The 72,089-nt window shown below is 34.6% G+C and overlaps 1 long non-coding RNA gene across 1 annotated transcript; it reads left to right on the plus strand.

Moving 5' to 3' along the window:
• Positions 1-11,508: 11,508 nt before the first annotated feature.
• LOC309843874 lies at positions 11,509-37,616 on the plus strand. Its single transcript, XR_014300389.1, has 3 exons — positions 11,509-11,583; positions 16,381-16,480; positions 37,217-37,616. It is a non-coding gene; the product is annotated as an uncharacterized lncRNA (long non-coding RNA).
• Positions 37,617-72,089: the final 34,473 nt, after the last annotated feature.

Consider the following 72,089-nt stretch of genomic DNA (forward strand, 5'->3'; position numbering starts at 1 on the left):
CTTCCAATTTACCCCAACTCCCTTCTCCTCTCTAACACCCCTTGTCCTTCATGATATTTGTTGTGCTCCACAAATAAGTGAAACCATATGATAATTGACTCTCTCTGCTTGACTTATTTCACTCAGCATAATCTCTTCCAGTCCCATCCATGTTGCTACAAAAGTTGGGTATTCATCCTTTCTGATGGAGGCATAATACTCCATAGTGTATATGGACCACATTTTTCTTATCCATTCGTCCGTTGAAGGGCATCTTGGCTCTTTCCAGAGTTTTGCAACCATGGCCATTGCTGCTATAAACATTGGGGTACAGATGGCCCTTCTTTTCACTACATCTGTATGAAATACCCAGGAGTGCAATGGCAGGGTCATAGGGAAGTTCTATTTTTAATTTCTTGAGGAATCCTCACACTGTTCTCCAAAATGCATTTTTTATATATAAACATAGGAGACAAAATATAAAGAGCAAGAAAGTTGTAATTTAAAAAGTTGGACTATTTAAAGGGCAGACTATGATCCTGACATTGTTCTAGTTTTCGAACTGAAAGTTTGCTGTATTATTACCCATTATCCTTTATTTTTGTGCACTTTTTAATGTGTAATATCTGTCAATAAAAACAATTGAAACATTCATGTTCTCTGCAACAGAAAAATTTTTAAAAAATCAAATAGAAGAGGTGAAATATCAGGCTATCCTCAGACTTCTCTAGGACAGAGCTCAATGCAAAAAGGAATGGAAGTTCTTTCAGAGTTCCAAAAAATAAAATGAACTTAATAATTATATTTCCTACATTTAGAAGGAAAATAGGTATGTCCCAGAAAGAAATAACATGACGTAGAACATTACATAAGTCAAGCAGAGACAGTCAATTATCATATGGTTTCACTTATTTGGGGAGCATAATAAATACCATGGAGGACAAGGGGAGATGGAGAGGAGAAGGGAGTTGAGGGAAATTGGAAGGGGAGGTGAACCATGAGAGACTGTGGATTCTGAAAAATGACCTGAGGGTTTTGAAGGGGCGGGGGGTGGGAGGTTGTGGGAACCAGATGGTGGGTATTAGGGAGGGCACAGATTGTATGGAGCACTGGGTGTGGTGCAAAAAACAATGAATACTGTTATGCTGAAAAGAAATAAATAATTTTTAAAAAAGAATATTACATTTTTAAAAGCATATGATTTGATAATGAATTAACATAAAGATCAAAATGACTGAAAACGAGAGGTGATAAAATCATATAAATGCAACTGGACATCTGAAACCTAAGAGAACTAACTGCTGACCCAAATCAGATGCCGTACTTCATTACATCACTCAGATGAGTTAGGTAAACCCCTAGTAATACATGCTGCAACCTCTCAATGGCTTAGCACAACAAGGAGGGTTTACTGTACCACGTCATACAGACAGACACCGGTCAGAAGTGGGGCCATGTCTGTGGTAATCCTTCAGAGAACCAGACAGGAAAGACTTCATCCCAATGGAAACTTTCACACTCAGGGTAGCAGTGGAAATGGAACCTGGCAACTCAGGGTTTTAAAAGTTTCACTTACATATTTTTGGCTGAGAAGTCATATGGCTATATTAAATTTAAATGGGAATTTCTATGGACCGAATAGTATCCCGCTAAATTCATACATTGAAATCCCAAGGCCCAGTGTGATGTCTTTGGAACTGAGACTTTTAGGAGGTACTTAACATTAAATGAGGTCATGAGGCTGAGGGCTGGTGGCCTTATCGGAAGAGCAAGAGAGAGACAGTGGGATCCTGTGCACACACCTAGGAAAAGTCGAGGACATAATGTGAAGACAGCTATCAACAAACCTGGAAGAGTCCTTACCAAGAAGCCCACAGTGCTGGCACTCTGATCTTCCATCTCCAGAACAGTGAGAAAATAAATTTCTCTTGTTTAAGCCACCCGTCTATGATTTATTTTTATGGCAACCCAAGTAGACTAAGACAGGGATAGAATACAAATTCTACCATATGCTTGGAAGCAGAAAGCCAGAAATATTTATGAACAGCACTAATGTATACCATAATTATAAATATTTAAAATGTAAAATTAAAAATACGAATAACAAAATTTGGCAGAACAACAAGGAGATGGAAGTAAAGCAAAAGTCTGTTGTTAATTTGCTCATTTTTCATAGCAGAAAAACAGTAGATACTATAAAATTGGAAAAAAATTTTAGTTAAAAACAAAAACATAACAGAAACTAATATTTATTTATATTTTTAAGTTCAGAAGAATTCTTTTAAAGTATAATATTTCTTGTGGAGAAACATAATTGTTTTTAAAGATTTTATTTATTTATTCCAAAGAGTGAGAGAGAAATTAGAATGATTAGGGGGAGGGGCAGAGGGAGAAGCAGACGCCTTGCACAGCAGGGAACTTGACACAGGACTTGATTCCTGTGATCATGCCTTATAATCTATTGATTACAGGCATTGACCCTGTGATCATGACCTAAGGTGAAAGCAGATGCTTAGCTGACTCAGCCACCCAGGCGCCCAGTAAAAGAACATAATTTTGACTATAATAATTTCTTTAGTCTCAGGTGTTTTGCTAACAAAATGTAAAATTAATTTTTATAAATTAACATGTCTTATGTAATTTCATTTCTGTGTATTATTTTTATTTTTTCTATCAGTCTTTCATTCATTCATTATAAGCACATATCACACTGAATGCCTTAAGTAATTCTTTTAATATTACCACAAAAAATAAAAGATTATAAGGCATTAAATACATTAAATTAAAATATCACTAATACAACCAGTATAATCATATCATACTTTATCTTCTTGATTACTTTAAAACTATATGTTCTTTTAATTCTGTAAGGAAGTTCACCTATCCCGGGCCTTATAGCTTGTGAAGGCTAGCTCTCATGTTAACCATGAATTCTTCAACTTGATCTACTTTTATTGACTTTTTTCCTAATTGTTCTAGGAGTTCCAGTCTTCCTCTAAATTATACAACAACTGAAAAAATGTGCTGTTGTAACTGTTGATGCTGGAAAACACCTTTCTATAGTTAAAAAAAAAATTAAGCAATGCTGTAAACACGAGTTAATTTTATACACCCAAACCTATTATCTGCTCTCTTGCAATGATTTTTCCCTGTGGACATGGTAGATAAAGACAAAGTCTTGAAATCACAAAGGAATATCTTTGATTTAATCTCTTCATAGTTTTTTTATCATAATTAATTTTGATTACCAAATGTGTTTCCTAATATTTCTCTGTATAACAAAACAACAGAGGCATTTTGGTAATTTCAGGACCGGCTTTTATAAATATTTGCATAAAAGTTTTATTGTTTAAGGAAAAAAAATCTTACATGTAGAATGATTAAAACTAAATAAAGGAAGCATTCAGTGAGTGATTCTATGCAATCATCCTACAGTCATAAAAAATTAATCTTCAAGAACAGACACCTAATCAAAAATAGACACCTAAGAAGTTCTGAAAGCTCAATCACATTTGAAATATCAAGTCTGAGATTCTACCTTTGCCTATTTGCAGCAGTTTTAATGATCAATGAAAAGTATCCCATCCTTAACAAATTCTTCCTCAAAACTGAGTTCTTAAGGTATTAAGACAGAAGAACAATAAAAATTAAAGTTAAATGTATTTAAGAGATCAATAGAAGGACATGGGTTTTAAATTATCTTCTCTGTGTAGGAGATACGGACATTTATATATCTACCTTTTGTCAGCTTTGATAATGCAATATTTAAATTTATGCAGCATGTGATTTGAATTATCTGAATTAGATTATATATCTATGTGTCCTGGAAAACTATCATATGTTGGTACAAATTTGACTTTTTATTTCAAAATAGGATATACTCATTTAGAGAAAAGATTGTTTTAAGTAGACTATACGAAGCTGAGTGAATAATATAAAATTTCTTATTTATTAACTTTTTTGGTCCTTACTATTGCCATTTATATCATCAATTTACCTTTCCTGATTTTCTGTAATTTTGAGCAAGGCTTTTTTTTTTTAAAGATTTATTTGACAGAGATCACAAGTACGCAGGGAGGCAGGCAGAGAGAGAGGAGGAAGCAGGCTCCTTGCTGAGCAGAGAGCCTGATGCGGGACTCGATACTAGGACCCTGAGATCATGACCTGAGGCGAAGGCAAAGACTTTAACCCACTGAGCCACCCAGGTGCCCCAAGCACGACTTTTTTACTAACATTTTAAAATGACGGATTTTTAAAATTATATGGCAATAATTAAAATATTTTTATTATTATTCTTTTGTGGTATAGATGTGAGTATACCACCAAAAATTTTTTCAATACTATAAATCAAGCTGTACTTCAAAGAAAATATGCTAATGATGTAGTAATTTATAGTTTAAGAGGAAATACAATGTTTGAAAAGCATTTTCTTAAAAATCATAATTGACAGTAATAATATGCAGTATATTGAAAAGCATTTTCTTAAAAATCATAATTGATGGTAATAATACTTCTCTAAACAAAAAACTAATGAAACTTGAGTTTAAAATTTAAGAAGTTTCAATAATTTCTCAGTAACTATTTCCTAAATATTCCTTTTCTCATACTCATGCTCACACTCCATCACAAAGTGCTGTATGAAATTTTATAGATCCTATTGTTCTGTCCCAACCACTAACTTTTCTAAATAGAGTATTCAGAATGTGTATGTGTATATATACATGCATGTAACTGGCGTGTGTATATATATATCTTCTCCCCAACTCTAAGGGCCATTACAACAAAAACTATAAGGGTCACTATCTTACTGTGATTGTATGTATGTCTACTTATGTACATTCTAAGTGCTCAAAAAGTAATTAAGAAATGCTTTCGATATTCTCATGAAAAAACAGAAGGAATGCAATTCATGATGCCTGTGTTCATTCATAGCAATCCACTATTTCTTTTTTGTTCTTGGGATGCTCTCTTCTCCTGGATGCAACAAAATACAATGCAGAAATGCACATTATGTCAGAAAGACATGTAAGATGTAGGAATAATGTGTTTAAAGTCTCCTGGTTTAAAAAATGCAAAGGAAATAAATGTCTTGCTACCATGCATAGCTTTGGGGTAGAAAAATATTTTGAGGTAGCGGGGGAGTGGGGGAAGCCAGGTATCTAAATCCAAGGAATTATAAACATGGTAGTGGAATGTTGGAAATCAAAGAAAATAACCCAAGAAAGAGAGATGAAGATCTGACAACAAATAGTATGATAACTACAATTTTACTTATCCAAATGACTATCACCACTAACAATAGTTTAAGTATACCTTAAATATGGTGAGTATTTGAATTTAACAGAGAAAGTGTTCTCCAAGTGAGTGTAAATTTCTAGGAGCAGCATCAGTTCAGCAAGACATTCCATTTCCTGACACATAATTTCACCTCTAAAGCCTACTACTCCCTTGCCCAGAGGTCAATATGGAACATTTTAAAAAAAAGTCTATTCAGCTCCAGACAAATAATAAAATCACTCTTTACAGTCTTACTCTCAGCTGCATATCAATCTCCCATGAGTTTTCTCTGCTCAGTCATATGAGAAACAGGGGTAACAAAGGTCAGACACCAGAACCTAGCTGGTGTCTGCTTGCCTGCTGTTTAAATTTCTCAAGGTTTGTTCTAAGTGCCTATGTTCTTAGACATGGTGCTAAAAGATATGTTTAATAGTATTTATTCTATCTTGGCCATCTGTTAGTTGGAATATATGTCATCAACTTCCATTCACTTTAACCTAAGGATGCTCTAGGAAGCCAAGAGTTTTCAAAAACCTTTTTAAAATGTGCACTTTGGGGGGGACTGAAAACACAAAGACAATTTCCAACATACAATGTGGAAAGTGCCATTAAAATCTGGTCACTGAAGGACAAAAACATCTTTTTTTTTTCTTTTTTAATTTATTTATTTTTTTCAGCGTAACAGTATTCATTGTTTTTGCACCATACCCAGTGCTCCATGCAATCCGTGCCCTCTCTAATACCCACCACCGGTTCCCCTAACATCCCACCCCCCACCCCTTCAAAACCCTCAGATTGTTTTTCAGACATCTTAAACAACCTAACATGATGGAAAGTAACAATACATTTCAACTTTTAATATTGAGAAATAACACTGTTTTTGGAATAAGACTGTGAAATGCTTTAGCAGCAAGATTGCCTCATGACTGATTTAAGAGCCTTGCTAAGTTCACTCACAGCCCTCCATTCAAGAAGTGAATATTGCATTTCTGCCAACTGCTATGGCGTCATCCTATTTTGGAGCCCACACAGTGTCTCTTCAGCAGCTTTGGGGTCTTTCAAAAACAAGGTCTCAGTCTGTGTTCATCAGTTTTGGTAGATCATTGATTCTCTGTCTCCCACTGCATCCTATCTTACTCCTAACATGTGACAAGTTCTCACAAAGGACTGTGTGCGAGAGTGGCTTCAGTATGCCAAAAATTAAAGTTCATCTTAAAGGAACCTTATATAACCATATGCTTTATGAGAAAAAAATTATATATATATGTGTATTTTTTTAGTGGGGTCTCAGAGTAATTTAGAAAACCTCCTCAGGTTACAAGGAGAGATCAAAATTGTTAATTCCGGCCCATAGTAAATGTTTAATAAACTATGAGATAAATTGTAAGATGTATAACAAAGAAAATAAATATTATTTTTGCCAGGGATAGCCAGACTTGAAATAGAATATTTCGTTCTTGCTATATTCCATACATGTAGATGGTTTGTTTTTGTTCTTTATTGTTATTGTTCTTTTAATGCACTTTTACATGTTAGTTAAAAATGAGAATGTTTGGGCGCCTGGGTGGCTCAGTGGTTTAAGCCGCTGCCTTCAGCTCAGGTCATGATCTCCGGGTCCTGGGATCGAGTCCCACATCGGGCTCTCTGCTCAACAGGGAGTCTGTTTCCTCCTCTCTCTCTCTGCCTACTTGTGATCTCTCTCTCTGTCAAATAAATAAATAAAATCTTTAAAAAAAAATGAGAATGTTCAATGAAGTCAGTTAATCTCAATCTTCATTACCCACTCAGATCATCATAGAGCCTCTGTTTTAGAAACGTTACTCTAAGTGATGATGCAATGAGAAAATGTTAAATATTAACATGGAAGGAAAAGCAAAAGAAGAATGCAATCAGAAATTCATAGTTTCTCACTAAAATTCTTTGTAAGATATATTAATATAAAATGACATTCTATGGTAATTTGTTACAAGTCCCCTATCACTGCATTGCTCTAAGTTTTTAAATCAATGCACTCATCATAAATAAATGCTGAAATTATTTATTACAACTGACACTATCAATAAAAGATATGAACCATCTTTAAATTATTAAGAAGAATTAATATTTACCATGAATGTTCAGTTGGTGAAGCAACCATATCCTGGAAGTGAAAACTTCACTTTGTTGAACAAAACAATTGTCTAAACTTAACCATGACATTTCCTGCACAGCTTTCAAATAAATTACAAAAAGTACATTTTTTGTTCTTTTCATAAACTGTTGACCTATTAGACTCAAAAAATATTTCTTAAAATTCTCTCTTAGATACTGAAAATAGGGATAGCTTAAAGTGAAAATGTCACCAAATAAGTGGTTGAACTTTGACAACATGTATTATATTTGTCAAAGGAACAAAAGCATATGAAATAGTTTGGGAAAGAAAAAGCATTAGGTGAAATCACATCATTAAATAAAAGAACAAAGTCATTTTACTGAGTATACAAAATTGTTGAAAAGAATTGTTGAAAAGAATAAGGGACTTTCTTCATCCTATATTTTTAAAATATCTAACAATATTAAAAACATGCAATTGGTATAATTTCCGATACCATTTTCTCACAGAGCTGGAGAAAATAATTAATAGAAGTAACATTTTATTTTTTTTTAATTATGTTATGTTAGACACCATACGGTACATCATTAGTTTTTGATGTAGTGTTCCATGATTCATTGTTTATGTATAACACCCAGTGCTCCATGCAATCCACGCCCTCCTTAGTAACTATCACCAGGCTCACCCAAATCAGTCTAACTAGACAAGTTAGAGGCAGCATTTAGAAGTGAGAGAGTATTCCTTGTTAGCAGGTACGGGGGAAGGTAGGCAAAAGATGAATCTCACTTTTGCATAATGTAAAATGAATCCCAGTGTTAATGCAACAGAGACATTTCAGTCATTACTAATGAAATATTAAATATCCTTTTGAGGAGATTATATTTTAAGTACATGAAAGCAAGACTGGTTAACAAAAATATAGAATAAACTAAATGCATAAATATATCTTTAAAAACAAAAGTGATTATTTTAAAAAGCATTTTTTAATCCAAAAGAACATTAGAAGAAAACGATATCACCTAATTTTAAAGAGTCTAAGCTTAGGAGCAGAGAGACCGAATTTGCACCTCAGTTCTGAAGGATAATTCACCACTACGTTTATGAATTTAAGTAATTTCTCTGAACCTTTCTATCTTTACCTGAAAGAAGTATAATAATTATCAGAAAGAGCTTAGAATAGTTTTTCATATTTAGTAAATTCAGGTGAGCAATTAGTAAATGGTGAACAATATTATCTTTATTATTGAGGAAGTAAGACATGACTTTATTTTCTTATGTTTAGATAATTCTTAATACTTAATGCAGGTGGCCATAAATATATAAAATAACATATCTGAATATCATGCTGGATATCTAACTTATCACTTTAAATGTGATTAAAAACTTTAATTTAGATTAATAGAGAATAAAATACCCTTGCATAATAATACTTTTTTTTTTTTTTGGTAATTCTGGGTTAAATACTTTAGGATAGTACCAAAGATCAATCTATCCAATTACATAAAAAAATTCTTACTTATTTTGCTTTAAGACCTCCTCTTCTATTTTCTGTACACCCACTGATCTAAATCTAAAGTTTTATAATTTCCTCCTGGACCACCACAATTGTGTCCTAATTGCCTTCCCTTTAACCAGCACCCCTCTACTACAGGACATCTTCCAAATAGCTAATGTTTCCAAAACAACTGTCAATCTCAGTCTCCTATTTTGTTACACCCTGATATCTTCTTATAATTCTAGTTTTAAATTGAACTGTGAGCTCTCAAAGTCAAGTCCCAATCTACATTTCCCAGGACCCCTCATTTCAGCCATCCATTAAAACCCCACCGTTTCCTCATTGGCTACAACCTTTCAGGTGCTTTACATAGCTCTATCTTTGCGTGGAATTCATTCTCGCACAGGCCCATTTTATCTCCTTTTAAAGATTCAGTTCAAGACAGACTTTTTCTCGCTTTCTCTAATTTATTCACCAGAAACCATATGCCTTTACTCTGTACTACTAGAAAACTGTCTTCAGAATGCTCTGTATTTCTTAAGGCACAAAAAAAGCTTACTGGTTCATGTTTGGCTTCCTTACAGGTCTTCTTTCACTGATTTTTTTCCTAATTGTTACAAGATACCTAAAATTTCTCTAAGTGTATAAGGTAACTGAAAATATGTAGCATTGTAATTACTGATGAGGTATAACACATTTCTATAATTTTTAAAAATGTCAAGCCATGCTTTGAACATGAGTTGATTTTCTATATTCAACTCTATTGAGACAATGTCTGTATCCAGACATTGGTAATGGTTTTCCTTATTGGTAAATCCGATACACACAAAACATAAACTCAAAGGCATTTGAAATCACAAGTAAATGTCTTTGTTTTAATCTCCTTGTTATTATCTTATAATTAATTTGATAATCAAATGTGTTTTAATACATTTAAATTTTAAAAATTTAAAAATTTCTTCCATGTTGTAATAGATGATCTTTAAGAATAAGAGCTATGTGCTATTCATTTTGTACTATCATATATCATAGTGTTTAACATATAGTAAAGCCATTTGATAAATGTTTGTGGGAAGAAGGGAGGAAGAGAAAAAGACACAAGCATTAATCTCTTATGCCTACTTTATATTTATAAATATATAAATATATTTATATATTTTATATAATAAATATTATATTTATAATATTATAAATTATATTATAAACTATAAATATATTAATAATCATATCTACAAATTATAAATGCATTGATAAATATATAATATTCATTATATAAAATATATAAATACATATGTAAACAAATATAAATAATATATATTTATAATAAATAATAATAATAAATATATGAATTATATTATAAATATATTTATTATATATTTATTATATATATACTATATATACTATATTTATTATATTTTATATAAATTATATATTTATTATATATTTATAGTAAATATAAATATATTATAGTAAATATAAATATATATTATAAATATATTATAAATATAAAATATATTATAAATATATATTTACAATCTCCAATTTTGCATTCTCATTGTTTTAAACAATATCAGGCCTCTGTATGTCTGGCAAAACTGTATTTATCCCCAAATCATACATGCTTGTTAGTTATATACCCTAATACCAAATTGGTATTTGGAATATTTCAATTTAGGTCATAAGCGTGAAGACAGGAGACCTGGTTGGAGTTGCACTAATTGTAATCTACTCTCTCAGTATTTCTTCCACCTTCTTCAGTCATTTTACTATTTGATGTTCCATAGTATAAAGTAAGTTAAGAATTTAAGATGATCTGGAATATAGAGAATATAGATTACAGAGAACAAGATGTATTAAATACAGAGTATAAGGTGTTAGAGAGTAGCTGAAAGCTCTTGGAATTAGCCTTCTTGGATTACATTGTGGCATCACTGTACTAGCTTAGTGGCTTTGGGAAGTTACTTAATCTCTCTGTCTCAGTTTCCTTTGCAAGTATGATATAATAGCATTAAATACCACAGGGGATTTCTGCGATGAGAAGAAAGAAAGAAAGAAAGAAAGAAAGAAAGAAAGAAAGAAAGAAAGAGAGAAAGAAGAAAAAATATCATTTGTGTGAAGTACTTAGAATAACGCTTGGCAAATAGTAAGTTTTCATCAAATATTAAATGCAATTTTCATTATGTAGAAAGTATCTTAATTTTGACTTTGATAGTCTTACTATATATTCTCTTGCTGTACTTCTCTTTTTTGTGTGTGTGTCATTCATCATCCTACCTTTGTGCTTAGATTTTGTGTGTGTGGGGGTGTATGTTCTTTCATTTTTAGAACACAGTTTGAGGAGTAAATGAAAAACAAAGTATAATCAAGCTTCATCTGATTAAGAGATATTTGCACTCTTTAATCAGATGTTTTGGCATCTTGTAAATATCATCTCTAAAAGTGGACAAAGTGCTAACATGAGGCAGATAATAAACTCAGACAGTGACCAGACATATAGGAGAAATGAATTATACTTATATACTCATATTAATTGGCAGGATTGTTGAGGAAGAGATTTAAAATTCTTGTTTGGAATAGAAGAATGTAAAGACATTCTAAATTCTGTAATTATCCTTTGTATTTGTTTACTTTGAAAATTTGTGTTTGATATTTTTGATGACTACTTCTTATTCTCTATTCGTTGTAAATTTAACTCAATTAGCTGCCTAAAAATACAATTTCTTCTTTGAATTTGTCATATGTGAGTGTTCTGAAATATTTATTTTTAGACCAATTAGGTAAATAAGATGGCTGAAATGATGCTCATGGCACTAATAGGTATTTCCACAGTATTTAAAACTAATTTGAATTATATGTTTAAAATTTCTGGAAATAACTCATTACCACTGTATTTCTTTTGAAATTTTCTATAAACTTATAAAATTGTTCTATTCTCATAAAATATTTAAATCTTTGTAGCATTGTGGTCAACTTCAAGCCCATCATAAATGTGCTACTGAAATTTTTTGATAAGCAGGTATAATAGATGTGCTTTAGACTTTAGATAGAATATATCAGGATACAAGGTTTGATCCAATACTTTACATCTTAATACATTTCTTAGCATTTACCAATGAAAGTTATCAACTTTAAAAACTGTTATTAAATACATCAAACACATTTTAAAGTACCTTACTAAGTAAAGGTAATAGAATAATGATATAGAAAAGAATTTTTATTGGAATTTAGATCCTACCATAATATTATCTGGGAAGATTTAACACTTGCAACTTCTGGGATATATTATGAAGGGAATTTCTGCATTCACCATGTATTTTTGAGGCAATATATAGGTTAAATAAACCCAAGGAAATGTTTCAGTTTCAAGGAAGCCAAGTAAATTACTATTTACAGCAAAGCTATTTTCTATTCACATGTTGTGATTCTGAAAGTTTCTAATATACTCAATATAACAACAATGCAGAAAAGGACACAGTCTTCATTTAATTCTTCTTATGGAATTAAGTAACTTAAAAGCACCATTTACAGAGGCTTCAATGTTCAGATCTAAATTCGTTATATTGCAATGGCATCATATCCAGATGAAAATCTGAGATTTTAGGGCACCTGGATGGTTCAGTCTGTTAAGTGTCTGCCTTCAGCTTCAGTCCTGACCAGTTATGCCTCCGGCTCCCTGATGAGCAGGGAGCCTGCTTCTGAACCCTCTCCTCCCAGCTCCTGCTCTCTCTTGCTATCTCTGTCTTTCTCTCTCAAATAAATAAATAAAATCTTAAGAAAAATATCTAAGGGGCGCCTGGGTGGCTCAGGGGATTAAAGCTTCTGCCTTCGGCTCAGGTCATGATCCCAGGGTTCTGGGATGGAGCCCCACATCGGTCTCTGCTCAGCGGATAGCCTGCTTCCCCCTCTCTATCTCAGCCTGCCTTTCTGCATAATTGTGATCTCTGTCAAATAAATAATTAAACTCTTAAAAAAAAAAAAGAAAAACATCTGAGATTTTAATGATTACTTTTAAAATACTTTGAGAGGCTCTAAATATGTCATTACTTTACCCCATCTAATAACAAAGCACATATTTTTATAGGAAGAAATAACTTCAGATTAGATTAGATGTTAGTTATTATTAAAAACATATTTTAATACAAATTTTATTTATTTTGAAAAGCACACTTTTCCTGATATTTGGAAAGAACTCAGAAAAAAATTTAATCTGAAACATGTTTTCTTTACAAACTGATTCTTACGTTAGCAATGAAAACTCTTCAAATGAAAGTGTGATGTTGCTCTAGGATCTAAAATATACAATGATAACCCAGCAAGCAATCATGCTGTAGATATTTACCCAAATGAGATAACAATTTATGTCCCACAAAACCTGCACATGGAGGTTTTTAGCAGTTTTATTCCATAACTGTCAAAATTTGGAAGCATCCAAATTTTTCAGTAAGTCAGTGGATAAACAAGTTGTGGTAGATATCCATACAAGTGAATGCTATTTAGCCATAAAATAAAATGAAAAGACAGAGAAGAACCCTAGAAGTATATTGCTAAATAAAAGAAGCCAGTCCGAAAGGACCATATACTGTATAATTTCAATTACATGACATTCTGGAAAAGGCAAAATACTGAGAGAGTGAAAAAAATAGTGTTAGCCAGGGATTGGGGAGCTTGTTAGGGGTAGAGGGTTGTATGAATAGGTAGAGTACAGGTATTTTTAGAGCAGTAAAACTAAGCTATTTTGTATGATTCTGTCAGGGGTAGATACATGATATTATGCAGTTGATAAAACTCATGTACTTGTAGGACACAAAAAGTGAAACTTAAAGCAAACTATAGACTTTAGTCAATAATGTATCAGCATTGGTTCATAAACTATAACAAATACACCACTACAAGACAGATGTTAATAAGGGAAATGGTGGGAGGGCAAGGATATGGCACTGTTTGTACTTTCTGTTCAATTGTTTTGTAAACCCAAAACTGTTAGTGAAATAGTCTAGTAATTAAAAAATATAAAGTTAGTATATGAGTTTATGATAGAGAGCTTGAGTTTTTTAATTTTTTTTTAAATTTTTGTTTATTTGACAGACAAAGATCAGTTCAAAACACTGCAATGTGTTTCTTTGAAATAAATCTGCATTCTTCTCAAGTTTAAGGACATGGTAATTCAGACCATGGTTGTTTTGGTGGGTATTATGGAAGGCACAGATTGCATGGAGCTCTGGGTGAGGTGCATAAACAATGAATTCTGGAATTCATTTTTTTTTTTTAATGAAATTTTAAAAAAATTTTCATATTAAAAAAAAGAAGTTAATTTAGTAGTAACCAAAATATTTTCAAATGCATACTGATAGATATATAAACACATGCATGAAAGACAAATATTAATGTTAACAAACTTTACACAATTAAAAAAATGAAATGATAATTTTTATACATCTTCATAATTGCTTTGCAAATGGTCATTCATCCATGCTTGCTATAGAAAAATGTTCTTAGAAACATGAACTGTAATTTTTCTCTTTAACCACTATTGGAAAAAGAGAGTGAGAAATTTTCATAGGCCAGGATTATTCATTCTTTGATTTATCTGAAAAATGTGACTTTGTTTTATAATATGTAAATACTCCTGCAAATTAATTGCCATTTCTACTGTATATATTTTGTATCTTCAATAAATTCCCCTTTAACTTGTAAGGTATACTGTAAGATGCTATCAGAAGAATCCTTTCCATAGCTTTCTATGATTTAATCTGTCTTGATTTTTATAAGAGCATAGTGTACACCTGGTGAGATAGCTTTTATAAATCAAAAAAAGGAAGCTTACAATGTGATTCATATTTTAAAAACATTTCATCACCGAGTGTATTTTTTCCTACTTGGAAAAAATGTCAGCACCTTTGTAAGTATATTATTTTCTGATTTTCTAATCAAAACAATCCAGGCTGGGAGATAGTAGAAGCTACTTAAAACAATGAATATCACTGTAATGAATTTTAGTTGAATCTTTCGCTAGATGCAGAAAACAAAACCCCAAATAAGTTCATTTCAGTGAAATCTAAACTCATGTAATAGACATGCATATTTATATTCCACATACTTTGTTAATCATTGACTGAACAACATCGTGCCTGGAGCCAGCTGACAGGAATTTTAACCTGATTAAATGTCCCAGTATGCCTTAATACCTTTAAATGGAATTTTTATGGCCTGTTCTGCATGCGTATTATTAATACAGTGCCATCAAGAAAACCACAGACACACATAATAGCTCATCAATTTATAACTAAGCACTTTTGACCTTGAAAAATCAGCTGTCTTTCAGATTAATGTAGTTACATTTTAGGCAGAAAAAGAAGCCATAAAATTATCATGCTTATTTTTGTAACATGTCAGGATGAGAATTAGGAGTAAGGGCCATGCTGATGGCTTCTTATTGATATTGCTGCCAACCTCTGACATCTGAATTAGAAACTCTAGACCTCATCCTAATAAAAACCCACTTAAACATGAACATTTCAGCTAAAGAGATATATATAACATACTGCTGCTAAGTTGAAGGGGTAGAATATAAACTACCTTCTCTACAAATGTTCACATTTCTTAGAAAATTGAAAAAAATCTCCAAATTTTTCTCTCTCAAACACACACTCATATAATAATAAAAATTAATAAAAGATAAGCTCATCATGAACATGGCAAGGTCATATCAATGATCAAAAATGAGTAAGAAGTGAAAAAAAGATGCCAAGCAGATATAGAAGCAAATTGAAAAATTGTGGGAAATGATCTTTTATTCAAACAAAAAAGATAAATCTGGAGATAGATATGCAGTATTAAGTGAATTTGGTGATTTTTCTGAGAGTAATTTTTACAGCTAATGCCAATTTAATCACTGAAGAAAGATAGATTGAAGATGCAAAATGAAATTTTATGTCCTACCATCTAAAACTGAGCACCACCCCCCGAAAAAAACTGGACTATCTGACCATAAAGATACTATTTATTTTAGCATTAATGATTTAACATCAAGAAAAAAATTAAAGCTTTGCAAGAAGTCACTGAGAATGAAGAAAATCTCTAGAAGCATACATTGCCAGTGCTGGAATAGATCATTTGCCTTTTATGGTCCACCTAATCAGAGTGAACAATTCCCCATATAAAAGCCAAAGCTATCTGTTGACTTAATCAGTTTCTGCCTTCTATCTTTTTCATATTCTTATTACAGTTTTATTCCTTATAATATTCTGTTAATTTGCTAGTTCAAGTGTTTTGGGGTTTTTTTGTTTGTTTTTTGTATGTCTTTGAATATTCAGTTTCTTTTTTCATTGAAGAAATACAAGAGCTTCCTTGGTGCAATTTGGAGGAATTATATGCAGCTTGTATCTGATTGCTTTTTATTTGAAAACAACATATTTAAAGATTACAAAGGAATCAAGATGTTTTTCAAAGGTTGATTTCCATGCTCTCTCTCAATGCCTCTATCTAAGAGAAACCAATAATTATAATAGTAAAACTTTTCTCTCTCACTGGAAACCAGAAGAGGGTCACATTTTTGCTGAAGATGGAACATTAAGCCATTTCCTGAGGCATTATCACAAATGAAAGTGAAGTGACAAATAGAGAAAATTAGGCTAATGGTAAGTAGAGTTTCTCTCCTACAATGTCACTAATGATGTAGAAAAAGGTTGGGGTTTTGGAGTTGATGGCCAATAAAGAATTCTTGCGATGCCTTCGCAGCAAAAGGTGGCTTTGGTGACCCATGGCCAGAAAGAGCTGGACTGGGGTCTTGAGGAGTAGTTGATTATATATTTTCAAGTTGGGAGGCGGTTAGAAATAGTGTAAGTCTCTAAGGAATTTTGGAGACAAGGTTTCTAGGACCTTGAGAGGGTTAGGTGTTGTTAGGAAAAGGTAATTTATTACTGTATAATAAAACCCTAGTCATGAGACCCTTCAGATGTATATCAGTGGGTCATATGCTTGGGGATGATTATGATTGCCAACATATATCTTGGGGATTAGAGATAAAGAAGTTTCCACAGGAATTTTTCTATGTTAAAGTAGAATTACAGGGTCATCTGGGTAGCTTAGTCAGTTGAAGTTCCGACTCGTGGTTTTGGTTCAGGTCACAATTTCATGGGTCATGGGATCAAGCCCAACATGGCAGCCCACACTCAGCAAGGTCTCCTTGAGATTCTTTATCCCTCCCCCTCTACTCCTCCCCTTGCCCATACTCAGGTGTATACACACTCTCCCTCAAATAAATAAATAAATAAATAAACAGGCTTACAAGATCCTGGGGGATTGGGATAATGTTAAGATAAGATTTTATTTTGCCCTTAGCAAAGCATTAACATTTAGGCAACTGAGCTCCTGGTGAAAGGTCACTCCACTTGTTTCAAAGACTTGTCAATGAGCTGTAAGTAGTGAGGAAATTTAATGTTTTCCTTTGCCTTTGTTTCCCACATCAACTAACATCTTGATTGTGCAAGGAATGCAGATGAGGACAAGTAAAGGAGGAGGACAGACACAAAGAAGGATCTGATAGTGCTTATCACAGCCTTCAGGCTTAAGGCTATTTGAGAGGATGACTTTGAAGGGATAAATTAAGATCATTGACTCAAGAAGACTCAGACAACCTGAAATTATTCTTGTAAAAATTTTAAAGAACTACTACCTAAGATGGTCTGGATAAAGATGGTTTAGTGGAAAATTTAAAAAGAAAACAGCAAAAAATGAGGTCTATGTAATAAACAGCTTTATTTTGGGAATGCAGTAATGAATCAATAGTGGATTGTCTATTAATACAATTCATCTTATTAATTCAATTACAAGTTAAAGTAAACATCATAACCTCGATATTTACAAATTTTTTTCAAATTTCCATATTTTTGTTCTAAAGTTTGTTCATTTTGTAAACAAGCACCACAAAGACATTTATTTAATATAACAAGAAGGACCTATCTGAACTTAGCAAATATTATTTTTAACAATGAAATTTTTTATTAGATTTTATTTATTTATTTGACAGAGATCACAAGCAGGCAGAGAGGGAGGCAGAGAGGTGGGGGGAAGCAGGCTCTGGGCCTATGCAGGGCTCAATCCTAGGACCCTGAGATTATGACCTGTGCTGAAGGCAAAGGCTTAACCCATTGCCACCCAGCGCACCTTAACAATGAAATATTAAAGCAAGCTTCTTAATATTGGTTTATTGGTTAATATTCACGTACTTTTTTTAAGGGAGAAAGTCCATAGTTATCAGATTTAGTTCATTAAACCAAAGAAAATCTGAAAATCATTGTACTACAGGCATCATGCTGAACAATAACATCAGCTACAAATTTTACTAAGAGAAAAAAATATACATATTGAAAAAGAAAAATTATACATACTTATAGGTAATATGATTAAATCTAAAAAACCCTAAAAAAGAACATAAAGAACTCTTCTAATGTACTGTTATTAAATTCATTCATTTTTTCTAAGATGTATATTTCTTTATATTTCAGCATTTAAATGTATTGGAAAAATATGCTATTGAAAATAGCAAAAATAAATATTCCATTAATAGCAATAACCTTAAAACTGTAATTATTACATTCCTAAAAAAAGGCAATATTTTATTGAGGTAGAAACATGTACATTTGCATAAATATAGAGAAATCATATTACTGATGTGGAATACCAGATATTAAAATATGTACTACTGATATTTATCCAAAAAAAATTAATACAGTCATATAAAACCTTTAAGGTGTGGATTTTCTATTTTTTGGTTTTTGTTGGAAATCCAACAACTAATGTAACCATAACACACGCACACACACAAACACACACACACACATACACAAAATATGTAATTAAGAGGGAATATTTTTATATAAAACAGAGTAGTATAAAGGATTTCTTGTAGTGGATAGTAAAACATATGATAATCTATGATAATTAAAACACTGTGGTACTAACATAAAAATAAATGGAACACCATCCCATCATCTACAGATGTAGATTCCATTATACAAAGTAGACAACAAGTTAAAGTACAATTAGATACCTATTCCCTATCTTAAATTCAAATTAGCATTATTAAAGATTAACTTTGTTAAAAAATAGAAAGGAAAATATAAATATTTAAAAATAATAATCTTGGAGTGGAGATGCCTTCCTAATTCTGAAAACCATGATTCCTTCTGTGTTGCCTATTTTTGGATTTGGTATCCTCTAACAACTCCCTAATGTCAAAAATAAATATTTCAAAAATGTTTTGTACTTAATTCCACTACTTCTGCAGCCTGGTTCTTCAATCTCATAGTGTGGATTTTCTTAAAAAAGAAAACAAAAACAAAAACAAAACCTAGTGAATCTTGCTGATACATAGGAGCACATAGACTCAGCTTCATAACAGATGAGTTTCCTCCACGTATGTGAAATTTACTGTGCTAGAAGGCTTCAATGTGCAAATAATAAACTTTTTGCCTGTTGTAAATCTCAGCTAGATTTCCTTGCTAATTCTTTCCTATTGAAAAAGGATTTGCATTTTGGATTCAGGGCTGCCTTGTCTACCTGTAGGTTGGAATTTACATGTAGAGATCACCCTTTTGTCTCTGTGGCCCTATTGTTGAATTTTTTTTTTTAAAGATTTGATTTATTTATTTGACAGAGAGAGATCACAAGTAGGCAGAGAGGCAGGCAGAGAGAGAGAGAGAGAAGGAAGCAGGCTCCCTGCTAAGCAGAGAGCCCAATGCGGGACTCGATCCCAGGACCCTGAGATCATGACCTGAGGTGAAGGCAGCAGCTTAACCCACTGAGCCACCCAGGCGCCCCCTATTGTTGAATCTAATGCTCACTGCAGATGCTCCAATTTATTGAGAGGCCTGTCCTTTATTGCAAAATGTCCTAGATATGAACATTTCTCTTTAAACACAAGGGCAACTATTCTATGAACATGATGACTTCTTCCACTGACTTCCCAAACTTACACTTGTTTCTATTCTATATTCTCAACATCATCTTAAAGCTTTCACTGGAAGATACTAGTGGTAAATAGTAGAGCTTTCTTTAGCTTTTATTTTGTACAGGTTTCCTCATCTCTCTCTAACTTCATACTAATCTGATCTCATTATCTTGATGTTCTCAAGAAATTCTTCAGTATCCTAGTAGGCTTTTCTTGATTTTAGAGTATTGTAATATGTTTGTTATTTTATATTGTTTGGCATTTAAAATAAATTTTTAAAGATTAGATAATATACATATATTCGAACATCAGTGTTGAACAGAAAGTCAGGAAGCAGAGATCTTTCTACACCTAACAGCAAAGCTCAAGATTCTTTTAAAAACATACTAGTATTTGATAACATAAACAATTAAAAATTTCTTGTAACAAAAACTAATGACAAAAACATCACAAATACCTTAAACAAAGAAAAATGACTAGAAAATAAAAATTACAGAGAAGCAACAGATCAACAATTTTATACCCTTCATATACAATTGAAATTCAAAAATAATTAAGAAAACAAAAGCTTACAAAATAGGCAAAGTGTATTTATTTATGATGAAATACAGTGACCCATAAACATATGAAAACTATTTAGCATAAGCAGTAGACAAAGCAATGCAAATTAAGATAATGAAGGGGATCTCCCTTATCAATTAATTGCCTAAAAGCATGAGAAAAATTTAAAAAGAAACACAATAACTGGACCAAAAATGTTAGAGAGAAATGAACATTCTCCTCTAGTAGTAAGGGTGAAAATGGTGGGAACTTTCTTTCTTTCTTTTTTTTTTTTTTTAATATTTATGTATTTATTTGAGAGAAAGAGAGACCAGGAGTGGGCAGGGGGGCAGAGAGAGAGGGAGAGAGAATCTCAAGTGGACTCTACAATTACTGTGGAGCCTGACAATCCCATGACCCCAAGATCATGACCTGAGCCAAAACCAAGAGTCCACTGGTTAACCAACTGTACCACCCAGGTGCCCCAGTGAGAAACTTCTTAAAGTCAATTTAAAATGTGTATCAAAATAAATGTAAAAAAAATACATAAATAAATATGACCACCTTATAATATCCTTTCTGAGGAAAAATATAAGGAATCAAGTAAGACACAGATACAGGGCCATTTATTATAGTATTGATAGCAAATACAGAAAAAAAGATTATGAATAAAAGACTATAAACATTTGGGAAAGGATTCATATATCAGGGCACATAGATATGACCAAATGAAAAGATCTTTGACCATTTACTGACTGGGAAAACCATGCATTAAGCTGAAAAATATATTACAGAACAGCAATGTTGGTATGATTATCTTAATGTACAAATCACACATACACACACACATTATACACACAAAGGTGTGTGTATGTGTGTATATGCACATAGAAAAATAATGTGGATGATTATAAATCAAAACATTAATAATGGTTATCTCTTAGGATCAGATTACATTTACTGTTTTTATATTTTACTCCATTTTTGGAATTTTTGCAATAAGCAAATATATTGATTTTATAATTCTACAACTGGATAACTAATTTTTGGAAAATGGGAAAGGAGTAAAATGATTTCAGTTATAAAGAAAATTATTTCTATTATAGGGTTCCTGGGTGGCTCAGTTGGTTAAGAGTCTAACTCTTGATTTTGGCTCAGGTTATGATCTCAGGGTGAGATAGAGCTCCATACTGGGTGTGGAGCCTGCTTAAGATTCTCACTCTCTTCTCCCTCTGACCCCCTCTGATGCTTGCACACTCTCTCTCTCTCTCTCTCAAGAAAGAAAGAAAGATAACTAAGATTATATATATGAAGGACAGAGCTTTCCAAGCTCCTTTTCTGTTTTAGGCTAAAGTAGAGCTATTCTTTTCATTCTAAATTCTTACTGCAAGTGCTTATTTTGTTTTGTTTTTCATTCCATCAGGTAAAACTGTCTCTCTCTGACCCCTTTCAATCAGCCCCAGAAAAAAGGTTGTGCTTTTCTTCTCTTATTCTTTGCATTTGCAACCTAATTGAATAGTCCCATATAATTTAGGTGGTATGATATAAAATTGGGTTTTGGATAGCTTTGCTGCTATAATCGATAGGTATATTTTACTTTATTATTTTTCCTTATTTAGTATACTTTATTTGATATGCTCGATTAGCTTGCTTAACTTTTTCATAGCAGTGATCCTTATTAAAATTGCCCTCAAGGGGCCAGATTCCTAATTGAAAAAACTAATTGAGAAAATAACAATTTTAGCTCTACCAGTACTTTCTAATACTATACAACAAATGAAATGGGTATTCTATCAAATTAAGAAAGTGAATTATAGGGGCACCTGCGTGGCAGTCTGTTAGGCAACTGCCTTCAACTCAGGTCATGATCCCAAAGTCCTGGGATCAAGCCCTACATCAGTCTTCTTGCTCAGTGGGGAGCCTGCTTCTCCCTCTGCCTGATGCTCCCTCTGCTTGTGTTCTCTCTCTCTCTCTCTGCCAAATAAATAAATTTTTAAAAATCTTTTGAAAAAAGAAAGTGAATTATAGTAATAATATTGATGTTTTTATGAAAATTACATTTGCAAATCATCACAATTGCTCATACTTAACTTTTAGCTGAAAGAATCACTAAGGTATTTTCTATGTATAGAATTCTTTCAATTCAAAAGATTAATGTTCTTCACGGGACTATAAATAATTTGCAATGACTTATGATTTTTATTACTTTCAAGAATATAATGTTGTTTTAAACAGTCCTGGTAGGCCATCTCCAAAGCTAAACCATATACTAGATTATTTAAATAAAATTTGGACATTTGTTATCCTCTCACATTCTTTCTATAATTAAATAAGAACTTTGTATTACAAATGTCTATTCTTGGGCTCCCTTCTTTCCTCTCCCTGTCCCCAATATGCTTCTTTTGGTTTTATTTGGAATGTTAAGACATCACAGATGAACTTAGAAGATGTCATCTGTTGTATTTACTATGGCTGATCTTTGGAGATGTTTGTATGCATGGATATTGTGGTATGCCACCCATATCTTCTAGTTCTTCAGATGTCTGAAATGTTGGCTGCTAACAGCTCAACTTTAATGTAATAAATTGCATTTTATGTTCCTCCATGGGTACCTTGTTCCTCAATGACCTTATTGTAAAAGGGTATGAAACCTGGCTCCCTTCCTTCAGTTGGGGTATCTTTGAGAGATCAGACCCACTTAAGAAAACCCAGTACAATTATAGTATCTTTATAGCAGCTAAGGCCTTCACACAACTGTATTACACATGCTTCTTTTTCTACTCTGTTTTCTTACAGCTTTTTGTTTTGTTGTTTTGTTGGGTCTTTGTTTTGTTTTTGTTTTTGTTTTTTGCAGATAACACACTACAATAAACTTCCTATAAGCACATCTTAGGGTCTGTTTTCTGAGGAACTTCACCTAAAATAGTCTGTGTTTTTTAAAATAGTTCTTAGAAAGTACTTACCTTACATTTTGTCTCCTCACAGCATTTTTTTGGAAGTCTGTTTATAGTGGGTTGCATGAAAAGCTACCTTGAGTTTTCTATTGTGAAGGAACCACCTATTTCACCCAGAGGCAATTGAGGAAGGAAGTTGAGTTGGGCCTTATGAGTGATTGGATATAGCATATATCCACTCATCTTAATGGCTATCACTAAATGGATCCATTCCATTGCTGATAAAATGGAAAGACTGGTCTATGTACATCTATCCTTATTATCATATGTACAGCCAGATGAGCTATGATTCTATTAGTTCCCAGAACTCATTAAGGTCAAGTCAGGTTACCATTCAGGAAAAAAAGTATAATGGAAAATCATGCTGCTACAGCAGTATTAATGATTCATTAGGTGACATTCTGCCCTCTGGATGTTCCTGAAATGATCTAAATCCAAAGTGTCATAGCAGTTACAAGCCATGACACAATAATATAGAAGAACTGTTATGCTAAGTCACTAGTGGACAATACAGCCTAATATAATATGTATTTTTTTCATCAGTGATAGTGAAGATGAACCCAATTTTTTGACAATTAAAAATTGTATTTAATAGTACACTATGAATCTGGTTATCATAAATTAACCTGAAATTTTTATTTGGTTTATATATCCCATTTGTAATCATAAAGTACCACATACTGACTCTACTTTTTATAAGGAAATACTTTATTTTACACAGCCCCATGGTCTTCCTTCTAACTACAGTGGTTATACATTTCTGCATATATATATATATATATATATATATATATATATATGGTATTCATCCCAATAAGAATAGCTATTCTAAAATAGTTAAACATATTTTATAACAGTAAACTTTTATATAGTGTGTCCATTATGCCAAACACTATTCTTGTCGGAGGCAGGCCCCTGGCCAGGGCGGCCTCTGCCATTTAAAGATGGCGCCTGGCTAGTTGCCAGGTTAGGATTGCCTCATGAGACTAAGCGGAACGCCTAAAGAGGAAGTAAACAGCACTGGTTGCTAGCGAAGTTGTTCATTTAGGTGCACAGCCTGATTCGCTACCTCCTGTACCCTGCTCGCTGATTGGTCATGTAAGCATATATAAGTGTGTAGACTTGCGGAAATAAAGAGAGAGGAGAGAGAGAAGATGCATCCGAACCAGGGTTCTTGTCGTCCTTGCAGGGCGAGGGCGATAAATGGCGCCGGCACCCAGGAAATAAATAAAGGAATCTTGTAAGGTAATCCGCAGGAAAGCAGGGAGTAAAGGTCCGCAGGTAAGCAGGGACATTAGCCACCTTCAAAAGTGGGAATTCCGCAGTAAAGCGGGGAGTAAAGGCCACGTTCAAAAGTGGGAATTCCGCGGTAAAGCGGGGAGTGAAAATAGAAAAACCTTGCAAGGGAGAATTCCGCAGGTAAGCGGGGTAAAACCACGACAAAGGTGGTGGGAATCTTGTACAAGTCCGCAATAAGAAGCGGGGCGGCCTTAGAGCCGGGATTTAACGAGTCCGCAATAAGAAGCGGGGCGGCCTTGAGCTGGGATTAACTTGTACAAGTCCGCAATAAGAAGCGGGGCGGCATTAGAGCCGGGATTTTACAAGTCTGCAATAAGAAGCGGGGAAGCCTTAGAGCCGGAATTTAGCCGCGCGAGTCTTTAACGTCCACGTAAAAGCAAAAACTGCTCGGGCCTTTTTGAATACAGTGGAAAAGGCGGCTCCATGGTTCCTAGATGAAGGCTTGCTAAACATACCTCAATGGGACCACTTAGGGGAGGATTTGAAGAAACAGGATGCTTTAACTCTTCGCCTCAAATTTAACATAACAAAAGCACAGGCACGGACATAGTAGTCTCCTGCAGAAATTGCATGCTCTTACTAACTGCACTGACCTTGGGGGTTAATCCTAAGGGTTTGTTACCTAATCATATATGGCATATGGATGTCACACATGTTTCAGAATTTGGAAAGTTAAGATATGTTCATGTCTCTGTAGATACCTGCTCTGGAATAATTTTCGCCTCAGTGCATGGGGCGGGGGGGAAATCCAGAGATGTTATTGCCCATTGCCTACAGGCTTTCGTGGCATGGGGAAAGCCATGCCAATTAAAGACAGATAATGGTCCAGCCTACACCTCACAACCCTTTAAAGCCTTCCTACAACAACCTGACATTGACTCGATACATGGAATACCCTATAACCCACAAGGACAAGGTGTTGTGGAGCGTGCGCATCTTACAATAAAAAATGCGCTTTATAAACAAAAAGGGGGAATAGGGGACACCTTCAGGTCCCCTAAAGATAAGCTCAACACCATTCTCTTTATTTTGAATTTTTTAACGTTGGACAAAACGGGTAAATCAGCTGCAGACAGACATGCAAGTGATGCTGCTGCTTCCCCTAAGCCTTTAGTACTTTGGAAGGACATCCTCACAGGAAAGTGGAATGGACCAGATCCATTGTTAGTATAGAGTAGGGGGTCTGTATGTGTTTTTCCAAAGGAAAAGGAGGCTCCAATTTGTATCCCAGAGCGGCTGGTGCGTGCAGCCTTGCCTCCGAACACCAGTCATGATGCTGAAGATGCTGATGATAACTCTGGGGATGCTACACCTCCTGTGGCAGACTCAAGCCAGAGAACTGTGAGCAGTGGTTAAAGCATGGCTATATCCTTTACCAGTGACTAACTCTTCTCTCATATTCCCTCCTCTCCCTTTGATGCATGGCAGGTCTGTAACTTGCTAGGAGCATGTACTGATATCTCAGCAGTGTCCATGTTAAATGGTGGCAAATTACTCAACTGTTCTTATAAACAAAATGACTCTAGTACCTTTGAGACAGCAGTTAATGTGTCTTGTCCCAATAATACTACTTACCAGCCCACTCCCATATGCGTCTGGCCACCATTCCTTTTCCTCCTAACAAATGCTAGCGAGCTGAATGATACGTTGAATTGCACTAAGAACTGCTATCTTTCCCAGTGCTGGAATGTCACGGCCTTCAAGCTGGCTGTGATTATGCGTATCTCTACCCATGTTCCTATCCCAGTTTCCATTCCAGAGGACAAGTTACCGGTGGTGCTATCCAGAAAGAAGAGAGATTTTGGTATCACAGCCACCGTTGTGACAGCGGCTGCCCTTCAAACATACTCAGATCAATGCACATCTGCAAGCAGGAATCCTGATAGTCAACCAGAGAGTGGATTTGGTTCAAGAAAAAGTGGACATATGGGGGGCCCTATTGGGACTGGGATGTATAGTATCCTTTCCGGCAATTTGTGTAACTCCCATAGCCTATACTAATATGAGTGACTTACAGAATGTCTCCCGACAGCTCTCCCAATACTTGCGGGGGAATTAGTCCGCAGAATTCCAAAACTATACTCAGCACCTGCTACTAGGCATAACAAGGATAAATAACACCAGAGGTGAGCTTGCAACCCTCCCAGAGATAATCAAAACATTGCAAGATGTGTTAACCTTTACGAAACAATGGGCTAGCGTAATTGGTCTGATGATAATCCTCGTAGTGGGCTTGATTCTGCTAGTAAGGAAACTGCAAATTTGGAGGTGACAGCAACATAGGCAACAGCAAGTCATGGTGCAGGCCTTGTTAGCCATCGAGGCTGGAACATCCCCCCAGGTGTGGCTAAGTATGCTGGATCGGTAGTCAATGACGGGTAAGATTGGTGGGGGAAATATACCAACCTAAGACAGGATGCAGATCATTGATATCTGCCGTCTGATGACGGGTAAGGATATTCCCCGCCACTGACAACCTAAGATAGGCACGATCCCTGCCATAAAAGAAAAAAGGGGGAGATGTCGGAGGCAAGCCCCTGGCCAGGGCGGCCTCCGCCATTTAAAGATGGCGCCTGGCTAGTTGCCAGGTTAGGATTGCCTCATGAGACTAAGCGGAACGCCCAAAGAGGAAGTAAACAGCACTGGTTGCTAGCGAAGTTGTTCGTTTAGGTGCACAGCCTGATTGGCTACCTCCTGTACCCTGCTCGCTGATTGGTCATGTAAGCATATATAAGTGTGTAGACTTGCGGAAATAAAGAGAGAGAAGAGAGAGAAGATGCATCGGAACCAGGGTTCTTATCGTCCTTGCGGGGCGAGGGCGATATATTCTAAATTCTTCATATATTTGAACTCAATATTTTTTTTTAAGATTTTATTTATTTATTTGACAGACAGAGATCACAAGTAGGCAGAGAGGCAGGCAGGGAAAGAGAGGAAGAGAAGGAGGCTCCCTGCTAAGCAGAGAGCCTGATGCAGGGCTTGATCCCAAGACCCTGGGATCATGACCTGAGCCAAAGGCAGAGGCTTTAACCCACCAAGCCACCCAGGCGCCCCTGAACTCATTATTATCATAACTTTGCACACATGGAAACTGAAGCTAAGAATGCCCAGGGACTTGCTAAAGCTACACAGCTAGTATCTGTCAAACCTGGGATTTTACAACAGATATTCTGTCTCCACACTTTATTATTGGGGACCAATTATATGCTTTATACTAAAATAAACCTGGAGTGATAGATCTAAAACTAAACTTAAGGGCTCAAAATATTCTAGGCTAAAGATTAAATAAATCAATAATTAGGTTCATGATGTAGATATACATTGGATGCAGAAATATCTCTAGGGTCAGGAGAGCTGGGAGAAGATGAATTATGACCTTGATAATAAACGAAGATAAGAGATGAAAACTAAACTGGAAGGGGATACAATATAGACAAATCTCTTGTGCAAAGTTATAGATGCATGTGAGATTACGGCATGTGGGGAAATCCAAGTAATTTGGTATGGCTGGAATAGAAGGACTTGTGTTGCACTATCAGACGTCAGAATGAGAAAAGAAACAACTATCAAGAGCTTTTCATGTCATGTGGTAGGCTGTGGCAAAATCTACTCCTGGAAAATTTCTATGATTTACTCAAAGCCCTAGTTGTAAACCTCTAGTCTCAAGGCTGGCAGTATATGGAGAAATTCTGTATTAGAACTGTGTTCTCCCTGGGTGTTAATAAGTTCTATTAACTCGGAGTCCTACTAAGAATAGATGGCAAGACAGGCCTTACTATCGCAATTCAGAAGGCAACAAAGTACAGGAATGAAGCCACCATGACTTGTATCTTCATTCTCAAGCTCAGGGGAAAAGATAAACCAGCCCACCCATTCATCTCCTTTCCAGCCTCCTGAACTTCTTCTTGGGGGCTGAGTAGCCAGAAAGATCAGATATACAGGATCAATGCTAACTGTATTAGTTTTAATAGACAACTGTAGAGTTCTTCAGTTCCTTTTACTTGGATTTCCAGCAGTACTTATGAGAAAACAATGTAGCCTAAAAACGAGATCCCAAATTCTCAGTGGTTTCCAGTTGTAAAAAAAAAAAAAAAAAAAAAAAAGGCCTCAGCAGCATATTTCTCTCTGAAGAGGCTGATAGCTGGTAATTGGTGGTGGAAGAAAAAGGAGCCATGTTCAGTCACTATGAATATTTCTTCACTTTCTTGACTGTTTTATTAAGTAAGAAATCTGATTATTTTTGTTATTGATGCTATTTCCCAGCACATTTATTTCCTTAAACACAATTATTCACAGTAAAATATCATATTTTTTTTCATGCCCATATTTAAGGTCTGATAAAGAATAATGATGCATGCAGTGGTGTAGGTTGTATAAACTTTATGTCTTCACTCTTCCAAAAAAAGGAAAGAATATTAGTCCCAATTGTTAAATATCAGTTTCTTTATCTATAAACTTAGTTAATATCTCTTATTATGTAGAGTTATGGCTATTTTGGAAATAATGAATATAAAACAAGAAGATGATTAAGATAGAGTAATACCAGACTCAGAGCTGGCTTTCATCAAACGTCGATTGCTGTTTAACATTATTTAATATTAAAATATACCATAATAAAATGAGGGAATTCCAATTCTACATATTCATAGCAACAATAAAAGTGGGAGTATGATATTTAACTGATTCACAAATATTATTGATTGATGACTATGTGTCAGGCATTGTACCATATTCGATGAAAACAAAAATAAATATGGGGTTTTAGTTCTCAAGGGTTTTTTTAGTTCTCAAGTGTTTTAGTTCTCAAGGATCTTTATGTGGAAACATGGATTTCTAATTTAGAAGCATCTGCATTATTACCTACAGAATAAGAGTTAATACTTTTATGGAGTTTTTTTTATGTGCCAGATACAGTTCTAATCACTATATGTGTGTCAACGTGTGTGTGTGTATGTATGTGTACTTACACACACATATATAACCATCTTAAATAATAAGTATATTATCACTTACTTACACTTCACAAATGAACAACCTGAGATATAGAAACATTATGGCTTACCCAAGTTCCAAACTGAATGATAGCAAGTCTGAGTTTTGAACTCAGGTATCTGATTCCTCGGCTCACACTCTTAACCATTTTATACAGCCTTGTCAAAACAATACATACGTAGACACAAAACAATTTACAGTTGCAGAAACTAAGTCTCAGAGAATTAATAGAAACTAGCTAGGTCACATTTGGCAATTCGCTGGTCATGATTGATGAAGGCAATTATTCAATACCAGATACACTGTGTTTTGGGTGATAATCTAACCTAGCTGAATACTCTACTTACACCTTTGGCCACAGTATAAAGGAGAGACTTTTGGTGAATATTCTGGGATCATATTTAATCCTTGAGGATCAACATATAGATGTTCCACATACTGTTATCATCAAAAATAAAGGTTATTTTCTGCTTTGTTTTGTTTTTTGCCCTGAAAATATTTCTAATATATCTAATATATCTGAATACCTTATCTTAAAGCACGAGTAGTATCCATTTCTAAAGGATGCTAACACAAAATGGTGGTTCTAAATTATGATGTAATTGCCACTTTTCAACCAACTTATGATAGAAATACCTTCACAAGTACCTCTCTACTTGTTCAATGAAGTTACTGACTTTTATCTGGGGCACTAATATTGAAAGTCATTAAATTAAAACATGCCATTGCTTACTGTGTACAAAAAAATGAATTTTAATAAAATTTTGTAATGTAACATACTTTTTTTAAAAAAAGCTGTAAGGGACGCCTGGGTGGCTCAGTTGGTTAAGTGGCTGCCTTTGGCTCAGGTCATGATCCCAGTGTCCTGGGATCGAGTCCCACATCAGGCTCCTTGCTTGGCAGGGAGCCTGCTTCTCCCTCTGCCTCTGCCTGCCATTCTGTCTGCCTGTGCTCTCTCTCTGTCTGATAAATAAATAAAATCTTTGAAAAAAAATTAAAAAAAAATTTAAAAAGCTGTAAAAGCTTAAACTGTTATAGATTATTTCTGTAAATTGTTTGCTTAATATATGACTAATTTTTAGATTAAAAAAGATTTACAAATACAAAGAGGTTTTCTTAGTCCTATAGTCTCCATACAGCTAACTGAAGACATATCTATTATACCATATCTATTTCCCATAACAAGTACATTTATGCTATGTAGTGTGTTTGTGTGGGTGCATGAAACATGCTCTGGAAAGAAGGTAGAGCTATCTCAATATCCTGACACAGGATAGTTGCATATATCTTAATTAGGAGGACTATTTCAAAGGTCTGGGTCAGTTAGAACTCAGTCTGAGTTGCCTTAATAGTCATCACAAGATCTGGTGTTCACAGTATTAAGGGGGATCTTTTCTCCAGTTAGATCCTACATCTGCCATTCCTTCCAGGTTGAGAATTGAATAGAGGACTGTTTAGATTAACATTCTCTCTCTCTCTCTTTTTTTAAAGAATAGTGAGGATATAAAGTTTATTATGTTCTTGATTCAGTGATTTCAAATAAAACCAAATATTTCTGAAACCAGAACAAGAACCAGAGGTCGCAAAGAAGCTTAATTGCTGTATATGAACCCAATGTGCTGCCCTTCATAAATAAAGATGATAGTACCAATACACTAATAGCAGTCATGGGTGGTGATTTTCCCCCTCAGTAACAGTGATAGATTTGTACTAATGCACTCATACTACCTTTTCAGGGTCCTCTTTTGACCAGTAATATACTATTTGTCAGACTCTTAGTGGGGCAGATTGCTGCCTCTGGATGTGAATCAGAGCAGAGCCAAGAGCTCCCATGTGGGAAATCAGCCTTGACTCAGTACAATGCACTAATTAGCCGAGATCACCAGCTACAGAGTCATATGCTATATAATCAGACAACTGGACAAAAGAGGACATGTCAGCTTAGAACAATTTCAGAAAATTTGTGTCAGGGAAGTGTTGATTTGCTGCCCTAGATTGCTGAAAACTACATAACTTAAAGTGAAATCATTATAGAAATTGACACAAGCCCTATCAACATCAATATATTATAAATCATCTTGTATGGTTAACTAAATTTCATTTATGTCATTGGTAGGAAAGTAAAGATAAATTCTAAAATAGCATCACCTGACTAAAAGAAAATTCATGGTTAATTAATGGAGTATACACTTCTATTGAATTCCTCTAGACTTTTAAGAAAGTGATAATAATGATGCCATGTCCTTCCTTGTCCTTTTACATGAATTTACTATACGTTTGTATCTAGACATGATTCCAAACAATAAGGCTAGTTATGAGGAGATTAGAAGTATACTAAAACAGAAGGCCATTTATAGGAATTCTGAATTCATTAATTTTAAATGAGCTTTATTCCTTCCACTTTTTTATTCTTTTCCTTGATCCTAATATTTGAGTTTCTTATTTAACAACAGCAGTGATCACTTAAATAGAACTATTTATTTTTCAGGTCCTATCCTAACAACCCTATAGGTTTCTATTATTATCACCATTTTACAGGTATAGAAGCTGAAGCATAAAGAAGTAATTAATCTGTCCATGCTTACAAAGCTAGTTAATTGGTGAAGTTGAGATTTAAACCAAAGCAGCTTGCTTTTATAGTTGTGTTTTTAACCACTAAGCTATGGTCTATTGTTTTAGAAAACTGTGATGAATAACTTATTTTATGCCTAAAGGAAAGTAAAATGTATTTATTAAGTCAAAATAAGATGGTTTTTTTCCTGATATTGCTATCTCACACCCTGATTAGATGCCTCCTGCTTTTTCCTTTAATAGATCTGCTTATAAGCCTTTCTTATAGCTTTTGCTACTTGGTATCACTGTCACTGTTGTGTGATCCCTTGATGGCAGGATATTTGAACCAAATTTTGTCATTTATAACTAGCACTAGACCTAGTGCAGAATAGGAAGACTGTATTGGTGGAACGAATGAATAAGAATGTTCATCTTCTACTTAAATGTTTATTTTAATCACCATGATTTTCATTGTATTTCATGACTGAAGAACACCAAGATTTCTTTGGAAAATTTTAATTCCCTACTCAGTTTCGGATGGGTAAAGATATTTGGTTTTTGTTTTGTTTGAGAGGTAAGATTTAGTGATTCATCAGTTGCATACATCCAGTGCTCATTATATCAAATGCCCTCCTTAATGCTCATCACGTAATTATTCCTTCCCCCACCTATTTCCCCTCCTGCAACCCTCAGTTTGTTTCTTAAAGTTCAGCATCTCTTATATTTTGCCTCCTTCTCAGTTTTCATCTTATTTTATTTTTCTTTCCCTTCCCCATGTTCTTCTGTTTTGTTTTTTTAAATTCCTCATATGAGTGAAATCATCCAGTGTTTGTCTTTCTCTGACTGACTTATTTCACTTAGCATGATACACTTTAGTTTCATCCACATCATTGCAAATGGCAAGATTTCAGTTTTTTGATGGGCACATTATCTCTTTATCCATCTGTCGATGGACATCTGGGCTTTACCTAGATGGGCAAAGCTATTGTAAGCACAAGACTCTGGGGAAAGCTAGTAGATAATTTCCACTCCCTGATTTGGAAGTTTTAAAATCAAGAGTTCAGTTTTAGATATGTTAAATTTGAGAACATAAATAAGTAAGAAAGCAGCTGGGTTGGGCCTAGGAGAAACATAAATGTACAAACAAAGATATTCAAACATTTTAAAGAAGAGTTTCTTATGTAATTCTGAGACCAAAGAAAAATCAATAATTATATCATTAGGAGAAAAAAAAATAACCTATAGTAAGTGACTAACAGAGTTACAGAGAAATATATGTGGATTTTAAAATGTATAGTATAATAAAGAATTTTAAAAATAAACATGCAGTTGAAAAAGACTATCAAAAACAAGAACAGAATAAAATACTGAATAAAAAACTAAGTAAAAATAATGTATTATAAAATAGAATAATAGAAGTTATGACACAATAATGAGATAAGTCAAAAATATAGTAATTTTCAAAAAGATAAAATATATGTTCATAATTTTAGCAAGTTGGAAAGGAATATAATCACAGTAAAGGACCTAAAAATAAAGAATATTTACTATTTGTAACTCCATACCAACAAATTAGTGACAATTAGTTATAAAAGGTGATTCATTTATACAATAAGAATAAGCAACTCTTTCTGCTATCTTTTGCTACATAACAACCCACCCTAAAACTTAGTGGTTTGAAACAACTAACTTTCTGAAAATTTGCTAACACTGTAATTTTGGGCTCATAGTGCCACTTGGGTAACATTCATGCAACCTCAGTTATCTGGAAGCTTCAGCAGGACTGGGAAGTGTAATCTGACCTCACTCCAATTTCTGGGGTCTTAATGGGGATGGCTGAGAAACTGGGGTCTCTCACTACTAGTGGCCTTTCATCATTCAGTGTGCCCAGCCAACCTTCTCCACATGGCTAGCCCTATATGCAAGTGTTTGTCAAGTATCTCCTTGTACTATATTTTCTGGCATCCTTTTGATCAAAGTAAGTTACATGGCCAAGCCCAGTGACAATGTGGGAGTGGACTTCAATTCCACCTCTTAAAGGGAGGAAGGGCATAGACCCCCAGACCATTTTTAATCTACTGCCAGCTCACCCCCTGCCTGTCACTATTTATATTCCTCCTACATGTAAAATACACTCATCTCTTCCTAAGACTACCAAAAAATAACATCTTATCACAATTCCAGTTTTGAAGTTTAGGATCTAATCCTCTAAACCATATCCAAGTATGAATGGCACACTTCATGTAGTTTCATGGGTAGAACCCCTTGGGTGAAAGAAATCAAGCAGAGACTTGCAAGTTAAAAATACAAGTTATCTGTACTTCACCCCACACATGTACCCAACATATGACTGTTATATAGGGCAAGATAATTTCCACTTTTTAGGAAATGGAAAACTGGAGCTACAAAGCAGTGACAGATATATAATTACTTGGAAATTTGACCAAGCACCTCTCCTCACTTTCAGTACTTTTGTGGCAAGGAATGTTCCATGGTAAGAGTCTGGTTCCTCTCCCTGGAGTGATTTCCTAATCAATTCAACTCTTCTGCTTCTTTCTATCCCATCTGGGCTCTTAGCTATGGCTTCTGTAACAAAATTAAATAAAGGTGGCCAGAATTTGAATCTATTTTCTGACTGGAGATACCTTGACCTTTTTTGGAAGGCTTATTTTCCATATTGATTTAGAGTGGGTAAAACTACTGTAAAGATGGAATTTTGGGGTAAGATGTCGAATAGCTCTCACTGCCTGATTGGAAACTATCTCCTGCCAGTGGCCCAGAAAGCTCTTCTCATTTTGGACTCTGTTTTTTAGACTCTGCTAATATAACTCCCTTCCCTCCATCCTTTGTAGAACATAGAACATTCTTTGTAGAACATAAATGTTAATGGGGATTCATTCCTGACCCTGAAGCGAAATTCACAATTTTTTCTGACATAGGCTTCCTTTTAATTTGGGCCACATGTAAGTTTACTGTGGGACCATGCCCTTAAAATTATTAGAAATTCTTTTTTAATTTGTTCTATCACATTGATTGATTTGTGAATGTTGTACCATCCTTGTAGCCCAAGGATGAATCCCACCTGGTCATGGTGGATAATCTTTTTAATGTGCTGTTGGATCCTGTTTGCTAAGATCTTGTTGAGAATCTTAGCATCTATATTCATCAGTGATATTGGTCTGAAATTCTCCTTTTTGGTAGGGTCTTTGCCTGGTTTTGGGGATCTGGGTAATGCTGGCTTCATAAAAAGAGTCTGGAAGTTTTCCTTCTGCTTCAATTTTTTGAAACGGCTTCAGGAGAATAGGTGTTATTTCTTCTTTAAAAGTTTGGTAGAGGGCGCCTGGGTGGCTCAGTGGGTTAAGCCACTGCCTTTGGCTCAGGTCATGATCTCAGGGTCCTGGGATCGAGCCCCACATCGGGCTCTCTGCTTAGCAGGGAGCCTGCTTCCTCCTCTCTCTCTCTCTCTGCCTGCCTCTCTGCCTACTTGTGATCTCTCTCTGTCAAATAAATAAATCAAATCTTTAAAAAAAAAAATAAAAAAATAAAAGTTTGGTAGAATTCCCCAGGGAATCCGTCAGGTCCTGGGCTTTTGTTTTTTGGGAGGTTTTTGATCACTGCTTCAATCTCGTTACTAGATATCGGTCTATTCAGGTTGTCGATTTCTTCCTGGTTCAATTTTGGTAGTTTATAGTTTTCCAGGAATTCATCCATTTTATCAAGGTTGCTAAGCTTATTGGTATATAACTGTTGATAATAACTTCTGATGATTGTTTCTACTTCCTTGGTGTTTGTTGTGATCTCTCCCTTTCATTCATAATTTTATGAATTTGGGGCTTTCTCTCTTTTCTTTTGGATTAGTGTGGCCAGTGGCTTATTGATCTTATTGATTCTTTCAAAATTAACAAGACAGGAAACAACATGTGTCAGAGACGATGTGGAGAAAGGGGAACCCTCTTACACTGTTGGTGGGAATGCAGGTTGGTACAGCCTCTTTGGAGAGCAGTGTGGAGATTCCTCAAGAAATTAAAAAGAACTTCCCTATGACCCTGCAATTGCACTCCTGGGTATTTACCCCAAAGATAAAGATGTAGTGAAAAGAAGGGCCATATGTACTCCAATGTTTATAGCAGCAATGACCACGGTCACCAAACTATGGAAGGAACCAAGATGCCCTTCAACAGACGAATGGATAAGGAAGATGTGGTCCATATACACTATGGAGTATTATGCCTCCATCAGAAAGGACGAATACCCAACTTTTGTAGCAACATGGACAGGACTGGAAGAGATTATGCTGAGTGAAATAAGTCAAGCAGAGAGAGTCAACTATCATATGGTTTCACTTATTTGTGGAGCATTACAAATAGCATGGAGGACATGGGAAGTTAGGAGAAGGAAGTTGGGGGAAATTGGAAGGGGAGGTGAATCATGAGAGACTATGGACTCTGAAAAACAATCTGAGGGGTTTGAAGTGGCGGGGGGGGGAGGTTGGGGTACCAAGTGGTGGGTATTATAGAGGGCACGGATTGCATGGAGCACTGGGTGTGGTGAAAAAATAATGAATACTGTCATGCTGAAAATAAATAAATTTAATTTTAAAAAAAAGAAATTCTGTTTTAGCTGATAGAGTCTACTAAATATTTCATAGTTCCTAATAAAGAATATTTCAATTAAATCTGGATTTTATTTTTATATGGTTTTATTGTGAGAATCTTTTGCCTTCCGGAGTAACTGAAAACAAGAACAGTTTAATATTCTAACCCATTAAATTCTGCTTGCAAACTGAACATTTTATTCTTTGGCTTATAATTCTCTCTTGCAGTACCCCATAATGCCACTAAAGAAAACCATCTGGTGCTCTTTCCTTTGTTCATCAAGTTGTAAGAGATGCTAAACATTTTCATCTATATGGGAGTTCTACTGCATTAAGGATTTGTTACAATTAAATTAAGTTTACTTCTGCTTTGTCTTGAGGGCAAATTCTATACTGTGTATATTATAGGACCCTCCCCCCAGCAGAGCTTTTGTATCTAAGTATTATAATGTTATGAAGATCTTAATCTCTTTCTCTCTCTCACTTGCAGGAGGTCACTGAGAAGATATAACCACAAGTTGATGTGTGAGGTGGACCCTGCAATGAGAGGTTCCTCACCTGCCCTTGGAATGTGAATTTCATTCATCTTCTTCCCCACTCCCAGAAGCTGCCTCAAGGACATAGCTTTGAGAGAGAGATGTGGTGTTAAAACCATCTGGATGATTCCCGTGATTGAACCCTATATAAGACCCTATATAAACTTTTACAGCTTGTCAGATGGGTGAATAGATCTACAAGTCTTACAGCTGCCCAATACAGGCCTTGCAATAATTTCCATGGCCTATCAAGCCTGCCCCCTACCAATATGGAAAGGCCTGCCTGTTTCTTTCCCCAACTTCCATTTATGGGAGCCTGTTTCACCTTACACCCAGGAAGATCTCAAGGAGGTTTCAAGCCATTATTCATTCATTCTCTCTCTCGATCTCTCTATCTCTCCCTTCCTTTCCTTCCATTCTTTGTGGAATACACCCCCTCCCTCCACCCCACTCCAGTCTCCTATTCTACCACCATTGTATTCAGCAAAAGTCAGATAGAGAGTCGTGGCAGAAAAATAAACAGCACCCCTTTGGACTAAACTTCTGCTAGGTTATGTTCTAAACAATACTGCAGTCTATTTGACTTGTGATACATCAACTGTAAGCATTCTCTCATTTGGTTCTAATTTCAAGATTATTTTTAAATCTACAGTTTCAACATAGAAGTTGCCTCTTTTTTATTTTTTTTTCTTTTTAGTGGGTTGTGAGAAAAAAAAATGCTTAAACCCTAATGGCATTTCCTAGAAATATGAACAACCATATTTGTAGCTTTGTTTTTTTATAACTTTCTTGCATTGCTTTATTTGTATTTGCCATTTTGGCCCTCAGTAGGCTATATTCTTCATTAGTATAAGTTATTTTTTAGTCATGAATATTACCTATGACAGCCCCAGTCTATCTAAAATTGTGTCACCAAATTATTTCTCCTAAAATAGTACTAATAAAACTTTTAGTAATGAGGGACACCTGGGTGGCTCAGGCAGTTAAGCATCTGCCTTTGGCTCAAGCCATGACCCCAGGGTCTTGGATTCAAGTCCCATGTCAGACTCCCTGCTCATGCTTCTCCCTCTCCCTCTGCTCCTGCTCCTGTGCTCTCTCTCTTGCTCACTCTCTTTCTCAAATAAATAAAATCATTTAAATTTTTTTAATTAAAAATTAAGTGATGAAAATATCTATATCCATACTGAAAAATATGGTATCCAAAGACATAAGAAGTTATTGAGGATATGAGAATGTTTAATACAGCTGAAGAACTGGATTTTAATGTTAATTTATACTTAATATAAATAGCTAGGTGTGACTGACAACTATCATCTTAGACACAAAGAGGCAACAACTCAGTCTTTTCTAAAAAGTATATTAAGATTTATGTTTGCATAATTTTTTTAATCCATTATATTGTTTATCAGAGGCAAGTACTTGCCACCTATATTCTAACTAAGCCGCCTCTATTTCACATGTCGAGTCTGTCTATTAACTTCATTTGGCCTAATTTCCCCATCTCTAGCATGTTAATTTCCTTGGAGCTTGGTTTGAACATTATATTGAACACCAATTCAGTGACCTGGAGACATTCCACTCTGATTTATTCCTTTTGAATCATTTCACTGGAGGCTGGTTTCTACTCTATGGACCTTCCAGTTTAGTAACCTTCCAGTTGCTATATTTCAGTTACTGAAATATAGTAAATTTACTTCCTAGGCAGGACCATGGTATTACAGTTAACCTGTTAACCAAATCCTGGCCCCTCCCACCTGAAAGAACTCCCTGAATATTGACTGGTTTGCCATAGTCCTTTAGATAAAGTGCAAGGATTATAAATTTACCTATTTATTAATCAGTTTTTATTCCTTTGCAGTGCTAATATTTTTTTCATTCCAACGACTGCCATTAAACTCAAGGCTCAACATGATTCACCTTGATTTCCTCTTAAGTAATGAGACTAGACACTTGATTAGAATTCAGTACAGTAATTTTAATTAGTTGATAGATGTGAAATCAGAGAGAACAAAGGATAAGGTAAACAATCGTACTAAAGAGCATTGATGAATGAATTGTTACCTTCAACAGGAAGAGATTATTGAGTTGCCAATATTGAACCAGGAAAAATAAATATTTATTTCACTTACAATTTTTTGTCAAATTTCTCTCTTCAGGTTTGAATATTTGATATCTTTTATTTGCTCTTTTCTAACAAAAGGCACTAGTTTAGAGCTTAACAGTAGCTATCTCCACTACTTGCTACTCTGGCTGCATAAATCTGCCTATTCAAGAGTATAATTCCACTACTTAAGTAACACATGATGTTTAAAGTATCTGTTCAGTTAATATTAATTAAGCTTACCTAGAAATTTCACTGGAAAAAGATTGCTTTATAGACCTTCTGGACTCAGTTCATTTTAAAATAGTAATTACCCTATTAATGGTTTGGGGTTATTCTCTTCTGTAAGTGAATAAAATTATAACTGAATTATTTATTGAAAAAGAATGATTTATGGAGCTTTAAGGACACACATATAATTTTAAGGGATTCCATTTTTCAAAGTCTTTGAAAGATAGAGCATTTTAATTCAACATTTAAGATCTGCAATTTTGACACTAAAAGCACAGAGAACTTTATTAATCTCAACAACAGACATAAATTCTAAAGGAATATACCACCAGCTCAAAGTAATATATATACTATAAAAGCATATTTAGAATTTTATTTTTATACAGAATTAAAAAGAACTACTGTATTTATAAATGTCTTACCAAAGATACAGTGAATATTTGAATCTAATTTTAGTCACATCTTGTAGCCACTTCAAATATGAAGTTTTCTAATGCTACTAAACTGAAACAGCATATGGATTGTATTTTTAGGCAATCTAAAAATTTTGAGTAAAAAATCTCTGCAAATCTAAGTGAAAAGAATAAATAATCTTTTCTGTCAACACAGAAGGTGTTACTCTCTCTTAATTATCATAGTAAGAAATGTAAAGAAACAAAATAAATTCAGAAGAAGACAGAAAAAAATCTACACAGAGATTGTAATTTGGGGAAATAAATCCTGTCACTTACATGATAGAAACATTCATCCTTAGAGATTTTCATACAATTTTCCTTTTCATATGAAAGTAAAGTAAATGCTTCATAGTAACATTATTTCAGTTACATATACATATTTTTATTTAATGGGTTGGATGTCCAATTCAAAATCTCCACTGCATTAATATGTATAAACACAGAAAGGAAAAAGCAATGCATTTATTCAGTGTTAGTGGATGATTTTAGAATGAACATCTGGTTGAGAGAAAAAAATGCAGCTCTGAAATCTCTGTGAGTATCCACATTTTAGTGATAAAAAATTAGTCTTAGTATCTAAAGGAACACATCTAAAAAGGAAGCAGTTCTCAAAACCACAAAACAATAAAATGTAGTTGCCAGTGTATAAATTTAGATAGTCTTTTACTCATTCCATCTTAAGGGAGAAAGTAAAACTTCTACAGAGAAAGATGTAGTTTTCACCCATAGGAAAAAATAAGTGAAATATACCAAATACATTGTAGGAAGATACGAAAGTGGTATGCTCTTTCAAAAAATTCTTTTGTAAGGGTGCCTGGGTGGCTCAGTGGGTTAAAGCCTCTCCCTTCAGCTCTGATCATGATCTCAGGGTCCTGAGATTGAGCCCCACATTGGGCTCTCTGCTCAGCAGGGAGCCTGCTTCCTTTTCTTTCTCTGCCTGCCTCTGCCTACTTGTGATCTCTGTCTCTGTCAAATAAATAAATAAAATCTTTAAAAAATTCTTTGGTAATACTTTTTTAATATAAATTTTTCTTACAATTATGCATTACATATAGTTATTAAAGTATTATTTTAGCAAAATTCATTTATTACCCAAGATTTATAAAATACCAAAAAAAAAAAGCTCAGATAATTTCTAGCATACCACATTCATTTATTTAAGTATCAGAACTGAGCGTCTGCAATAGGCAATTATTGAGTGGTATGGACACTCCCCTAAATATAACTTTATGTCTAAAGATATTTACAATAGGGAAGAAAAATATAAACAAATAATAAGAGACTGGAGTAAGTAAAATAAAGTGTCAAAGTGTGATAAGAACCAAAGCTAAAGAAGGAAAAGTTTATTCCAATTAGGAAAATATGGAACTGAATTTGGGCATGGTTTGAGGTAAACTTTTGAAAGAGAGAAATGAACCTGTGAAAAAATCATAGAGGGTAAGAAAATTGAAGACAGATATCATGGAACAGACACAGTAGGCCAAGAGTCAGCAATTTTTTTTTTCTATAATGAACCAGTTAGTAACATTTTAAGCTTTCAGGCAGAGGAATAGCAGGCTGAGATGACATCAGGTCACAGGAGTTCAGTTAGATATTTATCAAACAATTACAAACAGCCACAAATCCAACAGGATATTGAAGAGAAGAAAAGCAGCAATTCTAGAAACAGAAAATTAACCACTTTATGAAAGGGAGGACCTGCAGAGACGTGAATCTGGAGCCATGGGAAGATAGACCATGGGGGGAAGGGGTGGCTCCTGGCAAGTGGCAGAGCAAAAGAGCACAAAATCAGAACTTTTAAAAGTCTGCTCCACTGAGGGACATTGCTCCAGAGACTAAGCAGGGGTGGAGCCCTCACAGGGACAGCATGATCTCAGGTCCTCCAGGGTCACAGAAGGATTGGGGATGTCTGAGTGTAGCAGGGCTCACAAGTATTAGAGTTGAGAAACTGACTACAGAGATGGAACTGAGGAGTGAGCTCTCAGCTTAGAGTAACCTTAAACTGTGATCTGTGGCACAGTTGGACCACTGCTTTTTGAGCAGGGACCCCACAAGTGGCAGATTTGGGGACACTCACCTTCCTTCTCTGGAGGCAGGAATCTGTTGGGTTTGGAGACTCCAACTGGAACTATGTGCCAGAGACAGAAACGCTCAATCACAGACCAGGTGAGCTTGGAGCGTGGCCAGAGACCAAGGAGACAGGAGTGATTAAGCACTTTTATCCAAGGGTGTACTGAGGAGTGGGTCCCCGAGCTCTTGGGTTCTCCAGGTCAGAGACTGAGAGGCCGCCATTTTCATTCCCGTCCTCCAGAGCACTACAAAAAGCAAAGCATTCACGGAACAAAAACTCCCAAGAGTGAAACCCAGCAGATTACTTAGTCTGGCCCCTGGCAAGGGTGGTGTAATTCCACCTTGGGCAAAGACACTTGAGAATCACTATAATAGGCCCCTCCCCCCTGAAGATCAGCAAGAACATCCAGGCAAGACCAAGGTCACTGATAAAGGAGAACAGTGGAATTCCAGAAAAGGGGAAAGCAAAGCATGGAATTCATGGCTTTCTCCCCATGATTCTTTAGTCTTGCAAAGTTAATTAAATTTTTAAAATTTTTTTCTTATTCTAATTATTTTAACTTTTCCTCTTTCTTCTTTTAACATTTTTTAACTAGTTTACTTAACAATACCTTTCTTTAAAAAAATATTTTTGAACCTTATTATTGTCATATTTTATCTACCATAGTATCTAACTTTATTTTTTGTATACATACAAAGTTTTTTTCTTCTAAAAAGTTTTGGGATACAACTTCTTCTAATAGATCAAAATATACCCTAAATCTAGCACAGGGTTTGTTCTAGTCTCCAGCCTGACCAAATTCTCTCCACTTTTTTTTTTCTTTCTTTTCCCAGCCAACTTATCTTATTAACTCCTTTTTTTGAATTTTTAAAAAAATTTTCACATTTACAGTCATATTCCATCCCTTCATCGTGTTTACCCTTTTTTTGTGCGCATAAATATATTTTTTCCTTTCTTTAAAATTTAAGGAGCTAGTTTCTTCTAAAAGACCAAAATAAACCCCAAATCAAGTGGGTGGCTCTGTTCCATTCACCAGTCTAATCATATATATATATATATATATATATATATATATATATATATTTTAAATTTTTTTTCTGAACTTCTTTTTGCCCCCTTTCTTTTCCCCATGATTTGGGGGTTCTTCTTATTTGGTTAATGCACATTTTTCTGGGTTCTTTGCCACTCTTTCACTATTTTATTCTCTCATTAATGTATTCTTATCTGGATAAAATGACAAGGTAGAAAAACTCACCACAAAAAAAAAGATCAAGAGGTAGTACCAATGGCTAGGGACCAAACCAATGTGGTCATTGATAAGATGTCAGAACTAGAGTTCAGAATAATGATTCTTAAATTGTTAGCTGGGCTCAAAAAAGGCATGGAAGATATTAGAGAAACTCTGGCTGGAGAAATAAAAGCCCTTTATGGAGAAAGAAAAGAACTAAAATCTAACCAAGCTTAAATTTTAAAAAAGCTAATAATGAGGTGCAATCAAAAATGGAGGCTCTTACTGCTAGGATAAATGAAGTGGAAGAGAGAATTAGTGATATAAAAGACCAAATGATGAAGAATAAAGAAGAGGAGCAAAAGAGACAAACAAATACTGGACCACAGGGGAAGAATTTGAGAGACAAGTGATACTATAAGATGAAACAATATAAGAATAATTGGGATCCCAGAAGAAAAAGAAAGAGAAAAGGGTAGATGGTATATTGGAGGAAATTATAATAGAAAATTTCCCTAATATGGCAAAGGGAACAAGCATCAAAATCCAGGAGGTGCAGAGAACCCCCCTCAAAATCAGTAAAAATAGGTCCACACCCCATCATCTAATAGTAAAACTTACAAGTCTTAGCGACAAAGAGAAAATCCTGAAAGCAGCCCGGGAAAAGAAGTCTGTAGCATACAATGGTAAAAATATTAGATTGGCAGCAGACTTATCCACAGAAATGTGGCAGGCCAGAAAGAACTGGCATGATATATTCAGAGAACTAAATGAGAAAAACATGCCACCAAGAATACTATATCCAACTAAGCTATCCTTGAAAATAGAAGGAGAGATAAAAGATTCCAGGACAAACAAAAACTAAAAGAATTTGTAAACACCAAACCAGTCCTACAGGAAATATTGAAAGAGTCCTCTAAGCAAAGAGAAAGCCTAAGTAGTAGACCAGAAAGGAACAGAGACAATATACAGTAACAGTCACCTTACAGGCAATACAATGGCACTAAATTCATATCTCTCAATAGTTACCCTGAATGTAAATGGGCTAAATGCCCCAATCAAAAGACACAGGGTATCAGAATGGATAAAAAAACAAAACCCATCAATATGCTATCTACAAGAAACTCATTTCAGACCCAAAGACACCTCCAGATTTAAAGTGAAAGAGTGGAAAACAATTTATCATGCTAATGGACATCAGAAGAAAGCTGGGGTGGCAATCTGAAGAGCCATGCACCCGAAGGTTTATAGCAGCAATGTCCATGATAGCCAAACTATGAAAAGAACCCAAATGTCCATCAACAGATGAATGACTACAGAAGATGTGGTTTATATATATAATGGAATACTATGCAGCCATCAAAAGAAATGAAATCTTGCCATTGCAACAATGTGGATGGAACTAGAGGGTATTAGGCTGCGTGAAATAAGCCAATCTGAGAAAGACAATTATCATATTATCTCCCTGATATGAGGAATTTGAGAGACAATGTAGGGGGTTAAGGGGTAGGGAAGGAAAAAATTGAAACAAGATGGGATCAGGAGGGAGACAAACAAAGAGACTCTTGATCTCACAAAACTAACTGAGGGTTCCCGGGGGGAAGGGCATAGGGAGAGGGTGGTTGGGTGAGTGAAGGTTGGCTATGGTGAGTGCTGTGAAATGTGTAAACCTGGCGATTCACAGATTTGTACCCCTGGGCTTAATAATACATTACATGTTAATAAAAAATTTAAAAAATTTTTTTAAAAGAGCTACCTATTTTGGGGTGCCTGGCCAGCTTACTTGGAGGAACATATGAGTCTTGATCTCAGGGTTGTGAGTTCAAGCCCCATGTTGGGTGTAGAGATTACCAAAAACAAATTAATTAAAAAAATTAGGCTTTGCAGATTATATAGTTTCTGCTTCAAGTACACTGTCATTGTAGAGTGAGAACAGTCTCAGATGATATGTACATGAATAAGCATGTTTGTGTTCCAATAACACATTATTTTTAAAAAGTTGAAACCAAATTATAAACATTCATGAATGGCATTAATCCATTTACCCATCTAATTAAAATCTTTTAAGAGTCAGTAAAAGTTCCAAGACCTCTCGGTCTTCAAGAAGTTTGCATCGAACAGGACTAATCATCTTATTCCAAGCCATCCTATTTTATATTCATATAGGTCTTAAGATTAAAGGTTTAAAGGATTCCTACCTCCCTGCCCCCACCTTCTATCCACCCAAGACCACCTGGATTTAAGAGAGGAGGGTTAAAAAAAAGAAAGAAGGAAAGAAAGAAAGAAAGAAAGAAAGAAAGAAAGAAAGAAAGAAAGAAAGAGATACTTAAATACTCTCTCTTAAATTCCTAAATCCTCCTTAACCAACTCTTCCTCTTTTGGTTTTGAGGGACTATGAATATCATCATGGTCATCCTGCAATAAAAAAATTCCAAAAGCTAAATTAATATTTAGTTTTTCTTTTTACTCCAAATTTCTTCCTGCCACCAGCCCCTGGTAACTTCCAATTTACTTTCAATCTCTATGTAGTAGATTCTTCTAGACTTTCTTCTCTAAACAAAATCAATTTCTTCTTTTGCATCAACTTATTTTACTTTTTATAACATTTCCAAGGTTCATCCATGTTGTAGAATACATCAAATTTTCACTCATTTTTCTGGTTAAATAATATCCCATCATATGTATATACTACATTGTGTTTATCCATTCATCTTGATATTGTTACCATCTTTCAGCTATTATGAATAATACTGCTAGAACATTCACTGTAAAGATCTGTTTAATTCCTGGTGTGTGTGTGTGTGTGTGTGTGTGTGTGTGTGTTTGTGTGTGTGTGTGTGTGTGTGTGTGTGTTTGTATAATAATATTTCTGGGTCATGTGATAATTCCTTTTTTTCTTTATAAAAATTTTTTCAGTGTTCCAAGATTCATTGTTTATTCTAATAAACCAGTAGGTTTGCACTTTTTGGTAACTTATTTATCAACTTTTTTCTTATATAACTTATAAGACAAATGTATTAAAGAATAGTAAATTTATGCTAATTGGCACATTATGTATAAAAATGTAATATGTGACAATAACGATATAAAAGGGAAGGTTAGAGATGCATAAGAGCAGAATGCATGTATGCTATTAAAGCTAAGTTGTTCATATTCAAAATACATTGTTATAATAAGATATTAACTGTAATCCCCAGGAATCCACTAAGAAATCACTAAAAAATATACAGAAAAGGAAAGAAGAAGGAAATCAAATGATGCATTGCAAAAAATTAGTTACCAAAAAAAGGCATTAATGTAGAATTTGAGAAAACAAATCGCAAACTGGCAGTAGTAAGTCCTACCTTATCAGTAATTCCTTAAGAAGTAAAAAGACTGAACTTTCTAATTAAAAGGCAGAAATTAGTAGAGTAAATAAAAAGCATGATTAATCTGTACTATTTACAAGAGACTCATAAGATACAAAGACACAAGAGGTTAAATTTAAATGGACAGAGAAAGATATTTCTTAAACATTGTAACCAAAAGATACATGAGCAAATTTATTATTATCAAAAAATAGATTTTAGGTCAAAAACTGTTAAAAGAAATGAAAAATGATATTATATACTAATAAAAGTTTCAATTCAACAAAATATAAAACAATTATAATCCCTTATGCACCTTACAACAGGGCCCCAAAGTATATGAAGCAAAAATTGACAGAATTGAAGGAAGAAGTAATTCTATAATAGGAGCTGATTCTGAAAACACTCCTTTCAATAATGGATAAAACAATGAGACAGCAGGACATAGGAAGCTTGAATGATCCTATAAACCGATCAGACCGAAAAGACATTTACAGAGCACTCTACCCCAAACAGGAGAACACACATTTCTTTTCCACTGCACATGGAACAAGCTCCAGAATAAAGTACATGTTATCTCACAAAATAAGTCGATAAATTTTAAGATTGAAATCATGTAATCATCATTTCTTTTCCAACCACAAGAAAACAAAACTATAAGTATCTTCTCCAACCACAAGAAAATAAAACTATGAGTTAATAAGTTAAAACTTATAATAATAATGAGTTCATTAGAGAATCAATGAAAGAAGTCTTAAATTTAAACCTGAAAAATAAAATTTGAGCTCTTAATAGACAAGATTAATAGTAAATAATGTACAATAAAAGACCGATTTTATGAACTGGATAAAAGACCAACAGTAAAAGTTTCCAGATGAAACACAAAATGTACAAAAGTTCTGAAAATAGGAAAAATAATAAAAGACTATGTGCACTACCATGATGTATACCCATGAGAGACCAGTAAACAGCAAGGACTGAAACTAGAAGACCAAGAATGATATCTCTAAATGGCTTTTTAAAAACCTGCCTACGTACATATATATATTTTTTAATTTATTTATTTATTTTTTTTTATAAACATATATTTTTATCCCCAGGGGTACAGGTCTGTGAATCACCAGGTTTACACACTTCACAGCACTCACCAAAGCACATACCCTCCCCAATGTCCATAATCCCACCCCCTTCTCCCAAACCCCTCCCCCAGCAACCCTCAGTTTGTTTTGTGAGATTAAGAGTCACTTATGGTTTGTCTCCCTCCCAATCCCATCTTGTTTCATTTATTCTTCTCCTACCCACTTAAGCCCCCATGTTGCATCACCACTTCCTCATATCAGGGAGATCATATGATAGTTGTCTTTTTCTGCTTGACTTATTTCACTATGCATGATACACTCTAGTTCCATCCATGTTGTCGCAAATGGCAAGATTTCATTTCTTTTGATGGCTGCATAGTATTACATTGTGTATATATACCACATCTTCTTGATCCACTCATCTGTTGATGGACATCTAGGTTCTTTCCATAGTTTGGCTCTTGTGGACATTGCTGCTATAAACATTTGGGTGCACGTGCCCCTTTGGATCACTATGTTTGTATCTTTAGGGTAAATACCCAATAGTGCAATTGCTGGGTCATAGGGCAGTTCTATTTTCAACATTTTGAGGAACCTCCATGCTGTTTTCCAGAGTGGCTGCACCAGCTTGCATTCCCACCAACAGTGTAGGAGGGTTCCCCTTTCTCCGCATCCTCGCCAGCATCTGTCATTTCCTGACTTGTTGATTTTAGCCATTCTGACTGGTGTGAGGTGATGTCTCATTGTGGTTTTGATTTGTATTTCCCTGATGCCGAGTGATAGGGAGCACTTTTTTCATGTGTCTGTTGGCCATCTGGATGTCTTCTTTGCAGAAATGTCTGTTCATGTCCTCTGCCCATTTCTTGATTGGATTATTTGTTCTTTGGGTGTTGAGTTTGCTAAGTTCTTTATAGATTCTGGACACTAGTCCTTTATCTGATATGTCGTTTGCAAATATCTTCATATATTTCTAATCAGAAAAAGGGGTACTTTTTAAATGAATGTGAAACAAAGATATTCTGGAATCGTATCATCTTCATTGAGACTAAGAAGCCCAATTCCATTAAAGCTTTCTGCTGTCCGTCATGACCTGAGAAGATAGCAACAACTGAGCAAGTTAGTCATGATGGTGTAACCAGCACAGGTGCACTCCTTATCTCCTTAATGAACAAAATCTCTGGGCCCATCTTTATTTTGTTTGTTTAAATGGTGAATTTTTATTAAATCCATGGAAGCAAAAATCATACTATGTGGGGTTGGGTGCTGGTTTGTCCTCAGTCAGTTGTTGAACTGCATGAAAGTGCAGTCCATGAACTTCTACAGGCAGAAGTAAATCAGGATCAAGTCCTGATCTACTATCCAAGATACCGTGGACCTGACCCTGGAAGAGGGTGGAGTTGGTAGCCAGCAGGTGCTGAAAACCATAGCATTTATGGCAGAACAGGGCCAGCAAGACACTGCTCACACTTCCACTGAGCAGCCAGCAAGAGCTTGGCAACTTCTATAGAATAGGTTTTCTCTCACATATTTCTTTCTCTTAACCTTTTCATTTCCTTCCTCAACATTCTTACAAGGCAATTCTGGAACTTGCACATCATTAAAATTGAGTCTCCTTCAATTTCTGGATTCCCAAAGCCAACCCAGAAGCATAATAGAACTAGGTGGGTTATCAGGTTGAAGTCTTTGAAAGTTAAGTAAATTTGCCTCAGTTTTGTAGGGCAATTCTGAAGGAAGTGTGGGTTATAACACAGGAGACAAGGGAGAACTAGTATTTACACTCCTATACCAGTCAGTCATTAGTTAACAGCTTCTATGGAAGCTGTAAATTCTAAAATATTTTCAGCTGTCAAGGGGCAGTTCTCTCTGCAGGCTGGTCAAGCAGCTTTTGGCAGCCTGGGGGCAGCCCCCAGATAAGGAGATGCAGGTGCTTGCTGCTGGGAGAGCAAACATATCATAGCAGGCATGTGAAAATAATAAATGGTTCTGAGGGGATATGGGGTGGGTCCGTAATGCTGTCTGCTATGCCATAGTTTATACATAAATATATTTTTTAAATTGTCCTTTCAATAAATACATATCCTGATACATGCTGCATTTTTCCTGCATAGTTTCAAAATTCAGTTGTCTATTTATGTAAATTGGTTATAGTCCATTATTATCATTTTCAATAACTTCAGCTTTCAAATAAGTCCATACTAGAAGAGGGAACCCAAAGCAATTTTTTCCTTTTTTGTAGTAAAAACACATTTTAAAAAGATGGTCTAGATAATCATATCTCACAAACAACAGGCATAAGAAACTGTCAATCTCTATAAATATCTAGAGGCTTCATGATACTACTGACTCAAATATTTTAGCCAACTGATTTTGAGATGTTTGAACTCACATGTATGGTAAAAAATATTAACAGAGATAAAGAACAATTTTTCTATAGAGAACAATCCTACGAGTTGAAAATATTTCATTAATTTAGACTGTCTTCTAAGGCTCTGAATTATATATAGAGTGATATGCTTCAAATATAGGTTGTTCTGTCTATAATTATGGGTAGTTTTAACAGGAAGTATAATATTCCCAAAAGTTGTAACTTATAATTAAAAAGTTTACAAGAATAAGAAAAATATATTATATTGGTGTAAATTAAATGGCTAAAAGTGCACTTACATATATTCTTCAGTGACCAACATCAATATATGACATAAATGGAAAAAAAGTCATATAATGAGTATTACATAATTATGAATATGAGGAAATACAAGTCCTTTCCCATAATACCTTTCAACAATTTAATCAGTATTGATGCATTATATGAAATTATTTGAAGCTTATGATCCAAAAATAGTAAATTAAAATAAAAATTCAATAGTAATGATAAATAAATTAATAAATAATAAATAATATAATATAAATATAATATATTACAATATATAAATATAATATACAAACATAATAATATATTTTATTAATATATTAATATCTTCATAATAATATAAAATTAAAATAATAAAAAATAAAAATAAAAATTTGAGTTTCATGCATAAGGACTCCTCACAAATCAATTATCATTAGTGATAGAGAGCTAGCTAGGTATTATTTCATATACCCTCTAGCTTAATATAAATTGGGCCAAATGAATAACGCAATCATAATCTATAAAAGGAACATTTGACCTAATGGAGCTGTCACAAATTATTTTGAGAAGATCTAGGTATGAGTGCCTAGTATTTTAAAATAAATTTAAAGAATTACAAATGTAAATAAAATAGACTGATAGGACTATTAATTTTCTAAGAATAATAAAACAAGAAATCTCAGTAAAAATTAATGCTTCATCATTCCTTTGGAAGACATCTGCAAGTCTTTTGCAAAGCTTAGAATTTCAAATCATCTGAACATCACAAATGATTAGCAGCTGTGAGTGAACTACTTTCACGTTACCCGGAATATTTTCTGAGTTGACATTTAATCAGCTGTTGGGTTGTGATGACAAAAAACTACTTACATTGTAATTTACAGGAAAGGGGAAACACTACGGACTATCTGGAATTACAAAGTTGTCCTTGCAGCTACCACTCTTGAACCCTACCATAGAGCTATGGTGATTCAGCTGTCAGGCAATTATACCTGTTTTCTCATAATCTGTACATTGAACAATGGGAGCAGAGGGAGGGAAGTAGATAGATCTGTTGATCTATCTATCTACCTATCTCACACTCAAAAACAATTCCTGACAGTAAGTCTCAGATGGATGACAAATGAAAGAATATTCATAGGAATAATTATCCTATTTCTACCTACGAGACTGCTTTATACCATCAAGTAAGTTACTCTTCTTTCTCTCTTTAAGTATGGCTTCCCATTTTATATTATGGTAAATAGCTCATTAAACTGAATAACCACTGGAGTCCTGGATGTTATTTTGAATGCCAAGATAACACTCTCTAAAGAAAACCAACTACCCAAAATACAATAAAGACTGAAAAAAATATGAAAAGCAAATAGTTCTGTGGTAATTAAATTTAGAACCTGATCTTAAAATATAAAATTTCTAGTTTTTCTTTTACATTGCCATTAATTAAAAATAAAACTGCAAGGGCTTAAGCATATAATAGATAATAATTTTGATAAATGTTTATTTCCTGCTTTAATTGCTTGATTAATACAGTAACAAAACTAAAATCACAATTACCTTAAATATGAAAATCAAATGCTGTATCCATTATATCAGATACTGAATTTTGAGTTTGGGAATCCAGTTTCTTACCAAGTTGAGCAGAAAATTCAAAGTGACAGGAGATATAAAAAACGGCATTAATTATTGGATGATGTCACAAAATGGAACAGTTTCCATGGCTAGGTCTTCCTTTTCTGTTCAATTCTTAATATTAGAAAACCCCAGAATCACCTAGGATCATAAATGCAGTGTGCTGGCAGCATTAAAGAATTACTTAATCAGAATTTCTAAGAAATAGCCCCATTTAATCTTTAAACTACAGCAAGATTGGAAAACATTGCCTTAACAATCATATAGTTTTAAAACCCATGAATGTTCATTGCACAAATAGAGATTTGTGGAATGTCCACCAAGTGGCAGGGACTCTTGAAGGCACCAAGAATGTGCAGTAAACAAAATAGACAAAATTCCTTCCCTCATGGAACTAATACTCTAGTTTGAAGGCAAGGATAGTAAAAAAAAATAATAATAATAATAATAAAGAAAGGGAAAAAAAGGTTTTTTTGATACATGATGTTCAACAGCTATAGGCACGAATAAAGTATATTAAAGAGAAGAGGGAATTCTGGGATGAATCTTTAGTAGGATTGGTCATTTTATGTAAGATGTTCAAGGAGGAACTTTCTGATAAAAAGACAACATGGAGGTGAAGGAGTAAACCATTCAGAAATGTGAGGAAGAGGAACCAGAAAGACTGTCAAAACTGTGCGATGAGAGCATGCTTTACATGTCCAGGGAAGAGCAAGGAGGTCCAGATGGGAGAAGCAGGTTGAGCAAGAGGCTTCACAGTTGAATGACCCTGAAAAGGAAGCAGAGAAATTCTGGGAGGACTGGTAGGCCATCCTAAACACCTTGGCTTTACAGTGGAGTTATGTGAAGAAAAGTGACATGAACCAAGTTCAGTTTTGAAAGAGGACAAACCTGGGTACTACTTTAAGAATAGACAATAACGACAATAAAAGGGCAGAGGTAGAAATTAGAAATACCATTTAGGAAACTATCAGAAAATACTACAGGCAAAAAACATAACAGTTTCAACAGAGGTAGTAGTGGAGTGAGAATAGGTAAATATTTAATATAAACAGTAGATGAGATTTGAAGATGTTTTGGATTTGGGACATGAGAGAAAGAGCAGTTAACTCCAAAGGCTTGATCAGAACTATCAAAGAAATAGTGATGCCCTTTATTGAGGAGGAGAATAGAGTGTATAGAATAAGTTTACACTGAAATTAGATATATTTTATTTTCAACAAATTATAATGTTTAAGGGTTTTTCTTTTAGCTGTCAAAGATGTTAAGTATGCAATATTATGTACCATCTAGAGTCCTGAAAAGAAATGTGTATTTAAGATATCAATTTGTGATTTTTAGTATACAGTGGATATTTAAAGACAATAGATTACTGTAGATAACAAGAGTACCTCAGATGAAGACTGGGCTCCAAAGTACTCCAAATTTAATAATGGAAATTAGAAGGAACTGACACAAGAGGCAGAGAAGGAGTGCTAGTAATTTAGGATACTCTCAAGATAGTAATGCCCCAAGTAGCAAGTTTCAATAAAAATAAAATGATCAGCCATTGCTTGACTTTCATAATTTGGGTGTCCCTGATGACTCCAAGTAAGAGTTGTATCTGTAGATGGGTGGTAGAAGAACTCTGATTGGAGTTGATTCGAGAGAGAATGAAGAGTGACATCAGCGTGATGACTAAAAAAGACATATTTCTTCATATTACCACCTTGTAGCTAGGATACACTAGAAAGCTGCTCAAATCAGAAGGCTGAAACTATCGGTGCAAAGGAGGAAGGAGAAGGGACAAAAATAGGTAAGGAATGTGTTTTGCTTTGCAGAACTAACAGTTTTAGCCAAGAAGATACCTGGCTAGGTGTTTCACCTGATAGCCCTTTGCTAGGTGTGCCTCACCTAATAGCCCCTTACATGAGCCAGTCTGACCAGAAGGGCTGTTAAGGACCTGCACAGAAAGCCTCCTGAGTTGTCCTGAAGTCACCTTTAACTCATTATAATATTAATATCTCCTCCCATGGGTGGACTCTTCCACCATTTTTTGAACCTTTGTACACACTAGCACATTGAAGAAGGTACGCATGTGCAATTGAACCAAAGTGGCTAAGCAAGGTCTCTGCCCTGGCTCCCTTTACAGTAAGTAAATCTTCTTATACAAACCTCACAGGGAAACAGTGCTTTGAAAGCTATCTCACTGTCTCTGCATTTGTAACAAGTTAAAAAAAAATTCTTTGCTTTCAACAGTTTCGTGGGCTAGGTTCAATGTAATTCACCCCAAGTGGTGAATCCCTTGGGTTCAGTTATAAACCCAACAACAATTTTGCATCCATCTACAGACAAAAGTGACTTTGTAGGAGTTTGGGGATCCAGGTAGAAAACTTTGAAACATTAGTGCAGTCTAAGACCAAGCAAAATTATTTTGGGAAAATAGGCTTGCAACCCAGTGGCTGGCTCAGCAACTGTGGTCCCAGATCCAGAAATAGCTCTGTACCCCTAAGAACTCATCTACAGCTCTGTCTGGTCTTGGATCTGTCACCAGGACCATAGGCCAAGGAGCCCAGGAAGAGTTATTCCTACCTATGTGTTGAGTAATAGATATACAAACTTTGATCCCAGCTGTGGATCTTGAAGTAGCCTGTCAACCACCAACAGATCCACTCAGCCACGATCCAAGAGCCTCTAGAGGTAAACTTGCCAAACTCTGCCAAACTGTAGATTTTGAAAGGGCCCTATGATGGCTCTAGCTTTCAAAGCTGCTGTCCACAAGCACTGCTGCTAGGACAGGGACCAGTCAAGAGACAATCCCATCTGTACCCCCAGGAGATCCTGAAAGGGCCTATATTTAGTTTGACTCTTTTCCCAGTTATCGTCCCTGAGCAGTTCTGCTGTCTATGCTTCCAGAGATCCTGAAAAAAAAATCCTATTCTTGGATCCAGCCCTTCCAGCCACTGTCAAGGAGCAGTCTAGCCCATCCAGAGTACCAGAAGGAGACAGTGGAAAAGGACTTCAGCTTCCTCCACTTTGACCTCAAACTTACTAGTTGGGCTCTGATTTCCACCTTGTCTCTTGGCTCAAACATAGCACCCCTGATGAGAACTGAAACTACTCCTTCAAGCAATAAGGACAGTCCTAAGCCAGCAAGCCCCTCCCCATGATTAATTCTAAGGCAATAATCTATTTGACCTTGGCTGCCTAACCACAGATACATACCCATCTTTGCCCTACAATTTCCTTATGAAACTGGAAGTATTTTTGGCATTTTGGAGACAGTCTTTGAGATGCTAGTCTGCTATCATCCTAGTATTGGCTTCACTGAAATAAATTTCTTTGTTTCACTGCCACTCATTTCTCTGCCTTTGGATTTTGTCAGCAGTGAGTGTCCGAAACTGGGACCTCTTATACTCCTATGCCCTGGCTATGACAGGAGACATACCTTTCTATGCTTCCAGAGCCAGGTCTTCAGACCTCAGTTTTAGCTGTGGGATCTGAAATAGCCTTGAGACTTTGTTGCAGCCCCAGTCATGCCACTCAAAGATCCATCAATAACCAGGCAGGACCCCTAACAGCAACTTAGCAGGAGCTATATTATCTATGTCATAAGCCTGCTATTTGGAACCCAACTGTGAACTCAGAAGCAGATACCTGTCCTAGCACCATTGCACTGAACAAAGTACTAGAAGCAGCCCTATCCATCTCTGGACCAGACAAGATCCATGGACCCCACTACAGACCCATCAACATTCTTGTAACAGGCTGAAACCAGGATGACTATAATTCTGGAGATAGTCCCATTGGCCCTGGGGCACCAAAAGGAAAAGTCTTTACCTGCCAAAATCAGACTGTAAGGACAGAAAGAGGATTTTGCCCCTTCAAATGCACAGAAAACTCAAGGCTACATGGGTCACTAAGAATCAGGCAAATTTTAATCCACCAGAGGACACAAGGCAAGCTTTAACAAATTCAAGATTATTATAATTACATCTATGTACACAAAACAATAAGTATGATACATCACATTAATTGAAGGATAAAAATCATAGTATCCTTTCAACAGAGGCAGAAAAAGCATTTGACAAAATTCAATACTCTTTTGTAATAAAACCTCTCAACAAATTGGACATGGAGGGAACATACTTCCACATAATGTAGGCCATATATGAGAAACCTATAGCCAATATCAACCCAATGGTGGAAAGCTAAACACTACAAGCTTTCCTCCCAAATCAGAAATAACATAGAAGTGACCCATCTCAGAATTTCTATTCAACATAGTACTGGAAGTTCTAGCCTGAGTGATTAGGCAAGATAGATGGATAGACAGACAGAGACATCTAGATTGGAAAGGAAAAAGTAAATAGACTGTGTTTGCTGTTGACACAATCTTATATATAGAAAACCCTAATAAATTCACAAACACACACACAAAAAAACTGCTGGAACTAGTAAACAAATTTAGTAAAGCTAAATGATACAAAGTCAATATATAAAAATTAGTTGCACTTCTATAAACTAAAAACAAAATAGTTGAAAGAGAAATAAATAAAATAACCTCATCTATGATAGTATTGAAAACAATAAAGAACCAAGGAATAAATTTAAAGATAAAAGATCTGTATACTGAAAACTGTAAGAAACTGATGCAAGAAACTGAAGACACAAATAAATGCAAAGATACTCAAAGTTCATAGATCAGAAAAATTAATAGTTTAAATGCCCATACTACCCAAAGTTATCTATATGGATATGATGTAACCTTTATTAAAATCCCAAATGCCTTTTTCATAGAAATAGAAGAACCTATCCTAAAATCTGTTGGCAAACACACACACACACACACACACACACACACACACACACACAAAACACCCAAATATCCAAAGCAATCTTGAGAAAGAGAAAACCTGGGGAATCAGAATTTCTGACCTCAAACTATATTACCAAGCCATCAAGTAGTAACCAAAATAGTTTGATAGTGGAATAAAAACAGACATAGAGACTAGTGGTATAGAATCAAGAGCTCATAAATAAATCCATGCATATACAGCCAGCTAGTATCTGACAAGGGAGCCAATAAAACTCAATGAGGAAAAGATAGTTTTTTCAATAAATGGAGGTGTAAAAATTGGATATTCACATACAGAAGAATGAAATTGAATCCCTATGTTACACTACTCACAAAAATTAATTCAAAATTTATTACAGACTTAAATGTAAGACCTGAAATTGTAAAACTCCTAGAAGAGAACACAGGGAAAAGGCACCATAACACTGGTCTTGACAATATGTTTTTTCCTTTTGTTTTTATTTTTTATTTTGTTTTGTTTTTGGATATGATAGCAAAAGTAGAAGCAAAACTAAACAAGGGGGACTAAATCAAACTAAAAAGCTGCCCAGACAAAAAAGAAAAGAAAAGAAAACATACTACAAATGAAGAGGCAACTTAGAATGCAGGGAAATAATTGCAAACCATATATCAGATAAAGGATTCATGTCAAAAATATATAAAGAACACTTACAATTTAATGGCAGAGAAACAAATAATCCAATTTTTAAAATGGACAGAGGACTTGAATCAACAGTTCTCCAAAAAAGATGTATAAATGACCAATAGATACATGAAAAGATACTCAACATTACTAACCATGAGGAAAATGCAAATCAAAACCACGATGCAATATCACCTCATACCTGGTAGAATGGCTATTATCAAAAGGCAAGTGATAGCATGTGTTGGCAAGATTTGTAGAAGAGAGAACCCTTGTGTACTCTTGGTGGAGATATAAATTGGTATAGCCACTGTGGGAAACAGTATGGACATCCATAAAAAAATTAAGAACAGAACCACCTCATGATCTAGCAATTCTACTTTGGGTAGGAAGAGAGAGCTGTACTGCCACATTTAGTGCAGCAGATATAGGATAATACGGCTAAAATATAGGAACAACCTAAGTGCCCATGAACAGGTAACTAGATAAAGAAAATGCAGTACATACATTGAACAGAATTATTAACAATTTTTTTAAAGCCATTACAAAAAATAAAAGGAAGTCTTTCTATTTGCTACAACATGGATGGCCCTTGAAAACCTTAAGTAAGTCAGACTGAGAAAGGCAATACTGTATGACTCCCAATTATATGGGGAATCAAAAAAAAAAAATCCAAGCATATGAAAACAGACAGCAGAATAGTGGTTACAAAGGGCTGGGGGTGTGGGAAGTGAGGAGATGTTTGTCAAAGAGTACAAGTTTCCATTCATAAGATGAGTAAGTTTTAGGGATCTAATATATATCGTTCAGTGACTATAGTAAACAATACAATATCATAAAGTATTGTGGTAATCATTTGGCAATACATACATGTATCAAATCATCACATTGTACATTTTAAACTTATATAATATTATATGTCAATTACATCTTAAAGTCTAGAGGGGGAAAAAAGAGAGGATGGAAGAGCATAAATATAAGATATAAAAAGAGAAGATGGTGTTTGGAAAATAAAATGCTCAAATTTGAGTCAGTGGAGGGAGTTAGAAGATCTAGACAGTGACTAAGCAAATAGGTATCTTGGAGGAGAAGGTCAGGATATGTGAAGAAACTCTGAAGCTCAGGTATAGAAATGATTGTCCATGTGGATATTCTAAATTACAATAATTGTGACAAGAATAGCAATGGAGAGAGAGAAAGTAAATTGTGTCTTGAAACCTTCAGGGAATGAAGAAGAGTTATCTGATAATCTGTAGAGGCTACAACAACAAGCAGGAGCAGGTAGTATAGCCAGTAAGTTTGTGTTCAAAATTACACATTATTAGGGAGAGAGAGAACTCTGGAAGCAGTGACAAAAGAGGGCGCCTCCTACCAAATGTACTATATACCTGGGAGTACTTTTCAAGATATGACTGCCAAACGCTGACAACTCATTGACTTGAATGTGGAACATTGATTGCTTCCCTGACTTGCATGTTATTATACTCAAATGCCTTCCTGACATTTTCCCATGGGTTCTGAATAGCTGTCTACATCTTTTTTTTTTTTTTTTTTTTTTTTTTTACGGCCAAAACAGAACTCTGGATTGTCTTCTCCTGCTCCCACAAAAATTCCTGCTTCTCCTCTGTCTTCTCTATCCAAATAAATGCCATTTCTATTTACCAAACCAATATTACTGAATTACTCAAGCCAAATAATCCCAGAAGTTACTTTTGATATTTCTCTTTTCATCCCCTAAAATTTATCCATCAACAAGTTCTTCAACTTGGCCTCCAAAATAAATCTAACCTTCATTCTATTTTTTATTTCCACTATTAAAATCCTAGTTCAAGTCAAGTTCAACTCTACTCTTGTCACCCTTGCTTTCTAACTCTTCCATTACACATGAGAATTGCTTTCATAGGACAGCCTTCATGCTTTGTGTTTCTTTCATCTAGAATGCTTCCAAGGTTGGGTAATAGTCTGATTTGCTTTTATTATTCACATATCAACTAAAATATCACCTTTTCAGAAATGCCTTCTTTGATCATTAAATCAAAAACAGTCTTCCTCATTCTGTCTTTGTACTAATCTAATTGATTGGTACGTTGGTTTAAGAATATTTATCCTCATCTGAAATTATGTAATTTATTTAATAAATATTTTATTTATGTATTTATAAATATGTTTATTTATTTACTTACTTTATATATATAACATACATATAAATGCATACTTTATATATATAACATAAATATATATAATATATATAAATATATTTACTGAAAATAACACATCTGTCTCCCCATTCTAAAGAGTACACTCTAAGAAACCTGTCCTACTTACCTTTGTATGTGCAATTTCTAGTTTAGTAACCGATAGGTGGTTAATCCCAATTACTATTTGTTGAATAAATGAATTAACAATAGCTCAACACTCAGCAATGTGAAAGCGACCTTCATGCAGTTAGAAGAGTTTGTAACCCATGATTTGGGGAGCACCAATTTCATTTTAACTCTTTGTGTTATGAATACTGTATTTTATTTCTCTGGATTTTAGTTTCCTCATCCAAAATATGAGGAACTTAAAATGAATTTATGCCAAATACTCCCTTCTGACCAAAAATTCAATCATTATCAATTATAAATTACTTGACTGGATTTCTGAGTAAGGCATTGGAATAACCTATAATTTAGCCTAAATTGAAATGGGGGGTGGTTATTTTACCATTTCATTCACCATCATCATAAATTTCCGATGCCAGTGAGACTCATAGATAGGCCCTCAAATCTGTGTGTGGCTGCTTGACAAATTTAGCAAATCAGCATTTAGTTGGAAGCACATATGGAGCAACCTTATGTCTGCTTGCCTTTTGCCAAGAGGCATAACACTTCTGGGTCATTATATTGCCAACTACTCTGACACATTTTTGCCTACACAGGACCATGACTAAAACCTGAACACAACTGAAAGCCCCAAGATATTGGCTTCTCCCATGGCTGGTGCTTCAGCAAAGAGGAATGGAAGACTCCAGGCCAAAGCTATGATCCATGATGAGAAGACAAGTATCACAGTTGGTATGTGCTTTCCGTTATTCTGATTGAGGATCATTTTTCATGTCACAATAAATGTGCCAGTTGTTTGTCTAAAGCTTCTGGGTTGCCTGATGCAGTTTGAGGAAACATATATTTTTTTAGAGCATTAGGATTTTCATGCTAATTTTTTGGCTCTGAATAACTAAGCAGAGGGTACTTTTGATGCTTATTTAAATAACATCTCCACCCTTCTTGTCTCTTTTGGAAAGATAATATTCCAAGCCAGCCAGACAAAGCTTATACAGCCCATCTAACATTAGCAAGAACTGAGCATTTGACTGAAACCAATTTTCCTGGCTATAGTATACAGAAGGTCTCAGAACATTAGCCCACACTTCTTAATTTGGCATCACTTACAGGCTTAGAAAGACCTCTAGTGAGGATGCTTCTGGTTGGAATTTTCATCCAACAGTAATTCTGTTAGGGAAAAACAAAAACAAAAACAAAAAAAACTTGAACTCGTCTAGCTACTGCAATCAATTGTTTTCATAAACACTGATACTTTCTTCAAAAAAAAGTTATTTTTCACCTATTTCATAAATTTTATTTTACATTATTTTATGCTTTGGTGATAACTATAAAGTAGATACGTATGTTACCTAAGATACTTAGCTAAAGCAGTAAAATCACTGAAAGTGAAACAGAATTTTTTTAATAGCAAGATCATAAAAACAACCCTCACTTTTTCCTACTGTCTCTAATCTCCACAGAGGAGGAAAAAAATAAAGCTAAGACAAGGCAATGGATCACAGAGGAAGGAAATTTACAAGATATCATCATCGCATTGTTCCAGTTGTTAGGTTTTCCTTCTAAGGCTATGTTCGGTTACTTAAATAAGTTGGTCCATTTAAAATTGCAAGGCATAAAATAGGGCTGCTTTAAATGGGTCACACTCACAATATAACTAAATTTTCTGCTTTTAGACGGCCATGATTTTGATTTTATTTCTTAGGAAAGAAGAGTGTTTTACATACAGGGCTGAGTGCTTTCAATTTAAAAGAAAATGGAGGAAATGAGCCTAAATTATAAGTCTTAGGAATCTGGGATATTTTTGCTACATATAGAAGTGTCAGGCTAGCTATATTAGGGAAATCTTAAATTCTAACAACGTGATGTTAGAATTAAAACACATTCACTGGTTGATTACACATATTCTCTGCTTTTTCCCCCTTAAAGTTGAAAAGGTATAAAATATTTATGAGAACATATGACTTAATAGTTCCATGTACATAAATATGAGTTTTCATTCAAAATACAATTCTTGGGCACCTCTCTTTGTGAGAACAAGTGGAACACGTCTAGAAATTCCTGTAACTGCTGATAAAAGGGGAGCATGTAATGTAATTATGGACCCATATGAACTCATCATATAAGTCATGTTGTAAATCTGAGTATGGTTTTGGAAATAATTTGAATCCATCATTAATTACTTCTATTATACAGAATATTTATCATTTCTCTAAAATTTAGGTGCATTTAATAAGAATGAGTATAATCAAATCATAATCTTTCTACTAGTTATCTTTTATCCATTTTATCAAAACAATCCATGATAATCATTCAAATTAATTTGGGGAGGTTAAGACAAACCATCAATAATAATTTTTTAAATAATAAAAATAAATAATTTTTTGTCTCTTACAGACTATCTGAAATTATAATTGAAGAAAAATAAAAATTTCACTTTGAAAATTTACAAAAATATGCAATGTTACATTGTCTATGCCAACAAAATAAATAAATACAAATACATAAAAAGACCAGAGAACACATCTCTTAGATAAATAGGATACTCTCAGCAAAATAGTGGAGAAAAGGGGAAAGGGGGAACAAGGGAAAGAAGAAAGAAAGGAGGTTGGGAGGAAGACAAATGGCAAATGGTCTTGGTTTTTTCTTGTTTTTAATTAAAAAGACTGTTTTTAGTCAATTTCTAAAATATAATCAAACTTTAAAATGACCACTGTTAAGTTCAATAAATTAGATTCTTTACATCAGAACTGGATTTTACCACATATTATTCTGATGCTAGAATAATAATGTAAGAATACTGCTGATATCATATTTTCACCACTAACATATAATTATTTCTATCAAAGCAATTATTTCTATCAAAGCATTATTTAGTATATGAACAATGTTGAATTTAAAATATGTATCATTATGGGGCACCAGGATGGCTCAGTAAGTTAAGTGTCTGCTTGTGGCTAAGGTCATGATCTCAGGGTCCTGCTCAGCAGAAAGCCTGCTTCTCCCTTTCCCTCTGACCCTCTGCCCTGCATTGCTCTCACTCTTTCTCTAATGAATATATAAAATCTTTAAATATATAAAAACAAAATATGTATCATTACATAAAACCTAACAAATGTATAGGGTGATGTTTATATCTCAGAAGAATTAACTATAACATAATTTAAAATAATCATATTTAATTTTAGAATTATTTTGGTAAAAAATCTATTTCCTGAAAAAATATTTATCTTTAGAACTGTTTCCTACACCACCACCACTTTTCATTTTGAATTTAATGTATTCTACCATAGAACATTTGCTACTATGTGCTTTTAACCTTGCAACTCCTTACAAATTTTTAGAAAAAGGTCCATATTTATCTTAAATTCAATAGTTTTGGGACTTCATCAAGATAAAAAGCTTCTGCACAGCAAAGAAAATAGTCAACAAAACAAAGAGGCAATCCACAGAATAAGAAAATATATTTACAAATGACACTACAGACAAAGGGTTAATTTCCAAATTCTATAAAGAATTTCTCAAACTCAACACACAAAAAGCAAATAATCAAGTCAAAAAATGGGCAGAAGACATGAACAGACACTTCTTCAAAGAAGACATACGAATGACTAATAGACGCATGAAAAAATGTTCATCATCATTAGCCATCAGGGAAATTCAAATCAAAACCACACTGAGATATCACCTTATACTAGTTAGAATGGCAAAAATCATCAAAACAAGAAATAACAAATGTTGGAGAAGATGTGCAGAAAGGGGAACCCTCTTACACTGTTGGTAGGAATGCAAGTTGGTGCAGTCACTTTGGAATACAGTGTGGAGGTTCCTCAAAAAATTAAAAATAGAGCTACCTTATGACCCAGCAATTGCACTATTGGGCATTTACCCCAAAGATACAGATGTAGTGAAAAGAAGGGCCATATGACCTCCAATGTTCATAGCAGCAATGTCCGCAATAGGTGAGCTGTGGAAAGAGCAGAGATGTTCTTCAATAGACGAATGGATCTAGAAGAGGTCGTATATATATTTACAATGGAATACTACTCAGCCATCAGAAAGGATGAATGCCCAGCTTTTGCATCAACATGGATGGGACTGGAGGAGATTATGCTAAGTGAAATAAATCAAGCAGAGAAAGTCAATTATCATATGGTTTCACTTATTTGTGGAACATAAAGAATAGTATGGAGGATATTAGGAGAAGGAAGGGAAGAATGAAGGGGGAGAAATCAGAGGGGAAGACAAATCATGAGAGACTATGGGGTCTGAGAAACAAATGGAGAGTTTTAGATGGGAGAGGAGTGGGGGTGATAGGTTGGCATGGTGACCATATTGCATGGAACACTGGGTGTTATATGCAAACAATGAATCATGGAACACTACATCAAAAACTAATGATGTACTACTGTATGGTGACTAACATAACATAATAAAAAAAAAAAGAAAAATAAATAAAAAATAAAGCCAATAGTGATAAAGCAAGTTTAGAAATGAGACTTTTCAGTACATTGTTAGTGTAACTGCCATTGCATAAATGATTGTTGTGTAGGTTTATTTTAACCTATGATTTACACATTAATAAACTGTTGTGTAGGTAGTAAACAAAATTAGAAGGCTGTTAATATTGTAATAAAGAAGAATTTAAAAGAAACACCAAAATATTAAGATATTTACTTTGACATAGGGGACTGAGGTTTTATAGTATGTATCCAACTTTTCTATGAAAAAGGTTAATGTTAATATTAGTATGTTACCCATATTGAAAGAAGAAGCACTTTTTATATAAATGTCAATTACATAATTTTACTGTATCCTCTATTAAAATTTATCCTGGGGATATGAAGACTCTATTTAATGATGAAGAAAGAGTATTTGGAGAAGAACAAATAGATTATTAGGTTGTGTTTGTCCAAAGGATTCCATTTAAAACAGAGGATGCCCAAATGTTCAGAAGCACATTCATGTGCTAACTCCTTGAGTAAAACCATAATTTGTTATGTAAAATTCCACTAAGGAATAAGGATCACTTAAAGCATGGTGTATGCATTTTGAGATCTGGTGCTAAGAGTTTATATCTGAACGTTCAACTCCACTGCCTTGACTTCATAACCACATTTGAAAGTAAGCATGAGACTCAATTACCAACAACCTGTAAATAATTCAGTGCCTCACTCTCCACTTACAAATGAGTAGGATGCTCCAAGTTTGCCAATATTCATGATTAATAGGAAATAATAATTAGTTACATTTCTCACATTTTTAACAAAAAAAGAACCATGATCTAAGACTCATCTCTTTGCTTTTGGCTTTTTCTAGCAAAAACTCTTGAAATAGAAGTACATTGTCCAATGTTTCTCCTACCATCTACTCTCAAATCCTCACCATTTAAGTTTTCCACCCTCAACACTCCTCTAAAACTACTCTTGTCAAGGGCATTAATGGCATCTGGGTATGGCATCCAAAGGCCCATTTGCATTTGAATTTTCACTCAGCCTCACGACAGTATGTTTTAGTTCATATTCCTCATCACCAACAGCTTTCTTACGTTGACTTCCAAGATAATGTACTTTCTAGTTTACCTTGTATGTCCCCAACATTTCCCCCCAATTCAGTCTCCTCTGCTTGTTCCTTCTGTCTTCTACTTCCTTAGCTTGAGAACTCCAGAGTGAATTCTTCGGTTCTCTTCTCACACCAACTCCTCAAGGACCTCATTCAGTTCAATGTAGTTTAAGTGTGCAACTCTGTTAGATGCACAGGACCTTTCTCTGGATTAAATGGTCTGAAGTGTCTATATTGAAATTCTTAATAATTTTACCTTTCAATTTGTGTTTTATAAATGAAAACTGAGTAAAATAATAATGGAGTATGAGCCAATGGAGTATGGCACCTGAGGCCATAGCTTCTGTGCATTCCACCCTCTTCCCACCACTCCTGCAATAACACAAGAATGAGTGTTTTGCCTTCTGCTTTAGAACCCCACCCAGAAACCACTCCCACCTCTTGTTCTCTGAGAGGGACATGGGTGTAGGGGTGAGGTAGTTTGAGGTTGAATGCATGCCGCCCTTGTGCCAAGTCACAAGGTGGGGCCCCAGGTATCTGTGAGAGTCTGCCTTCACTCTGTGGTCAAGGGAGTGTGACATGAAACAGCAAATTAAAAACATCATGATAGGAGCGCCTGGGTGGCTCAGTGGGTTAAAGCCTCTGCCTTCGGCTCAGGTCATGATCCCAGGGTCTTAGAGCCCCACATCAGGCTCTCTGCTCAGTGGGGAACCTGCTTCCTCCTCTCTCTCTACCTGCCTCTCTGTCTACTTGTGATCTCTGTCACTCAAATAAATAAAATCTTTAAAAAACAAAACACCATGATAGGTTGAGATCCTGCAAAAAGAAAAAAAATCTACTTTTAAAGCAAGATAACCCACATTTTCTTGCCCTGGTTATCACAAATGATCTACCTGGTGTTGCTTTCAAAGATGTCTGCATTCTTCTAACTTCCAAATATCAATCTACAAAGACAGCTCAGACCTGTCTCTGGAACTTGATTTCTTTAGCCAACTAACTCTTCAGTATCTCCATTTGGTTGTATAATTTTAAAAAATTCTCAAAGTCAAATTGTTAAAACACAATTGATCTTTTCCCAGAGACTTGTTCCTCCAGTTGCTTTCCCCATCTTAGGTGATAGCAATGCCATATAGCCACATAATCAGCCCCCAAATTTTTATTCTCATCCTTTACTTCTCTCTCACATGCCAAATCCATTCATTCAGGAAATCCACTTTTTTTTTTTCTGTTTTCCAAATATATCTACTATCTGTGAAGCCTCACCATTTCTATTATAAGCAACTTAATCTTTTTGTCTGGATAACTGCAGTATCTCCAGTGTATGTAGTCTTCTCACTTCCAGGTCTGTCCATCACCTCTATAGACTTTTCTGAACAGAGCAGGTACAGTGAGTCATTAAATAAATCTGTTCATGTCAGCCCTTTACACAAAACCCTACCATGTCTTCCTTGTCATTTTCCTCAGAGTAAAAGCCACAGTCATCTCAATAATCTGACACTGCTTTCTGACCTTATTTACGAGAGTTCTCAACTTTACCTCTGCTCTGGCCAGTGTGGACTTACTACTACTTTCTTTGAACATATGAGATTTGTTCCAGTCTTGAGACTTCATGCTTGATTGTCTTCACTCTATATCCACAAGGACAAAGCCTTAACCACCTTCAAGTTTTGCTCAATGAAGCTTCCTATGACCATCCTATTACACAATGAAATTTACCCATCTAATATGCTTTATCTTATTTTATATTTTTATTTTTTTCCAGGGTATCTATCATCTTATATACTATTTAATTTGCTTTATTGTACTTTCTTGTCTATTGTCTTCCCATGCTAGAATTCCTAATTCTAGAAATTTCTAATTTCTAAGAAGACAGAGATCTTCATCTCTTTTGAGTACCCATGTTTTCCAAGTGACCAGAGTAGCACCTGGAATGCAGTGGAGGTCAAGCAAACATTGGTGGGAGGAATATTCAAACACATTAAAACATTAATCCTAAAAATATGAATGGCTGTAAATGAATCCATATTGTGATGACTATATGATTAATTTTGAAATTAACATTAAGCATTAATAAATTAGTAAAAGGAATATCTATAAAATACATATATATATATATATATATATATATATATATATATATGCATGTGTTCAAATGTGAAAATTTCCCCATAGGGCCACATGAACATTCAATAGAACTTATTTTCTAAGTATATTCCTTAGAAATGTGTGCTGTTAAACTAACAACTTTAAAACACCTTTATTTGGAGCAAGCATTTGCTGACTTTTATGATGTAAATTTTCTCACCCTGGTCAATTTGAATCTATTAACGTGATATCAGTGTAGCTGGAAATTGGGAAAGAGTCACATAATCAAGTCTTGCAAGGAATAAGAGCTGGCTTCGGCATTACCTCTGGATGAATGTGCATACATGTTTACACATATGTTCTTATTTGCATATACAATTCTCACATTGCATAGCACTGTGGGACAATTAATTTTACAAAAAACATGCAACTTGGAGCCATACAATCAAACTTTAAAAAAATTGATAGGAAACAGTATAAACACCATGGAAAACAGTATGGTGATTTCTCAAAAAATTTTAAAAACAGAAATACCACACGATCTATCAATCCTAATTCTGGCTATTTATGCAAAAGAATTGAAATCCAAGTCTTAAAGAGATATTAACATTCCAATGTTCATTGCAGCAATAGTCACAACAGCCAAAAGGTGGAAGCAACCCATATGTCCATCCATAAATACATGGATAAACAAAATGTGGTATATGTGTACAATGGAATATCATTCAACCTTAAAAAGGAAGAAAATCCTGCTGCAGTTTATGACACTGGATGAACATTCAGGATGTTATGCCAAGTGAAATTAGCCAGTCATAAAAAGTAAATATTATATGACTCACATATATGAGGTACCTAAAGCTTAGAAACAGAATAGAATCGTGGATACCAGGGAGTAGCAGAAGTGAGTTGTTTAAAGAGCAGAGGGTTTCAATTTTATAAAATGAAACAGTTCTGGAGATATGTTGCACAACAGTGTGCATATACTTAACACTACTGAACAGTATGCTTAAAATGGTTAAGATGGCAAATTTTATGTGTTTTTATCACAATTAAAAACAAATAATTTAAAAATAATGTGTGAAAAATACAATTGTTCCATGACTTTTAAAAATTTTTGTCAAGATATTAGAAACTCCCATTTCAGTTATAAATGTAGAGGGAAATAAAAATGCTAATAAAACTAATGTTCATTTACTACATTGTAAGTTAAAACATTAGGTACCATAAAAACTGTTTCTTTAAAAAAAAAAAAGCTATCAAGAGTAGTCTGAATAGTGCTTATGCATAAGTGCACATCACATAATATACAGTATGAAGCGAGAATTTTTCTATGCCATGACAAATTATTAATGTTCTTTCTACATTTAGATCATCTTATAACACTTATCCTTTGCACTTTTTTTAAGAAAATATCTAAGAGATCCTTTAATGTAAAACATGTTGCTGCTTTTGTTTTTTTTTTTTTTTTTTTACCAGCATCATTTCTTCTGAGGTATTTTAATTATTTTTACCATAAGGAAGTCAACAAATTTATGTCATTTATATCAGTAAGTCTCTATTCACTAAGTACCTCTGGCAGAATGTCTAGATTCTCTCAATGGTTGGTGTTTTTCTAACATCATGATTTATGATGAATCCCTATTTTTGCTCAAGACATCAGGGTAGGGGTCAGCAGAAGGTGAAGTGCTGGTCTGAGTAGCTGAGTCATGCCTACATGACTGAATCACCAATAAAAATCTTATGTGGGCTTCCCAAGGTGCTAACACCTCACACAGGTCATCATATATTATTACCAGGAAAGTTAAGCACATCCAGGTATGATATCATTAGGAGGGGACAAGTAGAACCTAGATTCTGGTTTTTCCTATACTTTATTTCATATACATTTTCCCTTTACCATTTTGATCCATGTGCATTCATTGTAATACACCATGAACATGAGTACACTGGCTTCGAAGTCCTGTGTGTCCTTCCAGTAAATCATCAAGCCTGAATGGGGTCTTGAGTACCCCCAGTGATTCATGTTATAAGGTAATGTACAGAAAATAATTGTACAGTGCTTAGAACACATTGTTCCATAAGCATTAGACTCTCACCCCTGTGTTTTTATAGTCTAACAGAAAAAGAGAATTGAATGCAAGGGAGGGAGCCCAAAGACTGGTCTTACTCATTACTCTATGATTGCCTTCACAGAGGTTATGTGTTAATTATACATAAATTATGTATGCTGAGCTCTTTGAAAGAAATGTAGAATGTGTGTACAATATAGTATTATTATTGGCTTTTTAACCAGAGTGACCTGAAGGGAACTTCCTTAGAGATACTGCTTCAAAATAGTAAGTATACCATTGAGAAGGAAAAACAAAACAAAAGAAAAGAGGGGGATTTAAAATACAATTAAAAGAAAGTTAAATTGTTTTAAAATCTACTTTATGGTTTTTAAGTGTAAGTATTTAAAAAAAAAGTTAGATTGTCAAACTGCAATTTTTCTTAATAGTCTTATGTTTTAAAACTAGCACCTTTGTGGAGCAATTATAACAAGATTATTATTAGAGGTGGGAGACTAGGTCACAAAAATATTCTAGGTTGCAGTAATTCACAACAATGTTTAGCTTCACAGTTTCAATGTGAGAATCTGCCATGATCTGTGGTATACAGACCACAGCAGTAAAAACGTACAGATTTAACAGGCTCAACATAGAAACTCTTTGAAAACAACTTTTCTCTCATTGAGAAGGAACATACTTGCTTAGAATTTTCTATAATTTAGTAAGGAAAGTAAAATAAAATCATCATTAAGCCTACTACTTATATATAGATTTAAAAGTACCAGATGTACACATTGTTTCAAATTTTTTTTCACTTTAACAAATATATTATAAATATCTCTTATGTAATTAAGTATCAAAACAGTCTTTCAATTATGTAAAAATAGATCATTGTAGTTACTGATTGCTTTACTTGTGCCACTGAAAATGTAAATCTGGCTCAATATCTAAATCCATGATGAATTTTCTACACCAATTTATCCTCACCGTCCTATTTTTCTTCATAAAAATTCTATATTGATACCAAAGTGGATAATTCTACAGGTAATTATGCTTTCATTAGGAAATGTAAGTTAGTAATTATTACATTTACCCACCTCTTGAAAATTCTCAGAACTAGGAAAAGGTAGTAATAAAGGACGGTTATGCATTGTCAAACATAACCAATGTTAATAAACAGCCAACTTTGGGAAGACTTGTATCAAGACTCTATAGGGACTGAGATTGTACTCTGCTTGCAAATTATCCTGTTAATTTACCAGTTTCATGAAGGCTACAAGAGACATAAGACTTCTGTCAGAAATAAATAATAGTTTATTGCTAAGAGCAATAGCAGTAGCTCATTATTACTGTACTATCATTATTAATATTATTAATTACACTAGATCTCTTTTCCCCAACACAAACAGGGTGACATGAAGAGGACCAAAGTTCATACACACAGTGGGTTGCATTTTAGAAGAATTTCCTAGAATGGTCGTCTTAAATAAAATGCTTGTTTGATAAAGCCATTATTAATAATTATTATATTACTATATATAATTATTATATATAAATATATAGTTATTATAATTTATAATCCTTTTCTCTTGAATAAGACAATATGTCAAACTTTACACATGCTTGTTCTCTGTTCTGGAGGTAACTACCATCTCTGTTTTTTTTTTTTTTTTTTTTTTTTTTTTTAAAGATTTTATTTATTTATTGACAGAGAGAAATCACAAGTAGATGGAGAGGCAGGCAGAGAGAGAGAGAGGGAAGCAGGCTCCCTGCTGAGCAGAGAGCCCGATGTGGGACTCGATCCCAGAACCCTGAGATCATGACCTGAGCCGAAGGCAGTGGCTTAACCCACTGAGCCACCCAGGCGCCCCCCATCTCTGTTTTTTAAGAATGTAAACAAACTAGCACTTTGCTCCAGATGTAAACAGTATCTCTATCTCCCAAAGCCAAGCACTCTATAAATATCCTTGAAAACACAGTCCAAAACAAAGGGCAATCAGTGCCTCCCTGGTGAAACATGCAGACAAAGGAGTTCTGCATGAAAAGTTGTCCTCCAAAAGTCTAAAGTTTTTATATTTTCTTTGAATTTTAAAAAATATTCTGTTTTGTATATTTTCCTGTATTTTTCTATATTTTTTTCTATATTTCTAATTCCATTAAACTGTTTCAAAATTGTAATCACTTATGACCCCACAAGTTGTTTCCTTTCCTATGGCTTCTTTCCTTCTTTATCTACAGCAGACAAGCACAGGTACTATGACATGCCAGCCACTGGGATTCTGGTAGTAGCTCTGCCCATTTCCAGTTATACCCATCTTCTCATCCTCAGAATAAAACCCCTTTTCCTTTTTTCTTTTACTTATCAAACACAAAACTTAACTCAACTTGTATTAATTAAACTAATTCATTAGATAAGTTCACATACAATGACTACCAATGTGTTTAAAACAGAGAAGGTACTCAATGCCAGAAATTGCAGTAAGTTCTAAAAGACAAAGCTCAATTACACCACATCATTAGCACTGAAGAGCTTTTCAGACGAATGATATAGAAGC

This window comes from Mustela nivalis (assembly GCF_964662115.1).
Source record: "Mustela nivalis genome assembly, chromosome: 11".
In the NCBI taxonomy this organism is placed as follows: Eukaryota; Metazoa; Chordata; class Mammalia; order Carnivora; family Mustelidae; genus Mustela; species Mustela nivalis.